The 72,089-nt window shown below is 35.5% G+C and overlaps 3 protein-coding genes and 1 pseudogene across 3 annotated transcripts; 2 read left to right on the forward strand and 2 right to left on the reverse strand.

The window, feature by feature from the left end:
- Positions 1-35,543: 35,543 nt before the first annotated feature.
- Positions 35,544-40,669, forward strand: LOC113339450 (annotated as a pseudogene).
- A 791-nt stretch (positions 40,670-41,460) lies between these two features.
- Positions 41,461-42,083, reverse strand: LOC113339451 (increased DNA methylation 1-like). The gene is made up of 2 exons (XM_026584720.1): positions 42,015-42,083; positions 41,461-41,943 (listed from the first exon to the last, which is right to left on the reverse strand). The coding sequence occupies exons 1-2, from the start codon at positions 42,081-42,083 to the stop codon at positions 41,461-41,463; spliced, it is 552 nt and encodes a 183-aa protein (XP_026440505.1).
- Positions 42,084-42,249: 166 nt separating this feature from the next.
- Positions 42,250-43,107, reverse strand: LOC113339962. The gene is made up of 2 exons (XM_026585177.1): positions 43,052-43,107; positions 42,250-42,810 (listed from the first exon to the last, which is right to left on the reverse strand). Exons 1-2 carry the CDS (start codon positions 43,062-43,064, stop codon positions 42,404-42,406), a joined length of 420 nt encoding a protein of 139 aa, XP_026440962.1. The 5' UTR covers positions 43,065-43,107; the 3' UTR covers positions 42,250-42,403.
- An 11,269-nt stretch (positions 43,108-54,376) lies between these two features.
- Positions 54,377-58,173, forward strand: LOC113340252 (tobamovirus multiplication protein 1-like). Its single transcript, XM_026585461.1, has 11 exons — positions 54,377-54,670; positions 55,379-55,469; positions 55,564-55,616; positions 55,837-55,929; positions 56,024-56,095; positions 56,244-56,316; positions 56,558-56,603; positions 56,702-56,765; positions 57,051-57,104; positions 57,238-57,315; positions 57,746-58,173. Exons 1-11 carry the CDS (start codon positions 54,476-54,478, stop codon positions 57,836-57,838), a joined length of 912 nt encoding a protein of 303 aa, XP_026441246.1. The 5' UTR covers positions 54,377-54,475; the 3' UTR covers positions 57,839-58,173.
- The last annotated feature ends 13,916 nt before the right edge of the window (positions 58,174-72,089 follow it).

Below are 72,089 nucleotides of genomic sequence, written 5' to 3' on the forward strand. Positions count from 1 at the left end.
CTTACTTTGACTCGGATTGATTCCAGAGGGGTTTGCTCAAATTGTAATGAATTCCCCTTCGAGAGATAGAATCTATTCTAGAAACAATCTAAGTGGAGCCATCATGCTTTTGTTTGCTAGAAATATTTAGGTTTGCTTTGGTGAAGTCGAGTCGGCCTTGTTTGTGATTCTGTAGAATTTCCTTGCAATTAAGAATGTCGAAATGGTATGATAGAAGCCAATACAATGAATATAGACCCGAATTTGAATATGGACATCATCAGTATTATGACCATAGTGAGAATAGTGTTTGGGAACGCTAACCTTTTCAAGGTTATGGTTCATACCATAGTGAGCCCAATTACTATCCGCATGTGCATCAGTCTTACGAGCAAGAAGATTATAATACTAGTTCTTCGTCTTTATAGGATACAATCAAACTTTTGAAAACTAGTCCCTATTATGATCCTTCTGAACCTGTTCTTCCTTTAGAAGAGTCTCTCAAGCAGTTAACTGAGAATACCAATAGGTTTGTGTTAGAAATGAATAAACAAACTTCACCCATGAGTAAACCTTCTATAAAGGAATCCCTCAAGCTGATAGCTGAGACGAACGAAAGAATTACTCGAAATAATCTTAATTTCCAATATAGTGTTTCCAATAGTACCCTTGAAAATGAGGATAGTTATTTGCATAATCAAGATGCCGAGGTTAGAATTGGTAACACTACTTTTTTAGATGAGGTTCAACCATTTTCATGTTATTATGATGATTATGACGAGGATAGTGTTGAGGAAGAATTTGAAATATGTAGGCATAGTGATCAGGAATTTGTTACTCCAAATGAACTTTATGATGATAGTGTTATTTCTGGTTCAGATCCCGATAATTTTAATGATTATTCACCTATTCAAAAGGACGAGGATTTGACTAGAGATACCCCCGTTTTAGACGATGTAGTATTTCCTTTTGATTACGAAGCCGATAATGGTTTGGAGGAACGAGTTTTTTCTGAGAATATTGTTTTAGAGTCTAGCGATTTAGAAACATTAGTCTTAGACAAAGAAAGTGAACTCGTAGAGATGAGTGAGGATGAACCATACTTAGAAGAATCAATTGACCATTTTCAGGAATCTAATGACCTTGAAATTAGGGACGTTGTGACAAGTCTTTCTAGAGACACTGAAAACTCTAAGTTTGGGGGTGATTATCATTCTCCATGTGCTTTAACTATTAGAAAGGTCTCTCACTTGGGACTTGACATATGTGCCTCAACCATTTTACAAGATTATCTTCATACACGTTTTCCTGAACCTAGTGATGTCCATAAGGAAGTTCAGTTGTTAGAAACCCATCCTCTGGTTGATGTGGTTTACCCAGGCTATGATATCCAGATTGACTTTGTTTTCCCACCAAATATTTTTCAACCAATTGTGGGAACGTATAAATTTCATATGTGTCAATTATTTAGTTTTGAGACTAAACCTAATTACTTTAAGAGATTAGGGTCGATACATTTGCTTAAGATTGACCACCAGTTTCATCATGGTCGATTGTGTGAGTCAAAACTGATTGACTTTAAAGATCCTCAATTATTCAGGTTATTATTATGTGCTTTTAAATTTTTACTTGAGTTTCTTCAGACTCTAATACCTGAACCGGATCTTAGCTTTGAGGAATTCCAACCCATGAAAATAATTTATTTGGACCCAGTTATAGAACCCGAACCTGAACCACAGCTAGATGTAGTTGTCTTAAACAGGAAACTAGACAAGGGTGTGCTTTATTTGTTTATTTTCTTGACAGTTTGCAGATTCCTTTTATTTGTGATAGCTCTATTTGGTTTTGATGACCCACAGAAATTTCGGCTATTACTGTATGATTCTATGAGGTGACTAATCCTTTCTTAGTATGGCTGAAGACTTTAAACTTAGCACTTCTTGGGAAGTAACCCAACATTCATGCGACACGGTAATATCTTTCCTTATCTCTTTTGCTTCAAATGGTAACAGTTTCTCCTTGTTCGTGCTTTTAATTTATCTTTAGAACATTGAGGACAATGTTAGATTTAAGTTTGGGGGTATGGGAGAAACGTTTTAGTTGCAGTATGAATAAATAAACTCCAGAACCTAGAAATTTATGCCTATTGAGGATTGCACTAACTAATATAAGTGGATGGAAGCATTTTGATCTTAGGAGTTGAGGAACCAATCTGATTAGATGGAAACATCTAAAGAGTCTATTCATAAAAGCACAGAGCTCAGGTGTTAGAAATAACATGATAGTTTCACCATATCTCGTTGAGTCCTTTTCACTTCTATTTTTATTTTATTTTGTTTTTAAACTATGTTTCTCTAAGTGATAGGTGGGGCCCACGATTCAAGTTGTTACCAATGCTAGGGTGAATTAGAGTGATTGAGATACCATGAAAGAGAAAAAAAAAAGAAAAAAAAAAAAAGATGAAAAAAAATGGTAGTTACCAAAAAGTTGAAAAAAAAATTTGAGACCAGACCATTTGACCAAAAGGAATAAATTTAATAAATTCGACCACTGGTACCCTTGTATATGCCAGTTGTGTTGACCTAGAGTTAGGTTATCGACCACTGGTTCCCTTGTATATGCCAGTGTGTTGATATTAGTCAGACTAATATCTCAATCCATTAGGATAAGTTCATTTTGGCGGAGGCCTTCAGACAGATATGGGAAACATCGTTCACTTAGTAAACATCAAAACCATCTATGTTTTTCTATATCCATCTTCTTGATCTATCCATGTGATTAGTTTTGACTCCGGATATTGATGTCCATAGTGCAACTATCTGAGTAGGGCTCTGTCACTTTATATGAATTTTAGTATGCTTGAGTGAAAACTCGTGTACAACAATTGGAATTTCGCATCAGGGTACTTCCTCCTGTAATCAATAAGTATGCCAACCAAGGAGATTCTTTAGTGCCTTCCAAGGTTCTGCGTAGATAGCTAAGGTCTGGGGTATAAAGGTTTTGTGGGTATATCTCTAGTAAGCCCTCCCGAGACTATAACTCGGCCACTAGGGCCACCTAGGGGTTTAAAGGCTTATTTCATACGCTAAATGCAATCGATGATGCCTGCGACAGTGAGTTAGGATTTTATTTTGTAGTTTTGATTTGCTCGGGACTAGCAAATAATAAGTTTGGGGGTATTTGATAGGCACATTTTTGTGTCTTATATAATCTCAATTGTATATATTATTAGTGCTCGATTTTATATTTATTATGGCTTTTTATGTCCCTGTAGGTATTTTTGGAGAAATAAGCTTTTGCGGCGAAATTGGCTATAAAAGTGGTTTTTGCGCTCGTGGGAGAAAATTACTATACGGACTCTCACTTTGGATAAGGGGTAATCTAATTACTAAGGGGTGACCCATTTCCAGGCATCTGCTAAAGGGAGAACAGCACAGGATAGGGGTACACCCACCTTCTTCACGATTTGAATCAAAAAGAATTGGCGGGAAACTATGTGCAGCGTCTGCAGATTTTGGACTCGATTTTTGGAGCTGTTTCAGGGAGATTAAACACCGTAAATTTATTGGGATGGACTTGATATGACTTAACAAGTTCATTGGAAGCAATTGGACCGATCGAATTGGGATGGAATTGCCGGAATAAGGAAACAGAGCAAATAAGGAAACAAGTCCCTGTCGAGTTTGTTTTTGGACATTCAAAGAGATTAAAGGCAAGAAATTCGTTCCAAAGATACATATTCTATCTAAGGAAGAGCTTAATATAATTGGGTGAGCTCAGAAACGCGTGAAACGAATTAGGGAAGAGATTATTGTCGTGACTGCCAAGGAAGGAAAGAAGAGATTTCGAAGCGATTTGGAAAATATTCAATGACCCTTTTGTGTATAAATAGGATTCTTAGGTCCCCTAGAATGATGAAGAAGAGTTTGGAGTAGTTTAGAGCACTCAGGAGGAGAGAATCAGAGTTGCAGGAAGTTACGTGTTTCTGCTGCTGCTGAAGAACAAACGTTGCAAGGAAGAACGACGTCTCAAATTCGCAACATCACTTCTCCGTAACAGCTGAACTGTACGTCACCTTTTCTTTTACTGTAACAATTGAACAACGCCTTTGCATCAGTTATTTCTGTTGCAATTTTTCTGTTTTATTGTTTCACCTCTTGTAAACACTTTTTGAGCTATAAACATATATTTTGAGAAAGTGATTAATATGAGGAGCTAAACCCCATTGCTGAGGCGATAGAGGAAGCTATTTTTCCAACAAGAAGTGGTATATTCTATTTTATTTATTTATTTGCAATTATTTTATGATTATTTGCCTTGGTTGAAAATTGTTTGAATGATCCTTGTTAAGCAATTGTGATTTCTTTTGATAGAACATACTTGGACCTAGGTTTTTGATGTTCTATGCTTCGGATTTACACTTGTTATTTTGAGAATCTACTAGTTGCAATAAGTTAGAATCAACTTGAACGAGAAAATTGCATAAATATAAATATTGGGATTAAATCACTTTGAACTTGGAAAATAGTGGAATCTTAGCCTCAGTGTTCTTTCAATACTGATATCATCTTTGATTGAGTTTGTGACAATTTTTAGTTTGTTTTCTATTTTAGTTTTAGAATTTAAGTCTATATTTTATCCTTCGCAAGTCTGAGAATCGAACCACTTTTACCACTATCTCAAAACTATATCATGCAGTTGGAATTCGAATTAATGGCAAGATATCTATTGGGGTCCACTGGTGTCAACATCATATAATGGGAATAATATCCACTTATTGGAATTTAATTTGCTTTGTGTACAAAATTTTGAGGAATATTACTTACGGAAATCAAGAAGAAGCAATCTCATAAATAAAGGAAGAAATTGAAGACTTTTATTGGAAATTCACATATATTCCATTTATCACATGAATTTTATTATACTAATTAATGGAGAATATTTTGGAAATATTGGAAGACTTGTCTATATAAATAGTGGTGGAAGCATTTGGAAAGGGGTGGCCAAGAGCCGAGAGCCAACAATTGAAGTAGTTTATGAATTTTCTTTTACTTCTCTGTAATTTTTATTTTTGCTTTTTGTAATAATGGAGAGCTAACATTCTTCACCGGGGTCGAAGTTGAAACTAGTTCTGTTATTAAGAAACTCAGGTACTCTTTTTAATAATGTATTCTTTTGGGTTTAATTGATTAACTTTCTCTTCTAAAGAGCTTTGTCCTTTAAACCGTTTTGAATAATCTTTGATTATTGATGTTTTATAAGCGAAGGAAATTATCTCTTTTTGGTCAACAATGAAAGTTATAATTATTAATTTAATCGTAATATATTTTGTGACATGAGATTGGTTTCAATATTGTCTTGCGTAATAATGTGGATACTTATTGAAGATTGAATGATACTTTTTACACGACTTAATTGGTGGAATCCAAAACCCTAGTTTTCTTCTAGTTATTTGTTTATTTATTTTTCTTAGTTTTATTGATATTTTATCAACCTATTTCTTTGGTCTTTTTAGCATAATTTAACCGTAAACTAAAGATAACAATATTTTAAGCTTGCATACTATCTCATCGATAGTCGTGCACTTGCGATCTACAATAAAATATCCACATGATGTCCACTTCTCAACTACATCTTCTATCCTAATCCGATACTTAAGTAATTGTAGACTAGAAATGAAAATAATTTTGACAACTAAATTTGACAACAAGCTTGAGATAGCAACACTTGCGAGTTCGACCGAGCAATGCTCTAATAGTTGTAACAGATACATTCTGTATCGAAACGTGGTGTTACATTTTTTTGTAACGGCCTAGCAGTTGTTACAAATTTTGGGTTGTAACACCGCTTGTAATAGGATGAAGTTGTTACTACATGTAATTTCGTAACAGGAATTAACACTTACGAATTATTAGTAACATCGAAATCGCAACACAACTCAGTCGTTATGATTTTTTTTATAACATCAAATATTTTTAGTGCCAGTCAATATTGACCATTTTTGACCTGGTCAATATTGGTCATGGCCAGTCCATTTTCATCCCGAAATACACCGGAAACACAAAATAACCAGCATAAATCTTTCATTTCATTCGTCTAACCAGGTTCTATCATACATATAAGAGTAACTTCTTCATTCATTCTTACATACATTCAAGTAGTTTAGAACTTAAAGAGAAGTTCCAAGTTTTATTCCTAGTTTTAGAAAATTTCTAAGTTTTCGATGTACATCCACAGAGAAGCCTATATTGGGGCGTCACGTTCCAACAGAAGGGTTTCATTTGGATTCCTAATGACTAAAAAGTTAGCTATGGGATGTTTTGATGCAATAATAAATGTCTAAGCTACCCTCCATGTAAAATAAAAACCTAAAAACTAAAATCAAAACCTAAATCTAATTCAAAAATCTAATCCTCTTCTTCTTCTAAACTTTCTCTATTTTCACCTTCCCTATTTTTTCTGTCTCTCTTTGAACAACTCGAAAAACTAACAATCGTTGACTGAAATCTCCATTAAACATGCAGAAAAAAAAAGAATTTATGAAGCTGTTACGGTTAGGATACTAAGAATCCTAACCGTAAATAAATAAAAAAGAAATTGTATGTGTTATTACGGTTAGGTTTCTAACCGTAAACCTATTTACGGTGGGGATCGACTCTCACAAAACCTAACTGTAAAATATCCTGAATTATAATTCTTTCAGAAGATTTTGATTTACGGTTGGTTTTTTTTTTAACTAACCGTAAAATATTTACAGTTGGATTATTTTCTTTATTTTTTATTTACGGTTGGATTTTTTGTGCATTAACATGTAGGTATATTAATCTTTATTCACCAGAGTTTAGGTAACAGAAAATACTATATGGTAAAAAAATCTAGAAATATGGAAAGGAATTAGTCTTGGATTTTTCAGTCTTATGGGGATAAGTAAGGAAAGGGATTAGTCTCATTGAATATTCACGAATAAAGTGATAAATTGACATATTTGAGAAAGAATGATCGACTTACCCATTGACACGGACCAAAGAAATCTGATTTTCCCTAAACAAACTAAATATGCATATATCCTTGAATTCACGGATTTTTAGTTACTATATACACGTTACCAAACTAAATATGCATATATTTAGTTTAATATGCATGTATCCTTGAAACTAAATTCACGGATTTTTAGTCACTAAACATGCATATATCCTTCAATTCACGGTTAGTAGTTTAACTTGCGGTCGGTACCAAACTATCAAATCCGAACGTAAGCAAATCTACTGTTGGGTTGTTTTTCCACCCAACTGGAAATGGTTTTCCAGTTTTTCCATCCAACCGTAACTAGATTTCCAGTTTGGTTTTTTTAGTTTATGGTCAGGAGTTTATTGTTATCTAACCGTAAGTTTATCTTTACGCAAGCAAAAATAAGAATCCAACCGTAAAACAGTCCAAAAAGCTAAAAAAATTCAATTTGGAGTTTTTCTCTTCCCTTTTTTCCTTCCCTACAAAATCTGATAACACTAATTGTAATTTTTTTAATCTCTAAATATAAATATAAATATAAATCGTGATCTAATATAATTATTAATATTAAACTAGATTTTGTGCCCGTGCTACGCACCAGCCGAATTTGAAAACCATCTATCATATTTTTGGTTTGTTGTGACATGGCTTCGCCTCTCCCTGTGGTGCATTTTTGATTTGGTGTGGCGAGGCGAATGCATGTTAAAGATTTTTTATTTGGTGTGACTCGGTTAAACATTGCCTCATCGCATAGGATTTCTTATTTAGTGTGGCCCGGCTTCGCCACACCTCATCACTTAGGATTTTTAATTGGGTGTTGCTGGGCGAACCAGAAAAAATGGTTCTTATTACTTCGTGATTTTTTATGTTTTTAAGCTCTAGAACTTGATAATAGCATATTACTGTACTGCATGTAAAATCAATCTCAACCCCGCCGCTTTGGATTTTTGATTTGGTGATTGGTTTTCTGATTTGGTGTGGCGTTGTTTGATTTGGGGTTTCAGGTTGAGATAATGTTGGTTGTAACACAAATATGTGGTTTAAATTTATATCAATAAAATATGTGTGTATTTGATCGCCAAAGAACTAATGGCTCAATGTATTGGTGATAGTGGTGTGACTTGTGGGTCATGGAATCAATTCCGTCCCCGCGCAAAGTTTAGGTTTTTTTTTGTTAAGTACGTAACGTGAGTATGGTCTACCTACTTAACGTACAGTTACGTTTAGGTGTAAACCAAGTGTAAGTTATTAATCAGGTGTAAATACCCATATAAGTATTGTATACCCACATTTTCAGTAACGGTGTTAAAACGGCCAGTTAAATACAGGGTGTAAACATAGTGTAATTAAATTATAATGCTCCGACCAATAGAGTCCCGCTACTTGTCCTCTCCAGAATTACTAATGCCCAACGCTTTTATTTAATTTAATTTAAGGGGGGTGTTACACTCACCGTGCGATGTGGGACCTCATATGACTTAGTGTTTTAAAAGAGTGGAGATTAGTTAACCTAATTAAATAATCAACACTAATTAAATAAGGGCTACTTAGTCATTATGAAAATATTTTAAGTAAGGGGTTTTTGAAATTACTAACGGGTAACTCGTTTTTGTCCTATTAATGAAACCCCTCTATTGGAATGTGACGCTCCAGTAATAGACTTCAAAACAAAGAAGATAGTATATGAGATAAACATAACATCGACAGGACTCGCGTAATATTCTTTGCCTTCTCATGCAATAGACTGCTGCATTTGAAGCAGAATCGCTGAAGCTGATGGAATCGAATGCAACAACATCTACCCAGATATATTTAATCACCCGCTCACAGTATATTTCCGTCACATTCATGAAATACTAATTTTATTACTAGAAAAGGAAAAAAATCATCGATTGAAGAGATACAATCCATTTTTACCGATACAATTCATTTGAAGAGATAGGCTTACTGAACTTTCAGATTTGAATTAATGAGAGATGCGTCAACTACCCAACCGCACATGGAAATTAATGGTCAAGTGGATAAGTTTCCACGTATTATGGCAATTACATGGCAATTAATGGTCAAGTGGATAAGTTTCCACGTATTATGGCAATTACCTCGCCAATTCCATTACTCAAGTTGATTTTTTCTATATACAGATGAACTAACTATTTCTGATCACTGCTTCAAAAAAAAAAAAAAAAAAAAAAAAAAAAAACTAGTTTTCATCACCATCATCAGAACGAAAGGCCATACACACCAATGACAATCCAGTCACCAGAAACTACTAATCCGGTTTCTATCACTTTTGTCACAGGAAACAAAACTAATGACCATAAGAATGTCGTTGGCGATGACATGAATATAGTTACTAAGTGTAGGATCGAGCAAGAGAGAGGAGAGCACAACGCGGAAGCAATAAAATAATTACATTGATAATCAGTTTGGTGTACATTCTCTCATGGCTTAACAACCTATTTATAGTCTCACAAACTTGACAATCACTCAAAGTACTTTCCTGATAAAATCAAACTCTAAATAAAGCACACTTCTAGAAATACAAAGAAACTCTAAAACAAGCAACCCACACAACTTGCTCTTCTAGTTAACTCGAACTTCCAAATACCGCACAGTGTGTCAACAACATATGTTGATCCAACTTGACTGCGTCAACTGCAGAAGTTGATCCACTTGGACTGGATCAACATCATATGTTGATCCACGAACCAAATCACCATATCTTGGTTTAACTTCCAACACCTCTCTTAAACCAAGATATCATTCAACGAGAATTCCGTAACCCTCTTCTTCCATTGATAAACGTTTGCACGTCCTTGTCTTTTATCATTTTCTATTCCTCTTCTTTCATTGATAAACGTTAACACGTTCTTGTATTTTCTCGTACCAGAATTTCGTCATCATTATCAAACTCAATTCACAAACCAATCTTCTTCACAGTAATCATCAAACACTCACTTCACATTCTTCTTCATCGCAGCGGAACACAAACCTTAACAAGCTAGAAACACCTCATTGTGCTCTATACAATTTTCTAACCAAACACAAAGCCAAATTCTTTAACTCAACACCGAGCATTGTAGCATTGTAGATCATCTTCATACCTTCTTCACTGAACATTGTAGCTCAACTTCAACTCTTGTTTATCCACTTCACTCGCAGGATTTCCACTCAACTCTTCAAATTCCACACTGGAATTTCTTCACAACTCTAGCCAAATCCACACTGGGATTGTTTCACACAACTCTATCCAAATCCTCACTGGGATTGCTTCATACAACTCACGATCACAACCTTGTGACGTCTCTTCTCTTCACTCTCTCATCACCACCTGGTGATTAATCTTCTCTTTCTTCATGACCTTGTCGTTGTTTCTTATACTCTTGTTCCAGTCACGTTATTGTTGCGAAACCTTCACACTTCTTTGTTCTTCAAGATTCTCTCACAATCTTTTTCTTGTTATGCTTCTGCCACAAGCAATAACTAACCCAAAATCTGTCACACTTTTTAAGACTTCCAAGTTTCTTCCACAAACTCTTCAATCACCATGTTTGAGCTTAACATGATACCATCCTCCCTTAAGCTCAAACATAACCACCCAACTTACCTTGTCATTCTAATTTTTTTAATTCTATTCAACTTAATCATACTGTACCAGTCCTTTTTTACTGAAATACCTTTGATCCGCCATCAAACTGTACCAATCCTTTTTGACTGCAATACCAGTTGATCCTCCATCCTCATTGACTTTGAATCCATTACCTAACCCTTCAAACATCACTCACCTTAAGCTTCTTTACCTTCCAAAATCAACCAATGCTCTGCCACATCAACCCTTACTTAAACTACCTCAACAATCATCAACACACACAACAACTGCTTTCTGCAACACCTTTGCCAGAAAATTGTCACACTTTTTTACTTTTATAAATCTTTGTCACAAACTTAACACTTCCTGCTGTGACAATTATTCAATAACACTTCTGTTCATCTGTAACAGTTCTTCTGAAACTGTAGCACCAACCTTTGTAACATTCAGACGTCTTCCTATTCTGAAACTGTTACAAACTTCCAATAACAATTTCTTTTGTTTTAGGAACTTCTGTGACTTCCGTAAACTACCGGCAACCACTCGTTCCTTTTTCAGACGTCTTCTTCTTTCTTGCTGTCAAAAACTAACAAGATTCCATCTCCTTCCTATTCTGTTTTCGGTAATACTCTTCGTTGCAGCAAACCCATCTTCCATTCCGACAATTGAAATCAACAGTAACACCGTGTCATCTCTTGAACATCATCTTCGTCTTTCTTTCTCGTTCTCAAGAATATCTCATAATTCAAGCACAACTATAATCAGCACTCGCACAGCCTCAATTGCTGAATTCTATCACCAGCACGGCTGCAGTTCGGATCCACTAAAAACCATATTTATGTTCTTCTCGACCTAATTCATCATCAGCAGCAGAAACAATCAATCGTGATTATCATCCACCATTAATGGCAGCAAATCTTCCTCGCGGTCTACATACTTCATCCTCTCGTACATAGCCACAAATACATGGCAGCAGCAATTAGTTTCACCCGGCTCCTTGTCTTCTTCTTCACAATTTAAGTGTTGTTGTAGCAACAACAAACTCTTCTTCGTTTCTTGACAAATACTTTTTACCAAAACTCAGCAACCAAAGAACCCTATAATCCTTCATAAAAACCTTGGCAAACACAGCAGACTCCACGGTTTCCTTCTTTACTGGTATCTCGGCGAGCAATGTTTGTTCAACTAGTGAACTGGATTTAGCTATCTTCTTGACTTAACGTGATAAACCTAACCCTAAGAAACGAATCCACTCGAGATTCTAATTCTTCGGACAGGACCCTTCAGACCTGCAATGGTCACGGTTCCGTTACTCAAACTTCACAACTTGCGTGTAACACCCAACACTATCTCGAGCTTTATTTCAACCCAACATTCAGTGCTTGCTCGAGCAGCTTTTCCTCTGAAAAACAGCAACAACTCTTACAAGTTCTGTTCTTCTCCCAAGCCTTACGCCTTCTTCCCATCAATTTCTTTTTTTTTTTTTTTACTAGAAACACCAAGAACACCAACGCAGCATCTTCAAACTTTAATGCAACACCTTCAAACTTCTCAAAAACTTTCCCTTAAACCCTAAAACCAAAAACAATGGAACTCCTCTTCTTTCTCCTTCTCCTCTCTCTTCCTCTCACTTCTCTCTGATACCAAATGTAAAATCGAGCAAGAGAGAGGAGAGCACAACGCGGAAGCAATAAAACGATTACATTGATAATCAGTTTTGCGTACATTCTCTCATGGCTTAACAACCTACTTATAGTCTGAAAAACTTGACAATCACTCAAATTACTTTCCTAATAAAATCAAACTCTAAATAAAGCACACTTCTAAAAATACAAAGAAACTCTAAATATAGTAAAACTTTAAAACAAGCAACCGACACAACTTGCTTTTCTAATTAACTCGAACTTCCAAATACCGCACAGTGTGTCAACAGCCTATGTTGATCCAACTTGACTGCGTCAATTACAGCAGTTGATCCACTGGGACTGGATCAACATCATATGTTGATCCACGAACCAAATCACCGTATCTTGTTTTAACTTCTAACACTAAGCATAAGAATGCACTCGAATTCATTGAAGAGGTTACGACAGACACGGACAAAGTTCAAAAACAAGTTTTATCTGAAATTTTGTCGATCAGTTCACACGTCGAGTACTTACAGCATCACGGTTTGAATGGTCGTACATATCGTGAAACCTACAGGATGCCATTCCCGCTGCCACTTACGAAGATTTTAAACCTTACATAGAACGTATCACTAATGGTGATACTTCACCAATCCTGTGTGGCCGTCCTATTACGAATTTCGCCATGAGGTCAGTTCTAATATTCTTAGTTCACTCTTATTTTGTTTGTTTTCATTTTACTAAATTGGATTTTATTTTATTTTATCCTTTGGGTTATTTGACCAATGTGTCCTAGTAAAATGCCAGTTTTGCATTTGCAATTTAAACCTGCAACCCAAATTTCGCTACCAATTGCACAAAAACGCAAAGTTGCTGTTCACTTTTCAGGGACTCAAACACAAAATAAATGTCCCTTGAAATATTTTTTGAATTAGTTTTTTCTGTTTGTCAAATTCATTTTTTCAGTTTTTATTTTATTTTTCTGAATCCAACGACGTGAATTTTGTTTTTTGTTTCAGCTCTGGAACTTCAGGTGGTGACAGAAAAATATTTCCACGTTTGGAGGAAGATACGGAACGTATATGGTTTGGTAGATGTCTTGTAATGCCTGTGGTGAACAAGTACCTAACCGGTATGGATAAAGGAAAAGCTATGGTTTTTATGTTCTCAAACGAGAAAGCTTATACGCCTGGAGGACTAACATATAATTCAGGTTTAACCCTTACTTATCAGTGTTCACCATTTAAGAATAGCGCTTATGATCCGTTCGATGATGAAACCATTCATTGCTTAGATTTTGGCCAAAGTACGTATTCTCAGTGTCTCTGTGGACTCTATCAAAGCAAACTAGTTGTCCGAATTAGACCTATTTCATTTATGGGATACTTAGGATTATACTTTTTGTTCAAAAACTCTCTACTTTGAAATGACATCCGAACAGGAACAATTAATACCTCCGTCGACTTTTACAGTAATGGGCTACCATTGGTTTCTATCTAGGTTATTATATCTAGGTTATGGCCTAATGCTAAGTACATCGATGCTATCATAACAGGGTCTATGTCTCAGCATATACCTTCCGTTGACTATTACAGTAATGAGATCCCATTGGTTTCTGCTAGGTATATATGTTCCGAATGCTTCCTAGGTATAAACCTCAACCCTTTTTGCAAACCAACCGAAGTTGCATACACCTTTCTTCCTAACATGGCCTATTTTGAGTTCTTGTCAATATTTAACGAGAATCAACAGAAGAAAAACAACAACCAGCAGGAGGAGCAAAATGATACGCAAGTTTTAGTCGAATTGACCAACGTTAAGCTCGGACATGAATACGAAATTTATATCACCACTTATTCTGGTAATTAAATATACGCGAGTTTCTTATACAGTTTTAAGCTTGAATGATTCAATTTTAATTGCAGAAAGAAATGTCATTGATTAATTTGTGTTCGTATGTGCAGGATTGTATCGGTATGGGGTTGGAGACGTGGTAAGAGTCGTCGGGTTCAAAAACACTGCTCCACAATTCCAATTCATATGTCGAAAGAAAACACTTCTCAGCATTGATTGTGAGAAGAGGACCGAATTGGATCTTGACAATGCGGTTCAAAATGCAATAAAGCATCTAATGTCGAAGTTCGAAGTATCCCTTGTTGATTACACCAGTTATGCCGATACAACAAGTGCTAGCAATCATGGCCACTATGTTATATACTGGGAGCTTCGACATCGCAACTTTACCAACATCAATGATGGTGCAACTCTATTTAGTCCTACTGAGTCGGTGTTGGAAGAATGTTGCCTTAAAATCGAAGAGTCGTTAAGCTCTGAATACAAGGAAAATCATACGCTGGACAAGTCAATTGATCCTATGGAGATAAAGATTGTCGAACTGGGAACTTTTGGTAAATTGATGGATTATGCAATTACCCAAGGTTCGTCATTTAGCCAATACAAAACACCACGGTGCGTCAAAAATGTTGAGCTTCTAAACTCGTGTGTTGTCTCGAGTTACTTCAGTCAGGAATTCCCACATTATGCTCAGGGCTTGTGATATAACAAAAAAAATAAACAATTTCAATAATTTATCTTCTTTGTTTTTTCAAGTTTTTAGTCATGTTTCGGTTTGCTTGCTTACAAGTTTTTAGTCATGTCTTGGTTTGCTTGCTTTGGTATATGTAACTTGTTGGAAAATTGGGTTAAACTAGAGGATGAAAACAGAAACAAAAGAATGGTGTATTCCTGACTTCAAGGCTCTTTCGATTATTTTAGACAATAATTCGACCTTTCCCAATAAACTTGGCGAGTACAAACGGTCTCTCGAATTATGTCTTCAGGATGCAATGAAGCCCTAACGCCGTAATCGAATTCAAGGATTGTACTTGCTTGACCTGACCGAGAATCACATTGTATAAGGTTCTGATGATGCTTTTAAGAGAAAAAGAAAACAGATTGTTTTTGATGTGATGAAATGGGAGAAAGCCTTCGCTATTTAAAGGGGAATTCATGCTTTTTGGAGATGTCGTTTCATCTCCGAAAGACGCTTTCAACATACATCCATTAATGGTTTCTTTTGGGAAGAAACCTTATAGGAAGAGACGTATAGGTAGATTTTTTTTGGAAAACCGAACTAGGTCGAACACAGTCGGGAGAGGCTACCCCACCCCCCGGATAGCGGCAAACAATCTTGAAAATATCCAACATTCTCCCCCTATTTTCAAAATTGAAAAAAAAAACACAAAAAAAAAGGTAAAAAAATTTTAAATCATAGTGGTTGCATCACTAAAGTGACTGCCTGCGTACCCGAGTGGGATCAAGCCAACGTAGCTCACGCTTAGTTGGGAAATAAGCATCATCGTTGAAACCAATACACAAATAATAGGTATCTTTTGGATTTGAACCTTCACTTAGTGTAAGAAATTCAAAGCCTTATCGAGGTTCAGTGGTGAAACTAATCATGAACCAAGTACTGTCAGAGCACTGCTCAGTTGAACTCGCATGCGTTTCTATCTCAAGCATGTTTGTCAATGTTAGTGATCAAAACTATAAGTCTTGATTTCTAGTCTACTTATAGCCAAGCCTCGGACTAGGATAGTAAGTGTAATTGAGCTCTAGACTCCACGACGTTCATCATTCAAAGACGAAGAACTACTCAACGAACTTGTGGAACTTCATCGACAAAAAGGTATGTGGAGACTTAAACTTATCTATCACTCAAAATTCTATCTATTTTATCTCCTAGACAAAAGCCGTAATGCTATATAGACTTTGATCATACATATTTCCTATTTCGAGGCGAGTTTATCTCTCTTATCTTTTTCTCAAATTATGTGTTGGTAAACTTTCGTTTTATCCAAGTTCATCTTTACTCGTGACTATTGTCCGGATGGTTATTTCAATATCTTGAAAATTTCTTTGATGAGAAATAGTTTGTGAATAACAACTATATAACATCCTCTAAGAATGTTTCAATGATTGAAATAAAGATTTTAGATTATGTAACCATCTTTGGATATAAGCATATATAGTGTGTTCGCACATTAGTGTATAAATCCAAAACCGGGAAGTGATGGAAACTGGGTAGAGTATGCGTACCCCTATGCATACTGGCGAAAGTTCACGTCCGTGAATTTCTGTTGAATTTGGAAAACCAAAACAAACTCATCTGGTTACCTAAGTATGCGTGCCCGTATGCATAATGGCGGAAAGTTCACTTCCGTGAATTTCTGCTGAGTTTGGAAACTTAAACAAACTCAATTCCGGTTACTTAAGTACTCATACCCGTACGCATACTTAAGTAGGTTACTTTCTAAAATCATTCAGTTCATGAACTTAAACATTTATATAATAAGGAATGCAAGTTGCAAAACGTGGCTATAATGTTCATGAATCGGTTCATGTGAATCAAACCGATTTTGCTTCGATTGTGTCTTGTATACTTCTATAAGATCTAAGCAATTAAATAACTCCCAAACTAGTTCATTTGAGTCATTTGGACTAGTTGTGGTGAAGATGAATAAGGTTGATATGAAAGTGCTCATATGGCTAACCATTGGTTAAATGTTGTTGAACCAACTAGGTGTACACGTTTAGGTACGGTTACTCAAACCTAAATGAGTCACATTTCATTTGTGTATCACAAGCTAAGATTCGATCTAACGGTTAAAAGATATTAGCTTGAATATAATCAGGTTTTCATTTAACGGTGATTATTGAATGCTTTGTTACTAAGCTAACATTGATTGCAAACCCTGATTTAAAATCTATATAAAAGAGAACTCTAGCAACTGGGAAACCTAATCCCCACACCTCCTGTGTGATACCAGTTGTATTATCTAGAGTCGATTCTCCTTTAACCTTAGGTTTCTCTTGAGACGTTGTAGGTTAACGACTTAAAGACTTCATTGGGATTGTGAAGCCAGTCCCAACTTTTTTCTCTGTTGTTGCGTGATCTGATCTTGTTGTTTCTATCGTGTTTGAGTACAATCGTAAGATTGGCTTGAGATTAATTTCTCCGATAAGCAAGATAGAAAATTTTCCACAAACATCTCTGTCTCATCGTTTGTGATTCCACAATATCTTGTTTCGCTAGTCGATTAAGATTATTGTGAGGTGATTGATATTTCTAGGTTGTTCTTAGGGAATATAAGTCCGGTATATCAATTGGTTCCTGTTCACCTTGATTTATCAAAAGACGGAATAAAAACTTGCAGGTATTTATGTGGGAGACAGACTTATCTATTCCTATAGACTTTTCTGTGTGAAACAGATTTTTTTATTCAAGTCTTTGACTTTGGGTCGTAGCAACTCTTAATTGTGGGTGAGATCAGCTAAGGGAATCAAGTGCATAGTATCCTGCTGGGATCACAGATGTAAGGAGCGTAAATGTACCTTGGATCAGTGTGAGATTGATTGGGGTTCAACTACTGTCCAGACCGAAGTTAGTTTTTAGTAGGATAGTGTCTGTGGCGGCTTAATACATTGTGAGTTCAATCTGGACTAGGTCCCAGGATTTTTCTGCATTTACGGTTTCCTCATTAAAAAAACTTCTAGTGTCTGTGTTATTTCTTTTTCGCATTATATTTTGTTATATAATTGAAATATCACAGGTTGTGCGTTGTATTGATCAATTGGTAAATTCAACCTTTGGTTGTTGATTGAAATTGATTGATCCTTGAACATTGGTCTTTGGTACCGTTCAAGTTAATTTTCTTGTATTTAATTAGGCGCGCAGATTTAGTCTGACTGTCTAGTTGATTCTCTTGAAAGTATATCGGAGTTAGTCCATAAAGATTGCTAAGCGAAATATTGGGTAAGGTTGTTAGACCCCCACTTTTTCAATTGGTATTAGATCAGGAAAACATGTTTAAGACCTCAAAAGTCTGTATTTGTAGCGATCTGAATCTATGGACAGAAATTTTATCTCCATAAACGTACCACCAGTCTTCGATGGCTCAAACTAGTTGTGGTGGAAAATCTCTATGCGTGCTTTTCTTCAAGATCGTGATTTTCAAACATGGGTACGTGTTGTTAATGGCTATGATCCTTCGGTTAATACATAAGGCGATGTATCGTTACCGAAGGATATTGGTAGATATAGTTCAGAAGAAATCCTTGCTTCAAAGAAAAATTCTGACGGCTTAAATGCTATCACACATGCCATTACCCCAGATCTTTATCATCATGTCACTACATGTACTAAGTCTAAAGAAGCCTGGGATATCTTAGAATTCGTATTTGAAGGGAATACATGTGAAAAGGAAGCTAGGCTTCAAAACCTAAATTCTGATTTGGAAAACCTTCGTATGACAGATGAATATTCATTTGATGAGTTTAATCACAAAGTGTCTGAAATTGTTAATGCATCTTTTGCATTGGGTAAGACTATTCCTGAAAAGTACATTGTGATGAAAATTCTCAGATCGCTGCCATCTAGATACGACTCTAAGAAGCATGCCATCGTTGAAGGAAATAATCTCGCAACGCTTTCCAGAAATACTCTGTTTGGGAAGTTAAAGATCTTTGATCATGAGCATACATCAAAACCTGGGAAAGATGTTGCTTTAAAAGCACAAAAGAACATTAAATTACTTAATAAAAGTAAAAGTTCTTATATCTCTGAAGATGATCTTTCTGAGGCTGATTCATCAGATGAAGATCTTGACAAGTCAGTCTCTTTGATCACAAGACAGTTTTTGAAGATAAGTAAATGGTTCACCAGAGATAAACCCAGGTCATCAGATAAACCCCATAATCGTGTTCCTCCTAAAAATAGGGATAATGATGGAATTGATGACGATGATATGCTTCAGTGATTTAAGTGTAAAGGTTTTGGTCATTTTGCAAATGAGTATCCAAATCGGAGGAAACACACTGTGAACAAAGGTCTTGCAGCAACTCTTGATGAAATGTCTGACAACTATGATTCTAATGAAGACGAAAAGTCAATCGTTGCTCTTCTTTGTGAGAATATGGATTTTGATAACTGTATAAATACATACATCAATCCTGATATTCTTTCAGAAGAAACCCCAACTGTTCTGGAAAAAGAAATTGACATATCTCTTGGAAACTCCTCGTGTGATTTTTCAGGTTCCACCTTGTGGCTAGCAGCTTACACGACCATGGCGTCTGAATTTTCCTCAATGATAACATGCTCCTTTTGTTAGCTCAAAGGACATGAAATTTCAAAGTTTTTTAAGTACAAACACAAATTGAGGTACGCCAACAAACTTCAACGAAGAGCGAATCAATTAGAAAACAAGCTCAAACTTGTTCAAAAGACTGCTGAGGTATGTAAGATTTTATCTTCGTCAAAGAAGTCAGTTTCCAAGGATAAGACAAGACCACTAGTGAAGAAAGTATGGTATAGACATTTTGATAGACATGGTTCTATGAATTTCTTTCATAAAAGTTATGGTGGATAGATTTTTGTTCACCGCAGCACAACTTGATTGTGTTGTTATGGTGCATCTTGTCTCATGTGCCTGATCAAAAGAGACAAGAGTGTGCACACCTCAGTGTTTAGGAAAAGTTTTATTCCTTTTTAGCTTTGTTGTGTTTTGCAAGATTGGGAAGGATCTCCATGGTCAATCAAATAAAAAGGGGGTTATTCTCGAAAATTCTACTCTTTTTAGGGTTGTGAGTTGTGCGTGTACGAACCTATGTTTAAAGGTTTCATAACCCTACATTCCTTTTTCCTTCTTTAAAAACTCTTTTTTCTAAGACTTCTTCTTGAGTATAAATTGTGAATTCCTCTCACAAACCCATACACATATATATGGATACTCCAAGCATCATGTCTTCTGATGGAAAAGATGTTAATATGATTGTTAAGCCATCAATCATGAAGGAAAAAGAAAGGTCTCCGTTACCTCCAACTTTGAAAAGAAAAACAAGGAGTGTGAGGAAGCCAATAGCTGTTCCTTCAAATTCTCAGAAGCTTTCTGATGTTCTTGAAGAGTTTAAGGAGACAATAAAGGAGATTCGACAAATAAAGGCTTTCGTTATGAGAACTCTTGAAATTTATAAGGCCCTGGTTCGACATCATCAGCCTAGAAGGTTTGTTAGAATTGACTCCTTTCTTCACGAACCATATGTTCCCATGGATGTTGACGACAAGGAGTTCGGGGACGATAAAGAATTTTTCAGAGGTCTGAATGTCTAGGAAACTTCTTATGAGAATTTTATTCTTGTGTTTTTAAGATGGATTACTAGGATTTGGAATAGCCATTATTGTGATTACACATAGCTATGTCCAATGTTTTCATCTTCAATGTTTTTATATTTATTTATTTAAATTCTAAAGTTTATTTGGAAGATGATTTTGCAGTATTAATCTTTATATTGCAACTTGTTATGGGATATGAGTGTTTGCGTCCGTGAACAATTATTGTCCCATACATGGTCAAAAGTTAAGTCTTTTATATGCCGGTATGCGGGTATTGATAAAAGATTGAATGAACTTTTGACAAACAAAAGATAAGCCTATTATGTCATTATGAAAATATTGATGTAAGATAGGATGAGCTTTTGTTTACAAATATTGAGTCTATTATATGTTGTTAGAGTATAGCTCGGTTGAACCCACAAAGAGTTGGTATGTCAAGTTTGGTTGTCATATTTTAGTGAATAAAAACTCATTTTAAGAGTCGCTTGATTATGTACTAGAGTCAACTTCGTATGGGTTATCTTGAAAGTATTAGGATATGAGACATTACAAGTATTGTGAAGACTTGAAGAACTGAAGAAGTAAGAATCTACAACGACAACATCATCCTTCCACTTGAGGCTAGTGATATTTGACTTGAACTGTTTCATTCCCTAATTATCTTTCAAGTCGTGCATATTGAAAAACAAAACTGCGAAGCATGAACACTCTAGATAGACATAGTATTAAGGAATACAATACGAGGTTTATTGCTTAACTATTAAAATTTGTAGATAAGACATCGACATAATCGTTTGAATGCTATTGTGATTATGTATGGGTATGAGGTGAATATTTCACCTAGGAAACAATGTTGTACATGTGTTTTAAGGAAGTAAGTTCATAAACTTGTTTGTGAATCAAAGGGAAATCGCCAGGCGATATTGGTGTTGTTATTCATTGTATATCTTATGAACAACCAATATGTATGATTAGTATAATCGTTCATGACTTGTTTGTGTTCTTGGTAAAACTATTCACAAAGGCCTGACTTTTGTATTGGTATGATTTTTATTAGTGGAACCGATCTTAAGTAATCACCTGAGATGGTACGATCGAGCTTGTGATTTTGTGTATGACCAACTCTGGGTAAAGGGGAACCGATCCTAGTAAGAGGTGCAACACATCACAAATGGGAATCGATCCTTGTATGAGGTGCAACAAGTTTTTAGAAGAAAGGGGAACCGATCCTATGGACATGTACAACATGTTTTTAGGAAAAGGGGAACCGATCCTATGGACATGTGCAACACATACAAATTAGATACCATATATATGTGGGGAACCAATCCTAGTACCTAATCAACCGAATTTTGTAAAGCTAGTGTGACTATCCACAGTACTCACATGGAGGTAGAACCGTAACTTTTTTTGGTAGAACCGTTAAACCCATGATTTGTGATTGAGTGTTCTTGATCAATCACATAGTTCTTGAAAGTCGGATGAACCAATTCTAAACTTGTTTGGAAGTTTGGCAAATCGGTTTCAAGGTTGTAAGTATGAAAGAGGACTTACAAAGTAAGGATGTCGACATACTTTGAACACGTACAGTAATGCTTATCTTTTATTTTTCAAAGTTATTCCTTAACAGCTAAAGGAAGAAAATCCCAAGATCGAAATTAAATAAGTTAAGAATCTTTTATTTAAGGTTTTTAACTTTATATATGGAAAATAAGAATTAGTAATGTGCATTTACTAGTTAAAGATTTTCCAAGGAGATTTTCGGTCAATATTTTGGAAAGAGCATTTCCAGGAATTATGGAAACCGAATCTGGAACTTATTGCATATCTTGAGAATATTTTCGATTTTGGAAATTCCTTGGTGTCCAAACTTCCTTGTATATAAATACTTGAAGTTTGCATTTCTAGCAAACTAATCCTTAGTAACATCAAACTTCCTTGGTTGTGTTGTTATTAGTGAAGCCGCCTATCCGGAGAGGAGAGTAACCTAATTAGGAGAAATCACTTACGACCGCTTAGTTTAAAGTCTTCTTTGGGATTGAGAAGCTCTATTAGTACCGTTGGTGGGAAACTAGATAATTGTGGTTCATCTTGTGTTTTCAATTGATTTGATTGACTAACGGTGGTTGAACTTTGATTGCACCTAGTTTGTTTATGGTTGAGAATCTTCTCTTCTGATATAAGATTCACTCAAACTAGATCGAAGTTTCGACGAGGATCTTTAGACTGTTTGTAGATCTAAAGACGTCTTGTGATAATCCATTGTTAACAGACTCCGTTCTGTGCGTGATTGATCACAAGAGATTCAAGTTGTTGTGTGCAGGTGTTTATTAAAGATCTAAGAAGATTTAAAGACAAAGAAGATATTGAAGATTTCTAATTTGGGGTTCATAATCTTTGGTGTGCACAATACTTGTTTCGGTATAGAGGATCCAATTATAATCGGTTTATCCTTGTGGTAGATAAGATTGATTAGTTGTGTAGATCGTCATCAGTACAATTCTTTGTGATTAAAAGTGTTGATTACAAAATATTATCAATTAGATTGGTGGTTGAGAATAAGATATATCTAAGGACCCGACGAAGGAGTTTATTGAGATAAATAGAAGAGCTTTTGTAGAACTCATATCACTTGGTTGAAGAGAGTTGCAACCAAACAGATTTGTTGTTCCTTTACTGTTAGGAATACGAACCAAAGGAATTGTTCCAAGTACGCGACTTATTTATAAGTTGGAGGCGTGGGAATACAGACGGAACTACGTGAACTATAGGTTTAGTTGCTTGGTATCAACTATACGAAGTTGGTGTAATTTTGTATAGCGTCTTAATCCTAAGAGTATTCAATTATGGACAAGGTCCCGGGGTTTTTCTGCATTTGCGGTTTCCTCGTTAACAAAATCTTGTTGTGTCATTTACCTTTATTTTCCGCAATTATAATTGTTGTTATTATAATTTAAAGTAAATTACACAAACGTTAATTCCTATTTACTTGATAGCAATCCTATTGTGTTTGGTTAAGTCCGAACCCTTTATCAAGTAAACATATTTCGTTGATTGTATTGTCTCGATCTAGTATCCCTAGACGATCACACGAATTGTGAACCGATTTGTTGCATTGTCTCGATTCAGTCCATAGACAATCACTTTCGGAGAAAGGACTTATAGGTAGGAAAAGTTTTAGCTTGAGGTATATTTGGGTACCCTCGCCTTTTCAATTGGTATCAGAGAGGGGAAACACGAAAATATCTAACAATTTGTGTTTGGTGCGATCCAACCTATAAGAAATTGAATCTATGTCTGATTCAGTTAATTAGAGAAGGAAGATGATATACTTCAGAAAGGATGTTTGTTTTCAAAACTTGATAAACAGCTCCGCACTATTAGTTCACTGGTGGAACACATCTCAGGAAATATTAACCATAATGAGTTAATACGAAAACAAATACTTGTGACAAACAAGTCAGATTCAGAAGAAAGTAATGAGATTAAGTTTTTCATAAAGCTTGCTGAAAACTAAAATCTAAAGGATAATGTATATTATCCATCTTCCGAGAAGCTCGTCAGAGAATCACTGATTCATGAAGATGCTGAATCTAAAGGACTTGATGTTGTTCAAGCCAAAAGGAGTATATTAGTTAAAACAAGGATATGTGATTCTAATCTCCAGAATTTCTTAACTAATATACGACATCGTGATTCTAATAGTCTAACCACCTACAAGAATCAAGATAGATGTGTTTTAAGGGATAATCTTTTGACTAGTATCCGGCCAACATCATCCAACGATGATTATCTCTTAAACAGAGAAAAAGATCAACTCATGAATACAAAAACAAATGATTTCAGATCATGATGCTTTGTTGTTGATCAACTGTCTAAAATATAATCCAGGAAACAATCTCATCAAATGATGATGTCATATTACAATGAATTCCTGGGTCGATATAAGAATTCTGGTTATTTCGCAACTCAAAAAACTTCAAGTCACGCTTATGATGTTGATCATCGATCTGATCATTTTATTGAATCAGCCCACTCCAGCTGTGACAAAGTGAAAAAAGTTTACTCATGGAAGAATACCAAAATGATGGATATTCAAAAATATCATGATGGATCATGTTCCATAAATTCTGAGCTATCACTAGCTCACTCTAACAACTGATGTTGGTTTCTGGAATTTCCCTAGACGTGCTCAATTCAAATAAAAAGGGAAATTCTTTAAAAGAGCACAAAAATATGAAGAACGTATAATTTTATACTCTTGAATATCTAAAGTATTTTTCTATACTTAGAGTATCTTTTCTATTTTTAGAAAAATACTTTCGATCTGTGGAAATTCCACGAAGAAAAGATGGGAAGAATAATTTCAGAACTCCTAGGTCATACCGGTTCGAAAAAACTCTTATCATGTTTCCGAAAGCTTATATTTTCACAAATAAAAATACCGTGATTAGGTATTTCAATCTTGGTAACCAAGTTTTGGGTTATTATATAAACCATCTATAGGACCGATCCTTTTCTTTCCACGGTAAAAGATGGGTGAAAATACTATTGACATTGAATCTCAACTTCAAAAACTTGAAACCTTTCCAGTTGAGTTCAAATGCTACTTCTCAAACGAACTTCAAAGGAATCATATTTCTTTTGAGATTATGCTTATGTCAAAGGGAGATTTTGAAGTCGCTCGTGATCTTTTAGAAACTGCAGTGGTGAATGAAAAACTGCTCGAGTCAAACCTCTTGAAATCGATTGTGAAATTTGAATCTACTGAAACAAAGACTCAATCATCTGAAAGAGAAAAAAAAGACTCAAAAATCAAAACACCGAGGAACCGTCAGTAAATAATGGAAGCACCACTAGAAATTAAGTTATATGTTGTAATACTTAATCCAGGAAAATAGACAACAATTTTTGATTTCTTTCAATGATTGTATTTGGTCTATCATGAATAAAACTATCTTATTATTATGAATAAAATTATTTGATTTACAATTTCTCTTATTATAGTTTTTGATTTACATAGCCTGTGCTTGAATGCTTTGTTATTTCTATGGATGTTTATGGGATGTTTGATTTCGGTTTTATTACCTTGATATTCGATCTCATAATGTTGTGTACCTTTATGGTTTGGGTGACTTTTTGGTTTAGCAGGATTAAGTTCTATCCCATGTTGGTAGGCTTTATCAAAGGATCATGAGGGGTTCTGGTAGAAACAATATGTGAAAAGGCCACAATACGTTGAATTGTTTTTGGTTTAACATAAAAGCATATGTGTTTCGTAGGTTTTCAACTTTTTCTTGCAATAGTTAAAAACCGGTTTTCAACCTTTCTCTAGTAAAGGTTGGTTGTTGTTATTCTTTTGTTTTGCATAAGGATGACAACATAATGATATTTCGATATCAATTCTCCCTGGAAGAAGATGCAAACATATTGGAGAAGTGGATGCGAAGTTGGAGGTAACAATCTTGTTAGTTAATTGTTTTCCTGTTTAAGAAAAGCCTATGTTTTTTCATATATTTATTGCTTTTGCTTAACAAAATTTCGGTACAATTGATGTTTTATTCCATTATGTGTGTATGGATGTGTGTACGATTCTTTTCCGGTTAAGAAAAACTATTGTTATCTTGCTTTATTGTGTGGTATCAATTGTTTAGGCTTACAAAATTTCGGTGCAATTGCGGTGCTTTAATGTCTATGTTGTTTCAATTGCTTCCGGTTGAGGTGAATAATTATACAAGTTGATTTGTTTTGGTTTGTATGAATTATTTATGGCTTAATAAAAAAAATGTTTACGGGATGGATTGTTTAGTCCAACTCGATTCCGGATAAGAAAAATAAGTTAATTCTAATCTTAGTTAGACTTATCAAAGTGGAGGTTTCGGTTATTCAAGTCTAATCAAATGCCTTAACAAGAAATACTAGTTAACTAACCTAGTATTTTTCTTATTTAAAAGTGAAAGGTCTAAGTTATATGGATAACTAGAACCTGATGAGAAAAACAGAGTTATCTTTATTTTGGTCTTATCGAACAAAGCGGTTGTATTTGTACAATTGGTTTAGCAAAGGGACTAAGGTGCTTAGTTGATTTTTGGTTTGCTAAACTAATAGGGAAAATTGCTTCAGGCGATTGTTTCGTTGATAACATACCAAAACAAATTGCTTTGTAGTTTCGGTTTTGATATTGGTTATCAGAAATGGTGTGTGGAACCTTCGTTCATTACTCTATAGGTTGCAAGTATATTTTGAGATTTATAAGATCCTTTCAATTTGTCCTTTATTTTTCTTTTCTTTGTCATTTTTTGACAAAAAGGGGGAGAAATATATGGAGTAAACAAGTGATACTGGCATTGATTTTATATTGATTGGTATCACTAAGGGAAAGGACAAGTGTGCTTAAATGTTTATCTAACGAAAGAGTGAAAGCATAGAGTAAGGGGGAGTAACATATCGTTACAAAGGAATAACAAAGTCATGTGGATTGATCAAATCTACTTATCTTACCTTTAGGGGAGTAATATTCTTGTTATTATAATATCAACAACGGCATTTAAGGATCGAATGTATACAGGTTATTGTGTTGTTGAATTCGGGAATCAAGCGTATGTGTAATGAATTCTTGTAATTTGTTTATCCATATGATGTAAGAGTTTTGTCACTAAAATTGACAAAGAGAGAGATTGTTAGAGCATAGCTCGGTTGAACCCGCCAAGCATTGGTATGTCAAGTTTGGTTGTTATATTTTAGTGAATCAAAACTCATTTTAAGAGTCGCTTGATTATGAACTAGATTCAACTTCGTATAGCTTAGCTTGAAAGTATTAGGATATGAAACAGTACAAGTATTGCGAAGACTTGAAGAAGTGAAGAAGTAAGAAGCTACAACGACAACATCATCCTTCAACTTGAGGTTAGTGTTATTTGACTTGACCTGTTTCATTCCCTAACATATCTTTTAAGTCGTTCATATTGAAGAAAAAAAACTGTGAAGCATGAACACTCTAGATAGACATAATATTAAGGAATACAATACGAGGCTTATTGCTTAATCAGTAAACTTTGTAGATAAGACATCGATATAATCGTTTGAATGCTATTGTGATTATGTATGGGTATAAGGTGAAGATCTCATCCTAGGAAACAATGTTCTACATGTGTTTCAAGGAAGTAAGTTCATAAAATTGTTTGTGAATCGAAAGGCAAATCGCCAGGCGTTATTGGTATTGTTTTTCATTGCATATCTTATGAACAACCAATGTGTGATTAGTATAACCGTTCATGACTTGTTTATGTTCTTGGTAAAACTATTTACAAAGGCCTGACTTATGTATTGGTATTACTTTTATTAGTGGAACGGATCTTAAGTAATCGCCTGAGATGGTATGATCGATCTTGTGATTTTGTTTATGACCGACTCTGGGTAAAGGGGAACCGATCCTAGTAAGAGGTGCAACAAATCACAAATGGGAATCGATCCTTGTACGAGGTGCAGCAAGTTTTTAGCAGAAAAGGGAACCGATCCTATGGACATGTGCAACACGTTTTTAGGCAAAGGGGAACCGATCCTATGGACATTTGCAACACATACAAGTTAGATACCATATACATGTGGGGAACCGATCTTAGTACCTAGTCAAACGAATTTTGGAAAGCTAGTGTGACTATGCACATTACTCACATGGAGGTAGAACCGAAACTTGTTTTGGTAGAACCGTTAAAACCATGATTTGTGATTGAGTGGTCTTGATCAATCACATAGTTCTTGAAAGTCAGATGAACCAATTCTAAACTTGTTTGGAAGTGTGGAAAATCGGTTTCAAGGTTGTAAGTATGAAAGAGGACTTACAAAGTAAGGATGTCGACATACTTTGAACACGTACAATAATGCTTATCTTTTATTGTTCAAAATTATTCCTTAATAGCTAAAGGAAGAAAATCCCAGGATCGAAATTAAATAAGTTAAGAATCTTTTATTTAAGGTTTTTAACTTTATATATGGAAAATAAGAATTAGTAATGTGCATTTACTAGTTAGATATTTTCCAAGGAGATTTTCAGTCAATATTTTGGAGAGTATTTCCAGGAATTATGGAAACCGAATTTGGAACTTATTGCATATCTTGTGAAATATTTTCGGTTTTGGAAATTCCTCGGTTTCCAAACTTCCTTGTCTATAAATACTTGAAGTTTGCATTTCTATCAAACTAATCCTTAGTAACAGCAAACTTTCTCGGTTGTGTTGTTAATAGTGAAGCCGCCTATCCGGAGAGGAGAGTAACCTAATTAGCCAAAATCTCTTACGGCCGCTGAGTTTAAAGTCTTCTTTGGGATTGAGAAGCTCTATTAGTACCGTTGGTGGGAAACTAGATAATTGTGGTTTATCTTGTGTTTTCGATTGATTTGATTGACTAGGTGGTTGAAATTTGATTGCACCTAGTTTGTTTATGCTTGAGAATCTTCTCTTCTGATATAAGATTCACTCAAACTAGATCGAAGTTTTGACGGGGATCTTTAGACTGTTTGTAGATCTAAAGACGTCTTGTGATAATCCATTGTTAACAGACTCCGTTCTGTGCGTGATTGATCACAAGAGATTCAAGTTGTTGTCTGCAGGTGTTTATTAAAGATCTAAGAAGATTTGAAGAAAAAAAAGATATTGAAGATTTCTGATTTGGGGTTCATAATCTTTGGTGTGCACAATACTTGTTTCGGTATAGAGGATCCAATTATAATCGGTTTATCCTTGTGGTAGATTAGATTGATTAGTTTTGTAGATCGGCATCAGTACAATTCTTTGTGCTTAAAAGTGTTGAAAACAAAATCTTATCAATTACTTTGGTAGTTGAGAATAAGATATATCTAAGGACCCGACGAAGGAGTTTATTGAGATAAATAGAAGAGCCTTTGTCGAACTCATATCACTTGGTTGAAGAGAGTTGAAACCAAACAGATTTGTTGTTCTTTTACTGTTAGGAATACGAACCAAAGGAATTGCTCCAAGTACGTGACTTATTTATAAGTTGGAGGCGTGGGAATACAGACGGAACTAGGTGAACTATAGGTTTAGTTGCTTGGTATCAACTATACGAAGTTGGTGTAATTTTGTATAGTGGCTTAATCCTAAGAGTATCCAATTCTGGACAAGGTCCCGGGGGTTTTCTGCATTTGCGGTTTCCTCGTTAACAAAATCTTGCTGTGTCATTTACTTTTTATTTCCCTCAATTATAATTGTTGTTATTATAGTTTAAATTAAATTACACAAACTTTAATTCATATTTACTTGATAACAATCCTATTGTGTTTGGTTAAGTCCGAACCCTTTTTCAAGTAAACATACTTCGTTGATTGTATTGTCTAGATCTAGTATCCATAGACGACCACACGAAGTGTGAACCGATTTGTTGCATTGTCTCGACTCAGTCCATAGACAATCACTCGTAAAAAGGACTTATAGGTAGGAAAAGTTTTAGCTTGAGGTATATTTGGGTACCCTCGCCTTTTCATATGTCATTGTGCAAATAGTGAGAAAAGATAGAATGAATCTTTGTTTATTCCACAGTATTAACGTTCCCTGATCCATATTTTTATAAAAAATATTGTGCGGCTCCGTAAGTTCTCTTATGTGAGCATTCCCAATCAGATTAGTCATGGATTCATTTGTGATTAATTTGGTTGAGTATTCCGATTAAATTAATCATGGGTTATGTTGTGGTTAATTGGATTGAGATTTTTGGATACAAATTCATATTCTTATGTGATTTGTGGGTGTCCAAAGAAATCCTTATTTTCTTGTGAAAGTAAGGTCGCTCTTGTTGTTCTTTCAGGAATGAAATTATATGGGGGAGAGTTCTTAATTCAACTTGTGCTTAAATTGCCAAATTCTTTGTGGGGAGTGCGGCTGTGGAATATTATAGGGGTTATCTTATATCTTTATAAACTCCTTGATGAATGCATTTAGTTTCGGCTATATGATTGAATCTAAAAATTTTATTTTGGTCATGAAGTGTATTTATGGAAATTTCATTAGGATCCCACTAGTTTTCGTACCTTTGCCAATTTTATTGACAAAAAAGGGGAGAATTAATGTATAGTTCACACTATAAATACATATGGTTTTCGGATCATTATGTAAGGGGGAGTGGTTTTCATGTGAGATGGAGTATTTACTAAGGGGTAGTAATACATATCATCATAGTATTGTTGTCGAAGTTGTGATACAATTGAACTTTGATATTGTGTAATAATACTATGACACTGTATAACAATGATCGAGAGCTATTTTTTTCTCATTGTTATGGCTACGGATATTCAACAACGATGATGCTAATTTGAATATCTTTGGAATCATTGGAGTACTTGGAAGTGACGAAGATTTCGAGTAATGTTGAAGAACCAAGAAGATCAAGCATGTGGACGAGAAGCTGCAAAGTTTATTTATTTTGTATTCCATATGTATTGATAGTTTTGTCAATAAAATTGACAAAGGGGGATATTGTTATAGGACTGATCGGTCGAACTCGCATGAGTTGCTATTTCAAGCATGTTTGTCAATGTTAGTGATCAAAACTACAAGTCTTGATTTCTAGTCTACTTATAGCTAAGTCTCATACTAGGATAGTAAGTTTAGTTGAGCTATAGACTCCATGACGTTCATCATTCAAAGATGAAGAACTACTCAAGAAACTGGTGGAACTTCATCGACAAAAAGGTATGTGGAGACTTGAAATTATCTATCATTCAAAAGTATATCCATTTTATCTCCTATCTTGAGACAAAAGTCGTATTGCTATATAGACTTCAATCATCCACATTTACTATTTCGAACCGAGTTTATCTCGCTTATCTTTTTCTTATGTGTTGGTAATATTTCGCTTTAGACAAGTTCATCTTTACTTGTGACTATTGTCATGATGATTATTTCAATATATTGAAAATTGCTTTGATGAAAAATAGTTTGTGAATAACAACTATATAACATACTCTAAGAATGTTTCAATGATTGAAATAAAGAGTTTATATTATGTAACCATCTTTGGATATAAGCATATATAGTGTGTTCGTATATTAGTGTATAAATCCAAAACCAGGAAGTGATGGAAACCGGATAGAGTATGCGTACCCGTACGCATGCTGGAAGAAGTTCACGTCCGTGAATTTCTGCTGAGTTTGGAAAACCAAAACAAACTCATCTGGTTACCTAAGTATGCGTACCCATACGCATACCGGCAGAAAGTTCACGTCCGTGAATTTCTGTTGAGTTTGGAAACTTAAACAAACTCAATTCTGGTCACTTAACTACGCATACCCGTAAGCATACTTAAGTAGGTCACTTTCTAAAATCGGTCAGTTGATGAACTTAAAAATTTATATAATAAGGAATGCAAGTTGCAAACCGTGGCTATAATGTTCATGAATCGATCCATGCGAATCAAACCGATTTTTCTTCGATTATGTCTTGTACACTTCTATGAGAATTAAGCAATTGAACAACTCTCAAACTAGTTCATTTGAGTCATTTGGACTAGTTGTGGTGAAGATGAATAAGGTTAATATGAAAGTGCTCATATGGATAACCATTGGTTAACTATTGTTGAACCAACTAGGTGTACATGTTTAGGTACGTTTACTCAAACCTAAATGAGTCACATTTCATTTGTGTATGACAAGCTAAGATTCGATCTAACGGTTGAAAGATATTAGCTTGAATCTAATCAGGTTTTCATCTAACGGTGAATATTGAATGCTTTGTTACTAATCTAACATTGATTGCAAACCCTGATTTGAAATCTATATAAATGATAACTCTAGCAAAAAGGAATAATAATCCCCACACCTCCTGTGTGATACTAGTTGTATTAGCTAGAGTCGATTCTCCTTTAACCTTAGGTTTCTCTTGAGACTCTGTAGGTTAACGACTTAAAGACTTCATTGGGATTGTGAAGCCAGGCCCAACTATTTTCTCTGTAGTTGCGTGATCTGATCTTGTTGTTTCTATCATGTTTGAGTATATTGTAAGATTTACTTGAGATTAATTTCTCCGATAGGCAAGATGAAAAAGTAGTCACAAACATCTTCGTCATCGTTTGTGATTCCACTGTATCTTGTTTCGCTAGTCAATTAATATTATTGTGAGGTGATTGATATTTCTAGGTTGTTCTTCGGGAATATAAGTCTGGTATATCAATTGGTTCCTGTTCACCTTGATTTATCAAAAGACGGAACAAAAACTTGTAGGTATTTATGTGGGAGAAAGATTTATCTATTCCTGTAGGCTTTTCTGTGTGAGACAGATTTGTTTATTCAAGTCTTCGACTTTGGGTCGTAGCAATTCTTAGTTGTGGGTGAGATCAGCTAAGGGAATCAAGTGCGTAGTATCCCGCTGGGATCAGAGACGTGAGGAGCGCAACTGTACCTTGGATCAGTTTGAGATTGATTGGGGTTCAACTACAGTCCAGACCGAAGTTAGTTTGTAGTAGTCTAGTGTCTGTAGCGGCTTAATACAGTGTGTGTTCAATCTGGACTAGGTCCCGGGGTTTTTCTGCATTTGCGGTTTCCTCGTTAACAGAACTTCTGGTGTCTGTGTTATTTCTTTTCCGCATTATATTTTTTTTATATAATTGAAATATCACAGGTTGTGCGTTGTATCGATCAATTGGTAAATCCAACATTTGGTTGTTGATTGAAATTGATTGATCCTTGAATATTGGTCTTTGGTACCGTTCAAGTTAATTCTCTTGTATTCAATTAGGCTCGCATATTTCTATTTGCTTGAGTAAGGATTGAATCAAGAGATTGAGATAATAACTCTTTGATATACTTTTATTAAGATTGAGTCTGACAGTCTAGTTGATTCTCTTGAAAGTATATTAGAGTTAGTCCATACAGATTGCTAAGAGAAATATTGGGTGAGGTTTTAGACCCCCGCTTTTTCAAGTACCCCTAGTGATAAAACTGTAATCTCAACACATATTGATTTCTGAGAATAGTGTGTTCTGTAGCTCGCACATTAATGGACATGTGCTTAAATCCTGGATTCACGAGTCTTCTTTAGAGAACGGTCTTCTTCTCTTAGGAAACGCGCGGCTTGATTTCCATACTCATATAGGTAAGTCTCGAAGGTGTTTCTGCGAGACACTTTGTGATAAAAGTTAGACTTATTAAGGATTTTTATCCATCCTGTTTTCTTGCAGAACCCATCACTAATTAGAAATGGGAAGTTTTATATGATTGCTCCATAATCACTTCCAACTTGTTGGTACCACATTGAACCTTGTTTATCCTTTCCAAAACATAGGTTGGGTTTATACTATGGGCGATCAAACTTCATTCACAGACTTTAGTCCCATTCCCCAACACTTTATTGAAACCACTTCCTTTGGCAGACTTTTTGTAAATGGGTCTTCCAAGTTCTTACTTGTTTCAATATAGTTCACTGCAAGTACTCCTCTCTTGAGTAATTGTCTTACCATTTGATGTCTAATACTTGCATGTCTAGACTTTCCATTATAAGTCTTGTTAGAGACATTATAGATTGTAGCTTGATTATCACAATTAATCAAGACTGCTGGAGATGGCTTCTTCCAAAATGGGATTTCAACAAGTAAGTTTCTAAGTCATTCCGCCTCCTTATATGCATCGGTTAACGCTATCAATTCTGACAACATCGTTGAGTCAGAAATACAAGTCTTCTTCTTGGAACTCCAATACACAGGAACACCTCCTAATGTAAATATCTATCCACCAGTCGACTTGGAGTTGGATTCTACATTGTTCCAGGTAGCATCACTGTATCCTTCTAATACAGAGGGATAGCCTTGATAATGCAAACCATAGTCAATGGTTCCTTTCAAGTAAGCCAACACTCTTGAAACTGCTTTCCAGTGTTTAACTCCTGGGTTACCTGAGAAACAACATAGAAATCCTACGACATGGGCTCTGTCCGGTTTTGTGCAATGCATAGCAATCCTACGGTAGGTTGAACACAGCCGGGAGGGGCTACGCCCCCTCGAACCCCCCAGATAGCGGCAACCAATTTTGAAAATATCCAACATAACTTTAGTCATGTTTCGGTTTGCTTGCTTTGGTATATGTAACATTATTTTATTTTTTTGGAGAGGTATATGTAACATTTGTTTTCCTCGTTAGTTCTCATAAACATAAAAATAACAATACAACAAATTACTAAATCTTTTTTGTATTACACTAGCCGAAAATAGAGCTTTTAAAACCAATTGAAAATAACCTACTAATAGTTTTTAAATAATCAAGACTATAACGGAGAAAACAAAGAAAATAAATTCAACCGCTGAACAGGTAGCAGAATATTTACCATTTTTACCCTTATTTTCGCGACGGCTGATCATGGCAACCTCCACATCCAAAATGACTGTAATTTAGACATAACTTTCCATATAATTTATGATATACAAATTTTTAGTTCTCTTTCAAATTTGAGACTAATGAACAGAAGCATGCAAGGCTGTTAATTGTGGGTGTCAAATTGCTGAAGAGAATACCAAATAACATATATAAGATATATGTAATTTTTCAATTTGTCTTACATGATATTTGGTACACTCCTTAGTAATCTAATACCCCTGTTAGCAACGATGAAATCATCGTGCCATTGTAATCTTTCAGATTTGAGACTAATAAACCAAGTTACGCCAATGGTACTGTTTTTGGGCCTACTCCCTCTCCGTAATCTTACGTTTCTGACCGACTACGCGCGCGTTTTCAGATAAAAAAGAGTGTTGACTTGACTTTTGAAATGGTATTTACACAAAAAATTGGTCCTACCAGGATTGTTTCCAGATACTGTTTCCAGATATTGTTTCCAGATACTTACTAGTTAGATTAATACTGTTTCCAGATTTGTTATTTTGTGTGTTTTGGCCAGCCATCGACATCAAGAAAGAATATCATACTAGTCCCACACTATGCATTCAATTTCTTTTATAGACCTTAAAACTAATTAAAAGTCTTTTAGATTGCATTTTTAATTTTGCTGACAAATAATGACTTTGACATAATTTGTTTCATATTATGCATCATAATCAAAATATTTTAAGCACCGATAAAGAATAGAACAAGCATCAACCACTTAAGGAAATGCTCTTTGCAACAACTTAAAAGGTGAAAATTATACTCTTCAACTAGGTAAGCAAAAGTATGGATAACCATGTTAAGAGTGAGACTCCTTTTGCAAAAGCTGGAATTCTTAGTAGATTATCATTTTGTTGGCTGAATCCCTTGATGAAAAAGGGTAAGAAAAAGGCATTCGAAGATGATGATATACCCATGTTAAGAAAGAGGGATAGAGCTGAAACATGTTACTTAATGTTTATGGAACAGCTAAAGAAACAAAAGCAAACTGAACCGTCACTTTTATGGGTAATCATTTTATGTTATTGGAAAGAGATCTTAATTTCTGGCTTCTTTGCACTTTTCAACATAATCACTCTCTCAGCAAGTCCGTTGTTTCTTGGTGCTTTCATTGATGTTGCAGAAGGTAAAGAATCCTTTAAACACGAGGGGTATGTACTAGTTATTCTACTGCTCTTCACAAAATTCATCGAGTCCCTATCACAGAGGCAGTGGTACTTTCGATGTGGATTATTGGGAATTCAAGTTAGGTCTTTGCTCTCAGCAGCTATTTATAAGAAACAACTCAGAGTTTCTAGCGCGGCTAAGACGAAGCTTTCATCTGGAGAAATAATCAACTATGTTACTGTAGATTGTTATCGAGTAGGGGAATTCCCTTTTTGGTTGCATCAAACATGGGCAGCATGCCTTCAAGTATGTCTTGGATTAGCAATTCTTTTCCGTGCAGTGGGGGTTGCATCGCTTGCAGCCTTTGTTGTTATAGTGCTCTCTGTGTTGGGCAACACTCCCTTGGCCAAATTACAACATGAATTTCAGAGTAAGCTTGTAATAGCGCAAGATAAAAGGCTGAAGGCTATATCAGAAGCTATTCTCGACATAAAAGTTTTAAAGCTTTATGCTTGGGAGATGTATTTCAAATCCATTATAGATAAACTAAGGAAAGAGGAGATCAAGTTTTTGGAAGTTAATCAGCGAATGAAAGGATATAATACATTTCTGTTTTGGATCTCACCTGCATTGGTTTCTGCTGCAACTTTTGTGACTTGTTACTTCATTAGGGTTCCTCTCAATCCTGGTAATGTCTTCACTTTTCTAGCAACAATGCGTGTCCTTCAGGAACCTGTCATGCGGACTCCAGATATTATTGCAATGACCATTCATGCGAAAGTTGCGTTCAGCAGGATTGTGTTTTTTCTTGCTGCAGAAGAGTTGGAGTGTCAAAAATTCAGGCAGATGGAATGTACAGAGCACCATAAACACGCCATTTCCATCAGTTCGGGTAATTTTTCATGGGAAGGGAATCCATCAATGCTCACCTTAAAGAGTGTCAACCTTGAGGTCAAATCTGGTGAGAAAGTGGCTATCCGCGGAGAAGTTGGTGCAGGAAAATCAACCCTTTTAGCTGCTATTCTTGGAGAAGTTCCTAAGGTGGAAGGAATGGTGAGTTTTTATCATTGACAAAAGTTATTTGTTCTATTGGATGTCAATCTTTTGAAATTTAACATCTGTTTGTTAGACTAATTTTCCTTTACAAGTCTCTTGAGCATCTGGAAGTTTTTGAAATATCATGAGTTACCACATAAGAAGCATAGCCCAAATACAAGCTGTATAGATTCCAGATGGTGAATCCTAACATTAATTCTCACTTCATAAACTTGAATAGCAGTAAGATACTCATGACCCATGTTTTTTCAATTCCCCCTTTCATGTTACAGGTTCAAGCTTATGGAAAGATTGCGTATGTTTCTCAGATGGCATGGATTCAGTCAGGAAGTATACAAGACAATATTCTGTTTGACTGCACCATGGATAAGCAAATATATCAAGAAACAATAGAAAAGTGTTCGCTGGTAAAAGACCTTGAAATGCTACCTTATGGTGATCTTACTGAAATAGGAGAAAGAGGAATTAATTTGAGTGGTGGTCAGAAGCAGCGCATTCAACTTGCTTGTGCATTGCATCAGGATGCTGATATATATCTTTTAGATGATCCATTTAGTGCAGTTGATGCTGATACTGCCGGTAACATATTCAATGTGAGCTCGCAATTTCTTCCTACGTGCAGTATCTTGTGTTTTTTAGTTGTATCCTACTGAAGTTTTACTCTGTTTTATCAGAAATATATAATGGGAGCTCTATCAGGGAAGACGGTCTTACTTATTACTCACCAAGTCGATTTCCTCCAATCATTTGATTCTATTTTGGTTAGTTTATATGTTAAATCCTTTCAAACTGGATTATTCTTTAATTTTAAGTTTCATAAACTGCATCAAAATCATCCGACAATGCAAATGAAGATGCAAGAGTATAGTAATTTGCATGCTAAAAGCAAGATACTCATATCTCTCAAGTCTCTGTGAAGAATATTCATATTTAAACAGCACATCAGTGGAAAATTACCTTCTCAGTTAACTTTTGTCAGAGTTGGTTAGTCCACTAGCTGTATACTATTTTAAGAGGAGTAATTTCAGTTAGTCCACTAGCCTTCCTATAGTACTCAATAGTATGATCATTATATGTTAAAAAGTTATTTTTCCTCGTGACAGTTGATGGCAGATGGAGAAATTCAGCATGTGGCTCCATATCATCTGATGCTGTCTTCTAATCGAGCATTTCATAACCTTTTTAAAGCACACGAAGATACAGCTACTGCTGAAAATGGCGCTTCTCCTGATAAATGTGGAATCTCTTCGGAGGATACACAGAAAATTTATTGCAGGGATCAATTGATTGGATCAGTAGAGCATCAGCTGATAGAACGAGAAGAGAGAGAAACTGGGGACACTGGGTGGAAGCCGTATCTACAATATTTGAACCAGAATAAAGGATTCTTTTACTTCTCTGTAGCTATTATATGTCAAATCATCTTTTTGGTTTTTCAAATACTACAGAGCTATTGGATGGCTACTAATGTTCAGAATCCCGCAGTCAGCAAACTGCGGCTGGTCCTGACGTTCTCTCTAATTGGATGTAGTTTTATGTTCTTTACGCTCTTTCGGTCACTTGCTACAGTTGCTTTAGGTATGAAGGCTTCAGAGTCAATATTTAATCAGTTACTGAGCTCTCTTTTCCATGCACCAACAGCTTTCTTTGAATCTACTCCTTTGGGAAGGATACTAAGTCGGGTAGGAGACCCCAAACCAAAAATGATTTTATTTTATTTTTATTGTATAATTGCGCAAGCTTAATCTTTCTATGTTTCTGATGTAGGTTTCTTCTGATTTGAGTATCGTAGACCTAGATCTCGCATCCAACTTTGTTAAGACTGTTATGGCTGCCATTATCACTTTAGTCTATCTTGGAGTTCTAGCTGTTATTACTTGGCAAGTTGTGTTTGTCTCCATACCTATGGTCTATATGGTGATTCTTGTACAGGTAAAATTGTCTTGTCACTAATCTTTGTGGTCATAGGAACTTGAGGTATTATTTATAAGGTAGTAGTTTCCATTTATTTGATTTTTTTTTTCTTTCCAGACAAATAACCTTGTCGAATATGTCCTTTTGACCCATTAGAGATACTACTCTTCTTCTGCAAATGAGCTCATGCGAATTAATGGAACATCCAAGTCTATGATAGCAAGTCACCTGGGAGAATCTATAACAGGAGCAGTGACAATTAGGGCTTTTGGAGAGGAAGATCGGTTCTTCACCGAGAATCTTAATCTTATCGACAGAAATGCTAGTTCTTCATTTCACATCTTTTCATCAAATGAGTGGTTGATCCAACGGTTGGAAACACTTTGTGCCATTATCCTTTGTTCCTCGGCCTTTGTGATGGTTTTGCTTCCTGCGAAAACTATTGGTTCTGGTAGGTCCGTGTTCCCTTTACACCCATTTTTCACAGATTCATCTCTAAAGTCTTATGAATTCTTTGAATGCATGTCTTTCTTATGGCAGGATACATTGGGATGACACTGGCTTTTGTTTGAATATGCATCTTGTTTTTTCTGTTCAAGTTAAGTGCACACTAGCAAATGATATCATTTCTGTAGAAAGGCTGAATCAGTACATGCTAATTCCTAGTGAAGCCTCAGAAGTCATTGAAGAAAATCGACCTCTCCCTAGTTGGCCTGCTATAGGTCGAGTGGAGATCCGTGATTTGAAGGTACAAGCAAAACGATGTGATTGTTATGTTTAATGTGCAAACTCATGTCTTTTGAAGATTCATTCGTATACTAAGAAATCAATTGTAAAGCAGATAAGGTATAGGCTCAATACTCCGATTGTTCTTCATGGGATGAGTTGCACATTTGAAGGAGGTCACATGATTGGGATCGTTGGTAGAACTGGCAGCGGGAAGTCGACTCTAATTGGTGCTCCACTCGTTGAACCTATAGAGGGAAAAATCATTATTGATGGGGTTGACATCTCAACAATAGGGCTTCATGACCTAAGATCACGCTTAGGTATCATACCTCAGGATCCTACACTCTTCAACGGAACTGTCAGATACAATCTGGACCCCTTTTCCCAACATACAGACCAGGAAATTTGGGAGGTACGTTTTGTTGCTGCGTAATGGATGGGTTTGGTTATTTCTATTGGAAAAGCAGTTGTGTGTGGTATTTATAACTAATGGGATCTTTCTATGAAGGTTCTTGCAAAATGCCAGCTTAGGGAGACAGTACAAGAGAAAGAAGAAGGTCTAGATAGTTCAGGTAAATGCTGCAGTTTCACCAGCATAAAATTCTTTTCTTTTCTGGACAATTCTTCTATTTTGCTTGGATTTATTCTAAAAATAATTTTAAATATTTTTTTTTAGTTCAACAAGATGGAGTGAACTGGAGCATGGGACAACGTCAGTTATTTTGCTTGGGGCGCGCATTGTTAAGAGGGAGCCAGATATTAGTGCTGGATGAAGCTACTGCTTCAATAGACAACACAACAGACGCCATTCTGCAACAAACCATAAGGACGGAATTCAAAAAATGCACAGTTATCACTGTAGCCCACAGGATACCCACCATTACGGACAGTTCAATGGTGCTTGTGCTTAGTGACGGTAAGTTCTATGATTCATTACTTTACATGTTCTTCTTATATTCGCTGTGCTTTAAACTGATCAGTATAACTGTTGTCCTACAGGGAAAGTTATCGAGTATGATGAACCAATGAAGTTGATCAAAGAAGAAGGATCGTTGTTTGGACAACTTGTGAAAGACTACTGGTCTCACATCCACTCTGCAGATTAAACGAAATGTGTTTTTATAACTAGTATACCCAAATCTAAAAATGTTGCAAGTGTAGTAAGCTAATACCCCTGCTACTCTATCGCATTTTTTTTTGTTTATCGATAAATCTTTGAAAACTTGGCTGATAGCCCTTGTAGGGCTATGAGAATGTAAGTGTCTGAGCCCAGGTAAGCGGCGGAAAAATTGTGCTTAACTGTAAGGTTTATTGAATCAATGTATTGAAATTTTAAGTATACCACAGGAAAGTTAAGCGAGGCAGGTCACTTTTTTGTATTAGTGTATTTTATGAACTTTACATTCTACTAGCTAGATCAGCCTTGTTATGTCAGCTCTAACAATGACTTGATATGTTTCTTGCGCGAGTAACTTGACACAGGCCCCTCATTTTTTCTGCTGGTTTTCATTGTAAACTACCAACACAGACTTCTCATCTGGTATTGTTGTGCCCTGCGAGCATGGATAATCCTGCTATTTGTCATTAGAACCTTCCAACAAGCACTTCTTAGTCATACATGGCTCACTGTTATGCGATGTTTCCTCAGCCTCATGTTGCAGTGCTTCCGTCAGATCCAGTGGAGGAGCTGTCACACCTGAGTCGGAAACATTATTGACGCCAAGTTCTACTTGCTGTTGCTCTTTGACTTTCACTGCTTCCGGAATGATAGTGTTTCCATATGTTGGTTCCAGTGTTGGTTTCTCTGCAGGTGGCATCCTTAAGATTTTCTGGCACATTGTGGTATCCGGGAAATCCAGGAAAGTGTACTGTAAAAATTCTGATCTCTCAGAACTTGTCATCTTAGAGAAACCAAAGGAAGTAGTCTCTCAACTTCCTTTGGTAAAAGCAGCCTCTCAACTTCTAATTCCCTGAGCTTCTGCTCTAGAACACCAAACAGAATACTGCACATCCCTTGATAACGATAATGGAGACGCGTACCAACAAGTGGTACTTCTGCAACCTTTTCGTTATGTATCCTAACTGTTGCAACAGAGATGAGCTCATCCTCCTCCTCTAAGATCACAGTGTAAAATCCCCAAAAGTTCAGTCGGTTAAGCCTTGACGTGTTGTTGAAAAGAACATCTTGGACAAGATCTGTCTTTGTACCTGGTTCTTTAATGGGCTCGAAACACTCATGAATCACAGAGAGTGCGACATTGAGCTTGCTCTGAAGCTCCGTATCAGCCTCCTTATCAGATGGAGCAGCATCTTTTCTAGGCTTCAAAATACTCCATGATAAATTATCCACGCCTACTGGAACTGACTTTCCTATAAGTTTCTAGAAACAGAAACACATTAGGAAAAGAGAATCGCATCTCAGTCCTTTCCAAAAACGAGAACAACAAGGACCCAAGGCCTCAATAAGGACGGAGGTGTATGACGGGATGTTTTCTTCTTTATTTTTGCCCTCAAATTCATCGCGTCTGAGTTTAGCTTATTACGTTTTGCACAAAAAAAAAAAAAAAAAAAGGTGATCCAATATTTTGGGAGGAAGAGACTTTATTTTAAAGTTATTAAATAGCAGGGTTACATGACAATAATAATAATAATCATCTATGTGGTTGGGTGGCTGTTTGTACCGGCACTTTAAATTTTTTATACATAAAATGAGCTGTCGTTAATAAAAGTGAGGGTTATATTTAAAATAAGCCGAGAAAAATACAATGGTCCATGACCAGACAAATTATACTAAAACCTGAAAAATAAAGAGATCTTGCTTCCTCAAATCCATAACTATACTAGAACCCCTGAAATAAAGAAAACTTTCCCCAATCTGCACGATATGATCGTCCAGTATTAACGGGTGGATGATGCATACGAACATACTCCTCAACAGGTTTGTGGGTTCCGAAATTCGGAAATTGTCCATGATTGTTTTTGAAATCGATAGGTTCTCCATTGTTTAGGTACTTGCCGGTATAGCCATAATTAATGGGTGGATGATGCATGTGAACATACTGCTCAACAGGTTTGTGGGTTCCGAAATTTGGAAGTTGTCCATGATTGTTTTCGAAATCGATAGGTTCTCCATTGTTCAGGTACTTTCCGGTATAGACGTATCCGTAAAACTCTTCTTCACCTTCCTTGTTGTTGATTTTTGTGGGCTTTAATCCCTTGTAATTCTTGAAATCTATATTCTTCCTCCCTGGAAGCAACCAAAAATAAATAAGATTACAAAATCATGGTGAGATCTTAAGCTTGTTGCATGATCACTCATTATGATGTACTCGCAACATGGTGCATGTATATTTGGTTAAAACGATTGATCCATAAAAAAAACAGAATCAATAAAGAAATTTAGTTAAAAAATGATTGATTCATTAAAAAAAAGAAAAGAATAATAATAATGATAACGACAATTAGCACTAGTTAGTTATTGAACGTACCCTTCCCAAACATGATTGTTCTCTCCTTCGGTTTCTTCTTTTATTTCGAATACTACAAAGTTTTTTTTTCTTGTTTGAAGCTAACTATAAAGTTGATTGTAAGCTGCAACGGTATTTATATATGATTTTAGTGTAAGAAATTTCTATAAATAGATTATTCTTGACTATAAAATTATTACATTCTATTATTAGGATTTTTCATGTATTTTCATAAAAAAAATGTTTATATGGGAAGATGCACATAAGGGAAGTTGCGGTAAAAAGGAAAAAAGGCGAAGGAGTATGCGCATCCTGGATGACTACTAAGGGCCAACCCATAACCATACTCAACAATGAGGTTATGGGGATATGCTTTCATCATTAAAATTTCTCAATTCTCATAGGCCAAAAACCTTTGCATTTGTTTGTTTGTACCACGAATGAAGCTGAGATGATCACATTACTGAGGAAAGGAAAAATTAAAATATCTCCACCTTTTAATAACAACAAGGAATTATAAACTCAAGTAAATATAGTCGTTTGATCTTTGGAACTTTAAAATTCTACCAGTAAATTTTAGAAATAGATTTCCATCCGAACTATTGTTATTAGGCGTTGGATCATTAGATTTTCACATTCTATCGGTCGGAACTATTGTTATTAGGCGTCGGAACTATTGTTATTAGGCGTTGGATCATTAGATTTTCATATTCTATCAGTCTTCAGAGTTTAAAGGAGTGGTATATAGAATATTTACAAGGGCTTATTTTTGAAATGATTAAAATTCAGAATTTACGACATTACTATTTTTATGAAAACAAAGTACAAAGATATAAATCGATCAAACGGGAAGCCTGGTGAAGAAATATTTAAAATCTTCGTATATTTCGAACTACACGATAAATTTTTGTGAATTTTATGTATTCAGAAAGCTCTTCAAATTTTCTTCGCAATAAATATGAATAGTAGTATCAAATTTTATTTATAAATTTTTTTATATTTCTCCAAAATTTTGTATGTTTTCCCTAATAAGTTAGTCATGATTATGCGTTAGACATAGTTTAAGAATAAATTTTGAAAACGTATAAAAACAGTTGATTGATTCATAAACATATAAAAAAAAGCAACAATTAGTTTTCGGATGAAAAGTACTATATATATGTTTCAGCAAAAGTGATACTTTTTCTTTTTAAGGAAAAATTAAAAAGAAAACAAATGAAAGTATTACTTTTTTTTGAAAGGGAATGAGTATAACATGTGGTGTCAAAGCGTCACCAAATTATATGCAAAATATGTAAAAATAGTGTTGTCGACGTGCAATGCACGTGCTCACTACTTGTTATATTAAAAGAAACATAAAAAATGCAAATGTTAACGCAAGAAATTGATGAAAAAATCGGTCCAAAAGAAAAAATTGATCCAAAAAAGGTTTGTGGCGCAGTTTATTGCTCGCTTACCTAGTATGTAAGGATGATTGTCTGAAGTTGAGGATTTGATTACTAAAGATACTGTTATAATTAATGAATGCAAATTGAATTTGTTGGAGACTAAAAAAAAACAATTAATAAAAAAACTCAAACATTAATTTATTAAGGCCCAAAACTGAAATCTTTGGTGGTCATCCCTAACGAGTATAACTCATAGAATAATGCACATTCTTCTTCATCAGAGCTGGAAGGTGAGAAGAGTTTGGAAAATATCACGCATGTCACGTGTTGGAGACAACTCAGTTTGGTTGGAAAATCCACTTCTCAATACTGATCGAGCAACAAAAACGACCGGTTCTCTAGCTATCTTTGCCGGTAAGGAAAACTTGAACTCTGGTGTGGGTCATTATATGGACGAGATGGTGTTTGGAGGCCCATCGAGTAATAATTCGTGTAATAGAGATCCACTCAGGCCTGCCCATGACTCATTCCACTCAGTTAATGCAGTAACTATTTTTTGGCGACCATGGTTTTATTTTGGGTAAAGACATTAGAAGTAAATCTAGGTCACCCCTTATCCAGATATTTATATAAATACCTAAATTACCCTTCTAATTAATTTTGGGTAATGAGTAGTTAGTATTAATAATAGTTAGTGTAATGATTAGTGAGATGATTAAGTTAAAGATAATTAGTGAGATTAAAATATCAGATGGTTTTTTTTTTAAAAGAAGTAGAATTATTGAGAGGGTAAAGTTAGAGAAGATGAAGAAGGAAAACATGAAAAACGATGGATTTTACCAACCACAACCGGAGGAAGGGCATTTGGGTACCCAGGTGTGCTTCAAACTTAGATAATGTTGGTTAAATTGTTCCAAATTTTCAAAAAACTGTAAATTTTTAAAGTAGATTTGGGCTTGTTTGGTTACCTTATGTGAAAAACAGGTTACCGAACTCATCTGAAAGTGCAGTTCGGTTACTTCTTCCAAACACGCAGGTTACCGAACTCACTCTTTAATGGAAGTTTTAGTCCTTCGGTAAACAGACATGTTACCGAACTTTGTTTATAGGATTTACATAGTAATGTTTGGTTGGTTCGCAAACTTTAACCCAACAACATATCTAACCGAACTCCACATGTATGCAATTAGTGAAGAGTTCGGTTTGTCAAGATTTTTTGCGAACAAACCGAACAGAGTAGGCAAAGTTCGGTTAAATCATAACTCAATATAGTGGAAAATAACACAGTTCGGTTACATTGTTTTTTTTTTTTTTTTTGTATTATGGGTAGAGTTCGGTTACTAACTAGTTTTAGAATGTTTTGCTAACCAACCGAACACAATATATTGGTTTTAAATGAGGAGTTCAGTTAAAACTATTTTTTGCGAACCAACCGAACACAATATATTGGTTTTCAATGAGGAGTTCGGTTAACTATTTTTTGCGAACCAACTGAACTCGGAGTTCGGTTACGAAAAAATAAATTCGTGATAACTGAAGTGTTCTTGGTTTCAGAATGTTCGGTTACAAAACTAGTTTTTTTTTTAAATTATTCTTAACCGAACATGCCACTTTAACTTCCATTTAAACCATATTTTGATGATGTCTACTCAATTTACCCAATCATTTGATGATTTCTACTCAATTTACCCTATCAGAAAACGAATTAAAAACGATTGATGGGTTTTTCAATTGAACGAGGAACGTCAAGGAAAAAGAGAAGAAGAAGAGAATTTTTTTTTCAAAACTAAAAAATTTCGATTCCCCTCCAAATTTTGTTTTTGATTTTGATTTTGGTTAATAGATTTATTTAGATTAGATGTATATGATTAGATTTATATAGTTATTAGGTTAGTTTTAATTTAAATTAAAGTAAAGGGTAAATGTGTATTTACCTAACTTTAGGACACCCCTTATAAGTATAGGGAGGTTGGTCTAATAAGACCATGGTCCCCAAAAAAACCATGGTCCCTAAAAAATCGTTCTAATGCAGATCGTTATACGAGCGAAAGGTGTTTGGAGGCCCGTCGGGTCTTCACCCGTGTAAGCGAGCTCCATTCAGGTCTGCTCATGATCTAAATAAATCTTGTATGTTGGATATTTCGTCGAGATTCACTGGTTCTACGGGTTGGTGCAATTCGGGTGTGGAATTAGATCTGAATAGACACGATCCAGACATCCATTTGACGTTTCAAACATCGATCCTAATAAAGACTTTATAAGAACACTAGGGAATCACCCGTGCCCTAACGACAGCTGAGATTTTCTAATTAATTGTTACTTATTTCCCTAAATTAATCATTCCATGTCAACACCGTATGAGTAGTGTTGCCCTCCTTTGAGAACCTCAATGCATTTGCCTAAATATTTAAAAAAGTTTGAGCAATTCTCTTATCACCAATGAAGACGACAACAGGGAAATCTAAGGATAAAATCTTCTTCAGATATGCTACTGGCTCTACCAAATCTGTTGCTTCTGGCAGTCTAATAATCACAGAAACCAAAAATATTCATACAAATAAGACCCTAACTTTAAAGAAATAAGAATATACACCGATTTAACAGTAGTTCAGAAAGGTAAATGATATTATAGGTAGCTTATAAATTTCGCTTCAAGTTTCTGCTTCTGGAACTAAGGTTAGACATCTGCAATTTACTTCGGAAAACTAAAATTCCTCTTCTTCTTTTTTTCCCAATCAATTTCAAAATATTTTTCAATACCTTAAATATTGTCTTAACACTTTGAAACATTCTGAAAACTGAACTTATCCTATGAATAGTCCAAATTAAAATCTCTCATTGTGTTTGGACTATGAATAGTCCAAATTCCAATCTCTCAGTTTAGGCTTTGGGTTGTAAACTTTGAGAAATAAAATATAATCTTTTGGTAATAGATAAATAGTTTGGGTGTGATTAGGTTTTCCTGCCGTTAGAATCCGAACTATATTCGGCTAGATTTTTTCCCCAGCTATCAGTGTTCTTTGCGTTTGAAGAACACATTGAGGTTCGTCTAGGAAAAAAAAAAACACCGACAAATTCAATGGAAGAAAAAGAAAATAAAAAATAGAAAATAATACAAGGTTCATGCTTTTTCCGAATTAGCCTTAGAGCATCCACAGTGGGCGAGTATAACCAAATTTATGGGATGAGATCCTAACACAGTGGAACGGAGTAAAGATCAAATTTGGACCAAAGATCTAACCTCATCCTCTAAATTAGGTGAATAATTATATGTATTATCAAGGGTAAGATTGGAAACATTATTCTGGAATTCAAGTTCATTATGAGAAATATCCTTAGGTGCATATCGTTCCACATACTTATTAACAGTCTCACACATTCTATCCAGGCTTATTCGAGATTGACGCGCAGATTCACGTGTAGTTTCATTGAACTTCTTAAGTGATTCTCTAAAGAAAGACTTGAATATTCATCACTATGTGATATACCAGTCACTTGTTGAAACTGTTTGAATGCATCTTCTAAGGAATGAGTTTTATATTCATCAGGAACTGGTGGCAATTGTTTGATTAAATCCTCTAAAGATGGAGAATTCTCATTTTTTTCATTATAATATTGGTTATTTGCCCGATCGTATGATTGGTGGACGTGCGAATAGTAATCGGGATCACCATGGTAAGAACCATAACCTTCAGAAGGTCGGTAGTGGTCCCAAATATTATCCACGCTTCGGTTATAGTACAGATATTGTCCATTTCGATGCTCAGACGAATAATCATAATATTGGTCTTTATAATACCAACTCGACATTTTCTATGCACATGCAAATGCAGGGTCGACTAAAATTGGTAGGCTCGGGTTACCTTAAGCAGAATATACCTACAGTCAAAGAATGGTCAACGGTACGAGGTTAAGGCTTGTGGTGTTTCGGATGATAACGCCCAGAGGATTCACCATACTAAACCACGAGTTTTCCTAAAATCGGTGCCGGAAGATGCAATTGCTGTGTGTGAACGTGTATTTTTTAAAATAAAATAATACAATATTTACAAATAAAATAGAAAGAAATCTAATCTAATTATGTACAAAAAACTCCTAATTTAAATATTTACAAAAAGAAAAAAAAATCTACTTATATACAATAATAAAAAAAAAAATCTTGGGGTTTTTATACTTACCTTTGTGGCTGTGTATTCCACTTTTCACTTTTTTTTCAATAACAATCTGAACAAAAAAAATACAAGAAAAATACTAAGAAAGGAAAAATACTAAACACAAATCTTTATAAAAGTCCGAGCAACGAATCCCTTTCTTACCACACTTTAAAACTACATCATTAGTGACTAAACCTAATATTAAGTCTAAGCCTTATTTTAAGTTTGAGAATGGATGGTTGGTGCATAAGGATTTTCTCAAAAAGGTGGCAGAATGGTGGGGTGTTTTGTGTTTAAGGGACAAGCTAGTTTTGTATACTTTAAGAAGATACAGAACTTGAAGTATTTTTTGAAGGAGTGGAGCAGGAAGGAGTTTGGTGGAGTTAAAAAGAAAAAAGAAGAACTTACTCAAAAATTTGATTGGTTCAAATGGAAGAGACTCATAAATTGTCAGATGAACAATTTGGTGAGAGGATGAAGTGTTTGATAAGATTGAAGAATATAAAAGCTATGGAGGCAAGAAAGTGGTAGGTTAGAGATAGACAAAATGAGTTCAAATGGGGTGACTCAAATACTTCGTACTTCCATAGAATTGCAAATGCCAGAAAGAAGAGAAATACTATAGTTAAACTTGAGGTGGAAGGAGTGGAATGTTTTTATCAGGATAGTATTAAAGCCAATTTGAGAAGTTACTTTGAGAGTTTATTCTCTGAGAAGAATGAGTTTTCTTTTACTTTGGATAATTTACATTTTTCAAGTATTGTTGAGGTGGAGAGAGTTGAGTTGGAAAAGAAGTTTACTGAAGAGGAGATCTTTGATGTGGTGAATCATTTTGGGAAAAAAAAATCTCTAGGTCCAGATGGGTTCTCAATGGAGTTTTACAAGGTGTGTTGGACAATCATTAAGAAAAATTTTATGAACTTGATGGAGGAGTTTTACAAATATGGCTCCTGGGATTGGAGGTTGAATTGTTCATTTATTACTTTAATTCCTAAAAAAGAAGATTTTTGTTCTCCTATGGATTATAGACCATTGAGCTTACTAGCATCGCTTATAAGGTGTTATCTAAAGTGTTAGATAACAGGTTGAAGAAGGTTATGCATAAGCTAGTGTCTGAGTTTCAGGGAGCTTTCACTAAAGGAAAACAAATACTGGATGGTGTGTTAATTGTAGGGCTGCACATACCCGACCCAACCCGCCGACCCTACCCGTACCCGAAAAAAAATACCCGCACCCGATTCAACCCACCTAGGCATGGGTCGACTATGGGTGAGACACGCCAGAACCCACCTATCTTGGGTCGGTTGCGGGTAGAAACTTCCGTCACCCGAACCGACCCACCCACCCGCCCAAAACTAACATAGGATTCCTGACCCTTAGATTATCTAATCCTAACTTAGAATGAATTATCACAGCCGTTGAATTGATGAATAAAAGACCTAACCTAATCGCATTTTTCACGAACCCTTCTCTTCCGCGGCCTCTTCTCTCCTTCTCAGAGTCTCAGACAGACTCCATTCTTTTTTCTTCGCTTAGTCTCAGACTCTCAGATTCTCTTTGTGGATCATCGGCATCACCAGAAGCAAACCAATAACGGAAGGTAAGATTAGGAACCGCTGTAAACTTGTAATTTTTTGATGATGTGATTTCTTGTAATTTTCAATTTAGGGTTTATCTGTTTAGGGTGTTGTTTTTTAATTTCAGTTTGGAATGAATTGGTATGATGTTATAACTCAGTAATGAAGAGTTTAATCAGTAGATTCTAAGAATTCTTTGGGATGGTTATTGAGAAACCCAAATTGGTTTTGCTTATTTTACTGATTCATTGAGATAGTTAGATGATACGAATACAACTTGTTTGTATAAATGATAATATCAGGGAGAAGTCTTACTGTGGACCTCGTTGTTAATGTTTATGTGTTTTTAGAGGTGTTATTATTCTTCTAAGATGCAACAATGAGTATTTGGAATTACTCATTTATGTTCAGAACCGTTAGTTTGATTTTAAATTTTAAATCAATCTTAGTTCTCATTTATGTTCAGAACCTAGTTAATTTATTTGGTATTTGAACTAATTCATGAGTATGGTGTTCAATTCAGTATGGTGTTAGTACTTTCAATTGTTGCAAATATTCAATTGAGTATGGTGTTAGTATGGTGTTTGATTGTAATGTGTTTTACCGATGTAACTTGTTTCTTTTGTGCAGGTTACCATGGTTGAAATCTCAGAAGATGATTCTGCTTCTAATCTTCCAATTATACATGGAGTGGCATCACAAATGGGACCTCCCCCTACACGTCCACCGCGTTCTGGAAAAGTGCATGGACCATCAGCAGGGACAGGGAGTACCGCTGGCTCATCTACACCAGCTTCTGAACCTTCACATGCTTGTGCCGCAGGTGAAACATTAGCTAATAATCCTAATGCTAGTGTGAAGAGATCAAAGGTATGGGGTCACTATGATATTTATGAAAATGGTGAGAGAGAGAAATGTAAATATTGCAAAAAGGCTAATTACAATATTGGTAAGAAAAATTTGGATGGTAAGAAACATGGGACTTCTAATCTCCAACATCATTTGGATAAATGTCAGAAGTATAAGAATGAAATGAATGAGGCTAGAGCTGACGGACAACAAACACTTGACTTCCAGCCTTGCAAGCTTGGAGAGGAACCACAGTTGGTTGGGGTGTCTTTTTCTCAAGATGCGTGCAAGAGAGCGCTGATTAGATTTATCGTTACCGATGAAATGGCTTTTAGAATTGTTGAAGGTGAAGGTTTTATAGCTTTTTGTAAGTATCTTGAGCCTCGATTTAAGCTTCCAAGTCGTATGACAATATAGCGTGATGTGTGCAAGCTGTTTTTGACAGAGAAGGTTAATCTGAAAAGTTATTTCAAAGCAAACAAGGTAAGAGTGTGCCTTACTACTGATACTTGGACGTCATCGCAGAATTACAATTATATGGTAGTGACTGCACATTTCATTGATTATCACTGGAAACTACATAAAAGAATTATCTGTTTTTGCTTGATTGATAGCCATGAAGGTACAAAAATTGGAGAGGCTTTGGCGAAATGTTTGCTAGACTGGGGACTTGAAAAGGTTTTCACTGTGACGCTTGATAATGCGTCTGCAAATAAAGTTGTTGTTGACTATTTGAGGAAGAGAGTTCAGAGTTGGGGTTCTGCATTACTCGGAGCTAAACATTTACATGTTCGATGTGCGGCTCACGTACTTGCACTTGTTATGAAGGACGGTATGAAGAAGTATCATACATCACTTCTCAGGATCAGGGAAGTGGTAAAATATGTCACGAAATCTCCCGCAAGATATAAAAGGTTTACGGAGGCTGCTGAGTCGGAAAGAATAGATTGTAAAAAGGATCTGATATTAGATGTGAGAACGCGGTGGAATTCTACTTACTTAATGCTTGTTGCTGCTGAAAGATATGAAAAGGCATTTGAAAGGCTACGTGAGTTGGATAAGGAATTTTGTGAATAGTTTTGCTTTGATATTCCAGTACCAGATAATATTATGGGTGATGGTGATGACACTGTTGATCTTGATGCTGATTATGATCTAGAATCAGACAATGAAGAAGAACTTGATACTACTGAAGAAGAAGATTCTGCTGCTGTCAGGAAAGCCAAGAAAAAAAACAGGCCAAAAGTGCATGCTCCTGAACGATACGATTGGTGCAATGCGAGAGTTCTGATTAAGTTTCTACACGTATTTTATGAAGCAACTGTTGCATTTTCAGCTTCTACTTATGTTACTTCTCATTCTTTCTTATTGGAACTTGGTACTGTTCGTCAAGAATTAGAAGAATGTAAAAATACACATGAGGACCCTTTCTTAAGCCACATGGGTGCTGTAATGTTGCTCAAGTACAACAAATATTGGGGAACATACCGAAAGATGAATTCGTTGATGTTTATGGATGTACTTCTTGATCCATGAGAGAAAGAACATGGATTATTTGTGACTGTTGAAGATTTAATTGTGCATTATGGCCCAACAATGAAGAAAAAACTTGTAGAAAAATGGGTTGAAGAAGTTCTGAAAAATTTTGTGGAGCTGTTTGCATCTTATAAAGCAGAAAATGTTAGATGTGCAGTATCTTCATCAGAATCTATGGGCGAGACTATTCTACTTCTACTAAAAGTTCTTCGAGTTTTGGAAGTACTATTTCTAGCAAGGCCAAGTATATGGCGGGAAGGAATAAACGAAAGCATTAATTGAGTAATGTGGAGGACAATGGGAGATCTGAGGTACAAAGGTACTTGGCTGAACCGATCTACACACTCACCAATGAAAATGCTACTTTTGATATATTACAATGGTGGAAGGTAAATGCTGCGAGGTTTGACATTTTGCCACTTATGGATAAAGATATATTTGCTATTCCCGTTTCTTCCGTTGCTTCAGAATCAACATTTAGTACCGAAAAAAGAATTTTGGATCCTTTTCGAAGCTCCTTAAAGCCCAAGACATTTGAGGCCTTAATTTTGTTACAAAATTGGTTACGAACACCAATAGACATGGATTCATCTACTCTTGGAGTCGAGGAGGAGGAGATTGATATCGCTGAGTCTGGTATGTCTAAATTTTCCTTGGCTCTATTGTTTTTATTTGATTAAGCCAATATAATTTGATTCAACATTTATGGTACTTTAGCTCTGCGTAAATGATTAGCATACATGTTCAAAAAGTACTGAGCACATTGGAATATTGATTAGTGGACTTCATTTGAATTTAATTAACCAAACATAATCATCTAAACATATGTGAATTAACATACCTGTTGCTGCCACCTCCAAGGATCAAATTCATAAGGGTTGTCGTAATTCTCTTCATCCATGTGAACTGAACTAAAATAAGCTAACACACACCATCCCTTAGATCCAACATAAACTATAAGCATCATTAAGAGTTAAACTACTTTAAAACCATATCTGTTTTCCAATTTAGAACTCACATTTTGAGTAAAATGGCAATGACATGTAATCAGTCCAAAAGTAATCTTCACCAAGATTAGCCTTTTGCTTCTTTAACTCCATATTTTCATCATTCGCTTGCAGAGCTATTTTACTTGTTTCAAGAAATTCATCTACCCTTTCATTCATTCATTCTAATTGTTCATTTCGCTTGCAGAGCTATTCGGTGACCTTGCTGCTTCTTCCATCGTCATAGATGATTGATTCCTATTGGCTTAGACAAGGTAATGACGCCAAGGGTCATTGTCAGTAGCTTGATCTTTCTGAGTTCATATTTGTTATTGTAACTAATTTACATACTAGGCTTTAGTATAGTAGGCAATACTCAATAGTAATGCACTCTTTTATCTTTTGAGCTTTGAACAATTGAACTCTGTTCCTTTTCATTGTTAGCTTTGAACAATTGAACTCTGTTCTTTTTTCTAAATCTGTAATGTCATTTTATTTTATGGTGGGTAACCCACCACCCACCCGACCAAACCCGCCATAATGTGGGTCGGGTGAAAACCGACCAATTATGATGTTGGGTTGGTTGCGGGTGACAACTTCTGTTACCCGCCATCAGTGGGTTGGATGGTGGGTGAGGCCAAAACCGACCCAAATCGACTCATATGCAGCCCTACTCGGGAAACAAGAAACTCCCAAGCATTTTTATTTTTACCCTTTGCGCACAAACAAAGAACAACTTCGCCACTCTGGCAAACCCGGCCGTTGTGGAAAACACACGTGGCACAACACCAAATATAAGTGTCGGACTTTGTTGATACCCACGTGTCTTCTTCTTCCCCTCCTTCACCGATCTCAAAAACCAACTTTGTTCTTCTGTGAATAAACAAACAAACAAACAAACATATCTCCATTTCTGATTCTCTCTCTGGATTCTTTCTGTAGAAATTCAAATTAAATGGTGACGTCACTGAAAATGTTGTTGAAGGATGAATACACTGGTAGTTATTTCAGAGAAGGAGTTGGAGGATTTGGTGGGTTGTTGTTGTGGAGATGGAAGAATGAAATGGAGGAAAAAGAGAATAGAGAAATGGAGGATGCTGTTTTCTACTCTCTTTGTGTTTCTTATGCTCTCATTTCCATCATTGCCCTGGTTAGTTCCGTCCGTCTCTTCTTTTCTCTTTCATTTGATTATTGTTGAAATTTTAAGATTTTCTTGATTTTATTTTTTGAAATTTTTGGATCAAATTGTGAAGGTTTAGGGTTATAGATAACAACATAAAATGTGTAGACAGTAATGGGAATTAATAGAGATTTTCTTTCATTTTTGTATAGATAGACACGATACAGATTCTGAATTAGAGCATGTACTGTAGCTGATTATAATGGTTTTGGGAATATTAGGGTATTAGATGAATTTCATTATTGAGTGTAAGAGTAATCAGCTTTAGGGTTAGTATTAATCTCGGAATTAGATTTGCAAGGTTCTGGATTGGAATATTGTAGAATCATGCTTGCTCCTCTAGGATTGCATATGAAAAGCTGGAGCGGATGATATCACTGTAATTTGGGAATTTAGTGGTGCAGTTTAAGGTTATCTTCAATAATTGTTTGTTTTCGTCAGTTGAAAGCTTGAATTGGCATTCATCTGGCGAAGATTTTTTTGAAAGGGATGGCCAGTGTGTTTATTACACCAATGCAATGTTTGGTGACTTGATATTTAGCTCTTTGATGAGTAGTTGATTCGCATTAGGGATTAAATCCTAGTGTTTAGTAGTTCATCAACCTCGATTCGGTATATGCTGCATTTTTCCTTTGAAGTTTGTAACATTGTGGCAATTTTTGGTTTTCTAATTTGCAGGTGCAACTTTTCCGCATTCAAATGAGAGTACCTGAATTTGGTTGGACAACACAAAAAGTTTTCCACTTGATGAACTTTATTGTTAATGGATGTAAGGATAGGGTTATGCTTGTTTTTAGTTCTATTCACATTTATTTCGTGGAATTGTATCTCCTATCTTATATGGGTTTTTTGCATGTTGCTAGTGCGCGCTGTCCTTTTCGGATTCTACCATCGCGTGTTTCTAGTGAAACCAAAAGTAAGTTTGTTTTTCCTTTGAATGTCTGAAACACATTTCATGCTGTGGAATTACGTCGATTGATATCAATTGAATCTTCATAGCTTGTTTCATGGTTATGTGGATACTGTTGAGCATGAGTCACTTGGTTCCTAGTTTTCATTGTTTGATGCATCAGATTGTTGATTAAGCTACCGTGTTATTTTTAGTGTATGTGTCTGAAACAACCATTTTCATGTAGGTCCTGGAAATGGCACTCTTGGATCTTCCTAGTCTTCTTTTTTTCTCGACGTATACACTGCTGGTTTTATTTTGGGCAGAGATATACCATCAGGTACTTCTATTTAGTTTATTATTGGTATGTGTAACTACTCTGTCTGATGGTGGATTTAGATTCATATTTTATTTCTTTCCACATTTCTCCCCAGGCGAGGAGCCTTCCTATAGATAAATTGAGGCCTGCTTACTTGACAATCAATGGAATTGTATACTTGATACAGGTGATGTGAGAAATCTCTGTTCTTTCATTCTTTCTTTTTGTAAATTTTTATTCACAATGGAAAGCTGGTTGGTAACTAAAAATTTATCTCGTTTTTCTTGTCTGATCTGAGATTACTGTTCTAACTTTCATTTGTTATGTGGTGATAGATATGCATTTGGTTTGCTGTCAAACTATCTCGAAGTCCTGTCTCCATAGAAATTGCCAAGCTATTTTTATCAGGTTATTATTCTTTATTTTTCTTGCTGTCAAACTATCTCGAAATCCTAGTAATTCTGATTGAGACTTTATTTCTTGGTGGAGCTTTATGCGTATTCAGCACTTTATCCTTCAGAATGTGATGCAAATTCCATTTAGTTAAATGCTTGTTTATGAGTACGAGTGAACAGTATAATTATCCGTTTTAGGAAAACTGAAGTTTTTTAGTTGTGCTCCAGTGCTGACAAGTATATACTCTGTGCAGCTATTTCATTCTTTGCTGCTCTGGGATTCTTGTTATATGGCGGGAGGTATGAACTAATCTTTAACGTGGAGGATCGGATCTACTTAATAAATTGTTAAATTGCTTTGTCGGGGTAGCATTTGTCAATCTGTATTCTTGTTTTAGGCTATTTTACTTGTTGAGGCGCTTCCCAATTGAATCGAAAGGTCGTCGGAACAAATTGAATGAGGTACTTATTTAGAAGTCTTAATTATCGTTGTATCTTTTATGCTTGATTGAACGTAGAAAAATAAAAACTATTTATGTCACTTCTATGTGATTGCGACGGGACATAGTTTATTTAAAAGCTTCTAGACTTTGTATCGGTTTCAAGAACTTTAAGAACATTCATGTCTTCAAATATTGGAATTAATTCATGTTCTATGTTTATAAAATACTAGATACCACAGTACATTCGCGTCATTCTTTGCCAGGATAGCACACATTATGGATTTTTAACATGTCTTCTTGGCAGGTTGGCTTTGTCACTGGGATATGTTGCACTTGTTTCTTGATAAGGTGCATTGTGGTAAGTCTTCCGTGTGTGCTGAAAGCCAGAAATTGAATTTGGTTCTCACAGCATTAGTTAATCTTGATCTTACTTTTAGCAACGATTCAAGTTCAATATGGAGGATTCAAGTATTTTGTGGTTTGTATTGCAGGTAATGGTTACTGCATTTGACAAGGATGTCAGCCTTGATGTTCTCAACCATCCTATGCTAAACTTGTTCTATTACTTGGTTAGTTGTTGTTTCTCTCTGTTTCCCTTATTCTACTTTTTGGGTCTTTGAACAAGTGAGTGTCAGGAAAGCAGGAAGTATTCATCCTGCTTGGTGTGAATGCAAATGTATTCACTTCTAAGGTAGGAAACCTATTATCAACTAATTCGGGTACCCATTTAAACCATCGTCCAGTCAGATTGTGGGAAGCACCTGACTTCCCCATTCTCGGGATGATTGTAAACATTTTCAGCCACTTGTAAGTTAGGTTGCAAATCGTAGTTGTGGCTCTTATGGGACGTTAGTTACATTCTGAAGCACCTGAATGGTCAGACTTGTGTGGCATTGTCCCCTTATACGAAGGCATACAAAAATCAACCCTTACGAGTCTAAAGCACGCAGATCACATAAAAACGGAATTTATGATTGTGTATGTTTTTCTCATTTTCAGCTGGTAGAGATTATTCCATCTGCACTGTTGCTTTTCATTCTCCGCAAGATACCTCCAAAGCGCGTCTCTGATCAGTATCATCCCATTAGTTAAGATCGTGATTGACATTGGCTTTAGCTCAAAATGACCGTTCTTATTTTCACGCTGATACACGAAGAGGAAAGTCTTTCGAAAGCACGGGAATCTGCTTTGCCTGTTGATTCTTCTCACTTCCTTTGAAGCCTCAACAAGTTGTTCCATTTTCTCTCTTTCTGATCACCAAGAAATCGTCTTTTTGTAAATCCTCTGTAACCTGTTTCTTTTCATATAATGGAATACATGTTTAAGCCCATGCTTCTACTGTACACAAACCGAACTTATTACACTAGATGAGACTGACTGATTAGTACACGATAGGTCAAATGACGTATCTACGGCCCAGTTGTGTACATTACTGAAAGTCTGAAAGGCACAAAGTTAGTGGGGGCAACAGCCCTTGTGCCAGTGGGCGCAAGGTAGATCCACCCCTGCCATGCCACTGAATGAACCTTCTTGCGCTGGAGAAAACTGTTGTGGTTCTTGCTTTTGTGTTGGTCATTTCATTCGTGTTGTTTGAGGTTAGATTGTGGCTGTTACTACGGCCCATCAGAAGACAGGGTTGCCCTGATGTTTTTTGGATTTGTCCGATCTATAAGCTAGAAGGTAAATGGGAGGAATATCTACGTACCCATCCTTTTTCTTTTCTTTGTAAAAATACCCCTAAGAGGTATGTTTTAAGTGGATAAAGAATATGAATTAATATTTTTTTCGGATAATGAAAATGAACTAGTCCCCCTCCTTTTTCTGTTCTTTGTAAAAATACCTGAGAGGTATGTTTTAAGTGGATAAAGAATATGAATTAATATTTTTTTGGATAATGAAAATGAACTAGTATGTTTTTGACACGTGAAAACGTCAATCTGTTGAATTGATTTAATATAATTTTAGATGTGCCAAAAATTAGACCCTAAAAACTTAGAATATACCCCTTAGAACATTTCCAACAGAGGATAGATTTATTTATTTTTAGTGACACATAGGATTTTAGATTCCCGGTTGACATAAATTCATCTCCAACAGCAGGGTCCTACAAGTTAGGAGGGACCAATTATTAAATATGAAGGTGTTCAAGAAAGTGTTATCTACACCTCCAGTTACACCTCCACGTCATGTTTTTAACTAATTTTGTTTTAATTCAAAGGGTTGAAATTCTCACCGTTGGAGATGGTATTTTAAATATGAGGTCATATATTTACTCTATGCATAGACCCAATAAATAAAAGGACTAAATTAAAAATTCACATAAGATTTTTTGCACCTTCTCTTGGAGATGCTCTTAGGGATATTTGTGAAGACCCCCGAAAAGGAGGGATTTATTCAATTTCCACAAGGTAAATTGTCCGGGTCAGGACGAGTGAGATTAGATGCTAAGTTAGAGCTAAGATTTGTGATGTGATTTCTCAAGTGCCTTGTGATGTGATTAAAATTGATTGGGTACATTTAATTGAATCAGACCCCTCAATTGATAAACATGAAACAATATAATTTTTGGTTATACTGATTTAAATAAATACTATAAATTATGATAAGACTTACTTTGACTCATAAGAACTTGTAGTTATGAAAATCTTAGATATTTGTCATCCAAATAACGGAACTGCCTTGATCTGATCTGATCTATGATAAATGTATTAGTGGTTGTTACATTACAATGCACTTTCAGGAAAAAAACTATCATATGTTTCCTCCTCCATTTGAAGACCCTATTGTGGTTTATATAAGGACATAATTTGTGGTTTTATTTATTACATAGAATTTAAATAAATTTTTATTCTCATCAACTGTGATTTTATAAAACAGGTAAAAATATGGAACTTGGCAAGGCTTAAAATTTTAGTACTAACAAAACCCTTTGGGTTTAATATGAACTCATCTATTCTAGGATGCGTGCACGGTAATTATGACACCTAAAAGTTCCTCAAAAGTTTCCAATAAACATTTAATACATGAGTTTGTCAAATAAAAATCGACACAAGAACAGAAAAAGGTACTCAACTGTAATATTTGTGCACCTTTATTTCAGAAGTACGGTTAGTTTACACACTTGCTCAACATTAGACTCTATTAGAATCAACATGCATGCACATTATTGTTAAAATTTTATCTTGATGGTACCTTATCATATTTCAGTGGTTCCCAAATGAAAAATAATTTCTTTTTTGATAAAGATTTTAATGTTGTTCATTCTTTATAATTTTATGAAGGCTGGCTAATTTATTACTAACTATAACATTAACAATACATGTTTTTAACTCTAAGAGATATTAATGATGATCTTTATTTATTTTTTTGTCACATTTAATGTTTCTTTATGATCATAATGATGAGGAAATCTAATCAATGTATATTGTAATTCAAGAAGGTTACAAATCTTACATCCATCGGATGTCTTTGGTTGGGATGAGACTGTGATGGTCGGATGCAACGTTTGTCTCTCAAAATGTTATCCGACCGTCCAAGCTCAAAAACCCATTCTGTTTTGTATTATAGATAAGCTAGAAGGTAAATAGGAGGATTATCTACGTACCCCTCCTTTTTCTTTTCTTTGTAAAAGTACCCCTAAGAGGTATATTTTAAGTGGATAACGAATATGAATTAATATTTTTTCGGATAATGAAAATGAACTAGTATGTTTTTGACACGTGAAAACGTCAACCCAACCTCCTACGGAGGTTGAATTGACTTAATATTATTTTATATGTGCCAAAAACTAGACCCTAAAAACTTAAAATATACCCCTTAGAGATATTTGTGAAGACCCCCGAAAAGGAGGGATTTATTCAATTTCCACAAGGTAAATTGTCCAGGTCAAGACGAGTGAGATTAGATGCTAAGTTAGAGCTAAGAGTTGTGATGTGATTTCTCAAGTGACTTGTGATGTGATTAAAATTGATTGGGTACATTTAATTGGATCCCCGTCCTTTTCAGATGCGAAAATAATTTATAATCCCGCAGTTTATCCCGTTAACGAGAATGAGTTTGGGACCCAAACTAAACCCACACTGTTAAACAATCAGATTGGAAGGGGTCCCACTCTGCTCTTTTTGTTAGGATAACCCACGGGATTCAACCTTCAAAATGTGTAGTAGTTCTTTTTCAGATGACGAAAACATGGGTACCAAAGTGAAAAGATGTGACCAAAATCTAACTCAATGGGATCCGCGTCCTTTTCAGATGCTACTCAAAGAGTGACAAAGAAGTGCCACCTTAATTTGTTAGGTCTCAGCAAGGGGATTCTTGTGGTATGGTGCATGCTACCATCTACCATCTGAAGGTTTCAACAAGGGAATGCTTACAATATGGAACAATGATACGCTATGACAAGACGAGGGTACTCAAGTACACTTACCAACCTGTAAGTTCTCTACCGAATGTGATCGTCTTTGGACAAAGTCGAAACAATACCAAAATTCAGTTCACATTTTGTGTGATCGTGTATGGGTACGAGATCGAGAAAATACAACAACAAGATAACTTGTGTGATTGACTATGGATACAAGATCGAGACAATAAAACAACAAAGTGTATACTTGATAATAGGTACGGTAATAACCAAACTCTATGGGATCACTATCAAGTATTGCAAAGTTAGCGTAAAGTGCAATTTACTTTAATTATAATAAAACAATAATAATGCGGAAAACTAAAGTAAATGACACGACAAGATTTTGTTAACGAGGAAACTCCAAATGCAGAAAAACCCCGGGACCTAGTCCAGTTTTGAATCCTCTCAGAGTTAAGTCGTTATACAAAATCTAATACCAATTTCGTATAGTTGAGACCAAGAAGACTACCCCTAGCTACTTAGTTCCCTCAGTATCCCTGCGCCTTCAACTTCTAGAGTCACGCACGTGAAAAGAAAGTCCTTTGGATCGTATTCCAAACAGCAAAGGAAGAATATGTTTGGTAACCACTCTAATCAATCTTGCTACAAGATACAGATGAGTTGCTGACAAAGGCTCTTCTAATAAACTCCTTTGTCTGGTTAGATCAATCTAACTATAACTATCGAAATAGTCAAGTATAGATTCGCACTCTGACGCAACTAATCAATCAGATCTATCAAAGATAAATTGATTCTAGTCGGCTCCCAGCCGATCAAGGTTTGTGCACTAAATGCACAAGATACGAAAACTAATAGGAATTCTTCTTCTATTAACTTCAAATACCTGCACAACACCACTTGAATCTCTTGTGATCAATCACACACAGAACGGTTCTGTTAACAATAGATTATCACAAGATGTTTTTAGATCTAATTAAAAACCGTGCTAAAGATCTCGTCTATACTTTGATCTAGTCTGAGTGAATCTTATATCAGAAAAGAAGATTTTCAAAAATAAACAAACTAGGTACAATCAAAGTTTCAATAACCGTTAGTCAATCAAATCAAATCGAAAACTAATTAATAACACTGCAATTATCTAGTTTCCCACCAACGGTACTCGTAAAGCTTTTTGATCCCACAAAAGTCTTTAAACGAGCGTTCGTCACAAATTTCACCTAATTAGGATACTTTCCTCTCCGAATAGACGGCTCCACCAGAAACAACAAGAAATGAAGTTTGCCTGGCTCTTAGGATAATTTGCTAGAAATGCAAAATTAAGTATTTATAGACCAAAGATGTTTGAACACCAAGGAATTTCCAAAACCGAAAATATTATCAAGATATGCAATGAATGCCCAAATTCAGTTTTCATATTTCCAATAAATTTTGGTCCAATATTTACCGAAATCTCTCAATAGAATATCTCCAATTAGTAAATTCACATTACTAATTTTTATTCTCTAGAGCTATGCATTAATTGCTATAATTAAAACATATAAAATCAAAAACCCTAATTAAAAGATTCTTAGTTTTTCGGTACGAGATCACCTTGAGTACCAAGGAATATCTTTGAACAATAAATGATAAGAGTTACTACTCATGTTCAAATTATGTTGACATCTTTTCACTGCAAACCCTTATTTCATATTTACATGGATTTGCTTCTTGGAATCGGTTCTACCACACTTCCAAACAAGTTTAGAATTGGTTTGCCGGTATTCCAAGACTACTATGTGATTGGTCATACCAAATCAAAATGGTTAGTTGTGATAGGTCCTACCAAGTCATATACACAGGTTCTGATCGGCTATACCAATCACTAGGATCGGTTATAAATGTGGTATCTACTTGTGATCGGTCACACCATTCACTAGGATCAGTCACACCAATTACAAGGATTGGTCACACAACACTTATGATCGGTCACACCAATTTCCAGGATCGGTCACACCAATTACAAGGATCGATCATACCATCTCATGGTGATTACTTAGGATCAGTTACACCAATTACCAGGACCGTTCTTACCAAATCATAAGTCTAGGAAATGTGATCGGTTATACCAAGATACATAACCTGAGTTAAGATCGGTTCTACCAACTCACACATATTGGTCATCCAAAGATATGCAACGAATAACAAGACCAATAAACCTATTGATTTCCCTTTCGATTCATGAAAAAGTTCATGAATGTACTTCCGTTAAACAAATGTAAAACATTGTTTCCTAGGATGAAATCTTTACCATAACTCACACATAGTCATAAAACTATATACAAGATTATGTCGATGTTTTATCTACGAAGTTCAAAAGATAAGTGTTATACTTCATAGTCTAATTACTTAATACTATGATCAGGTCACATTACTAGACTATAATATACAATATATACAGTATATACAACTTCGCACGTTATGTTTCCAATATGGACGACTTGAAAGATACGTTAGGAATTGAAACAAGTTCAAGTCAGTATTACTAAGCTCAAGTGGAAGGATGATGTCTTCGTTGTAGTTCGTTAGTTCTTCACATTCTTCAAGTCTTCAGAGTAATATACTTGTATATATCAACATTCCTAGACTTTCTATTCTAACCTAAACGAAGTTGACTCTAGTATATAATCAATCAACTCTAAATGAGTTTTGATACTAAAATATGACAACCAAACTTGACATACCAACGCTTGGTGAGTTCAACCGAGCTATGCTCTAATATGCTAATTTGTGAGGATAAGGTGATATCTCCTAACACCATCAGCCAAAAATTCAGAAATATTGCAGATGTTCATGAGTGGACTTTAACTAATGTGTACAACCCATGCGATGATGATGAAAGATTAGATTTTTAGCATGAACTTGGTGATTTGTCAGGATGGGCCACTCCAGCATGGTGCATCGCTTGGGGTTTCAATGCTACAAGGAGAAGATAGACAGGATTAGAGTTGGAGGATCTAAACTAGTAGAGAATTTTTCAATGACTTTATGTCCAATCAAGATATGATAGACTTACTAACTAGTGGGGGCCATTTACTTGGTCAAATATGCAAGATGTTCCAGTTCTTTGCAGATTGGATAGGGTGTTGATCACCTCTGCATATGCAGAATAAATACCCGAATGCAGCTCAAATCATATTATCCAGGAATGTTTCATACCACTCTCCCATATTGTTTATTACAAGTAACAATATTAAACGGAAACCCCTTTCCGAATTGAAAGCTACTGGCTGACAAAAAAGACCTTCTTGAGTAATTCAACATATTTGGTGGAACTCTATTTTGTATTCTGGTTCACCAAGTTTCATTTAGGCCAATAAACTTCAAAAATTAATGTTTTTTCTAAAGAGGTGGAGTAGAGAGCAATATGGCCAAACTGCAACTATTAAAGAAGAGTTAATTAGTCAGAAACATAGTTGAACTCAATGGGAAGGAAGAGCAAGGAAGGATAAGAGATGTCTATTTCATTAATATAATGCAATGGAAAGACGAGTTGAAACATATCAGGACATATGAACACAAAAGAGGACTTTCTAGAGCTAAACTCAAATTTATGAAGAAGGGAGATTGTAATACAAGGTATACACCAAATTTCTAATGATAGGAGGAAAATAAATAATATCCACAAGCTCGTCATAGAAGAAGCATATCACTTCAACTAGGAAAGGATTAAGCATGAGTACTTCTAGGAGCACTTCTCTTCATTGTTCAAATACTGAGGCCTCAACTGCAAAGCAATAGTTGGATTCAAATAAGTGATAATGTAGAGAGGGAGTTGATGGAGAGACCTTTCTCAGAAGATGAAATTTGGAACATCATAAAGTCCTATGGCAACAACAAGTCACGTGGACCATATGGATACTCTATTTAGTTTCACAAGAGTGCTTGGAAGGTTATAAAACATGACCTCATGGATGTGTTGAATGAACCACATTTGGAGAAAAAACTTAACTTGAGATTAAATGTCTCATTCATATGCTTATTACCCAAAAAAGAGGAATGCAATACTCCACAACATTTGAGGCCTATATGCCTTGTCCACAACACCTACAAGATTATATCCAAGGCATTAACAACAAGATTCAAGACAGTACTCCCCAAACTTATTTCATCAGGGAGCATTTATCAAGTGCAAACACATTCATGATGAAGTATCTCACCTGTAGTTTACAAAGTTACTGAAGAAGGCTGAGTAGCTGAATATGATATCAGGATTTCAAATGGGAGATAATATAAAAGTATCTCACCTGTAGTTTGCTGATGATACCTTAGTCTTCTAGGATGCAAAAGAAAAACAAGTGGATAACCTTCTAATGATTTTACAGGTGTACGAAGCAATTACAGTTCTGAAGTAAACATTGAGAAGCGTACAATGATCAGCATTGGAACAAACCATAAAGTGCAGCATCTGGCTAGCATACTCCACTAAAAGGTAGAGAAACTTCCATTCAAATATCTTGGTTTACCATTGGGCTCATCCTCTAAACAAACAAGTGTATGGCATTGCATCGTTGAGAAATTTAGGAAGAAACTTGCACTTTGGAAAAGAAAATTCTTCTCAAAAGCAGGTAAAGTCATGCTCATCAACTCAGCTCTGGCTAGCCTACTGTTGTACTTTATCTCACTCATCAAAATGCCAGCATCAGTGGAAAAGAAAATGGTGAAGATTATGAGAGATTTCTTATGGAGGTCTTCAGCTGAGAAAAGGAAGATCTGCTGGGTCTGTTGGGATAAGATGTGCAAGAAAAAGAAGGATGAAGGTCTTGCCATAAAAAATTCGAGATTCATAAGCAAAGCTCTATTAGCTAAATGGAGTTGGAGATACTCTCATGAGAGAAAACATTATGGAGAAGAGTAGTGCAGCTGAAGACTAAAACTGAAGAGGAAGCACTTACTGCTAATAAATATAAAGAACCCCAAGGGAAAGGATTCTGGAAATCTATTCAAAAAGAAAAAATGGCTTGCAGACAAGACCACTAAATTAAAGTGGCAAATGGACAATCCATCAAGTTCTGGCATGAGAGGTGGTTGTCTAAAACACCTTTAGCTATCTCCCATCAGAAATTATTCAAGCTTGATGTTCAAAAGAATGCAATGATAGCTGATATGATTGAGGAGGGCAGTTGGAAAATATCCTTAAAGTAGAATCCAAACATAGAGGAATTGCAGGAAACAAATGAACTTCTGACCCTTTTGGGAGACACACCTCAGCTAAATCAATATGAGGATTTAATGGCTCAGTTCACGACAAAAGAGTGTTATAATTTCATACCATCTCAGCAAACTACACAAGATACATGCACTTTCCCTATAAATGTGTGTGGGTGAGATATGTTCCTCCAAAACAAATAGTTTTTGTTTGGTCTGTGCTACACAATGTTATACCAACTGTAAATAATCTGCTGAAAAAAGGATAATCTGCTGAAAAAAGAATGTGATATTGTAGATACCGTCGAAATCGGTTAAGATCTCTAAGTATCCGAAATGGTGAAATCACGCAGAAAATTATTAATAGGGGAAGTCGCCACCCAACTTAGGGAGTTGGGACCCAATTTAGGCACTGGTCCAATTTTAGAGAATGAGTCCGGGAATCAAAATACGGGTTAGGAAGGAGTGAGGCACCTAACCCGTCCAATCGGAAAATTGACCTCTACTTTATAATTGGTATACTAGGATTTGGATCACAAAAATATATAAAAATAATCAAACTTGATAATATCATAAACCTACAAAAATACCAAATTATTAGAAACTCCTGGTGAACGATTAAATTAAATTCTAAAGTAAAAATTATTATTATTACTATTATTATTGGAGAAAGGGGATTATTATCATTATTATTAAGAAACAAATGAAACAAATAATTCCCTAAGCTGTCAACCGAACATCCAGTACTAGGTCGTATATGCAACTAGCTAAACAGTAATCAAATAAAAAGAGTAATATGATCTCAACTTTATTGTATTGAACTAATTAAAGCACATGTTATCATCACTTGGAGCATAACGGCATGATTATTTTGCATGGAGTGAGCTTATGCAACACAGAAGCTAAAGACACAGAACAAAATCACCCAACAATAAATAATCACCAACCAATCATATTAGCACATGTGATATTTTCAGTTTCGAAACATCATTGGATTATTATCAGAAAAGCATCATAGGATTACACAAAACGTGCATGTATTATGATACTACAAATACAGAAACAAAAAAGAGCCAGCGCAAACCTGTTTTGGCTGTGAGTGATATTTCGATGTCACTCAGATTATTAAGAACCAACAGTATTGCTCCCACAAAATCGTATCCGAGCACTATGAATATTCAAACAAACTTTCGCACCCAGTATTTTCCTCCCTCGGTTTTTTTTCCTTAGGTTTCTATCGGAATCCCTCCTCCTCCTAAATTTTTCTCCTTACGGATTTCTACCAAATTATTTCCTCCCTAAACACCAAAACTAGCTCCCTATTTATAATTTTTCTTCATTAACTACAACCTTTGGATTAGTTGATCTCGATCGGTCCGTTCATATTAAAAACCTAAATATCATTTCCAAATTATCAAATATTATTTCATATTTTAAAAATTATTTTATTTCATTTACTATAATTGCAAAATATATCATTTAATCCTAGGATTTTTGCTAACATGGAAAGACTTGAGAGCAAAGCAAACCATGTCGACATTTTCTACTCATTTTATTTGACCACCTTAATTTTGGTGCATAGGAAATGGACGGGACTTGGTATACTAGTGGGCTTAAAAAGCATAGGCAGTAGACAATAGTTCGGGCCCTAATGGACTTAATTAAAGAACGGTTTTTTTGGGACTACTCAAAAATGATAGGGGACTACTCTCCATTTTTTTGGGTGGATATTAGAAGTAATAATGAGTCATCCCTTATCTAACTTTTCTTCTAATACCAAACTTGCCCTTGATAATTGAATTAGTGTAATGATTAGTGAGTTAATTAATGATTAGTGAGATTAAATTAATAATTTGATTTTTTTCAAAAAAAAAGAATTATAGAGAGGGAGAAGAAGAAGATGAAGATGATAATGAAGATGAGGGTTTTGGGAGAAAAAAATTTAGATCTTTTTCTTTAAGAGGCACAACAAGAGTATGATGTTTTGGGTACTCACGGATACTTCAAATTTAGTTAATGGTGCTTGAATTGGCCAAAACATTCCTAAAAAATGAACAATTTACAAATTTATTTCGGTTTCGTTAACAAAGTTCGGTTACAACATTTGAAGAACAGGTAGCCGAACTCATTCTGCAAGTGTAGTTCGGTTAATGTTTCTAAAAACACAGGTAGCCGAACTCAGCTTTAATGGAGTTTTTTCTTTCAGAGAAAAGTTCGGTTAGGAGAAAAAAATTGCGACGTAACCGAACTAAAAGTTCGGCTGGGAAAATAAAATGAAAAAATTTGCGACGTAACCGAACTCAATATATAGGTTTTCAGAGAAAAGTTCGGTTAGGAGAAAAAAATTGCGAAGTTCGGTTAGGAGAAAAAATTGCGACGTAACCGAACTTTTCTATGAAAGAAAAACCTCCATTAAAGTTGAGTTCGGCTAGTTCGACAAAGTTTTTCAAATAATTCCTAGACGAACTTTTATCTGCAACTTCCATTCTCAACTCATTTTGATGATAACTTCTCATTTTTTCAAAGGAAAACGAATGAAAAGTAATGGGTTTGTTATAATTTTGATTTTGATTTTGTTTTATTAATGATTTAAATTAAGTTATATATAGAGGTGGCGGTGGTGGTGATTTGAGGTGGTCGGTGGTGGTGGTGGTAGGTGGTGGTGAGCGGCGGTGGTGATGGGTAGAGGTGGTTATATATATATATATATATATATATATATATATATAGGTGGTGGTGGTGTTGGGAGGAGGTGATTATATATAGGTGAAGGGTTGGTTAGTCATTTCCATACTTTAGGACACCCCTTATAAGTATAGGGTAGACATTCCTATCACAAAGTAGTCCCCCACCATTTTTGAGTAGTCCCCAAAAAAGGGTTCTAAATAAAGGTGGTTACCACTATATCCTGGGCTTGGCTCGTTTTTAAACTGTGTTCAAGTTTATCTTTAGAACGATTTTTTAGGGACCATGGTTTTTTTGAGGGGACCATGGTTTTATTAGGCCACCTTCCCTATAGTGATAAGGAGTGTCCTAAAACATTGAAATGACTAACCTACTCTTAACCTAATTTAATTTAAAATCAACCTAATAACCACCTGTATATATATAACCACCACCTCCTCCCACCACCACTGCCCACCACCGTCGATTACCACCACCACCACCTCCGATTATCACCACCACCGACCATCGATTACCACCACCACCACCGCCCACCACCTCCGATTACCACCACCACCACCTCCTCCCACCACCACCACCACCGTCGCCTATTTAAGAAATATAACAACATCAATGCAATCACAATTAAGTTCTGTTACATGATAATTTTATCGAGTATAAAAGACGCCAGCCGCAGCCTGATTCTGCCATGGGACCACTCCGGAGGTATTTTCCAACAAACCCTTCACTTTAATTTGATTTTGATTGCTTCAATCGAATAGAAATCATCAAAATAGGGTTTTAATAGGAGTTACAGAGCCATGTTCGGTTAGGCCGATTTTCCAAAAGAACCTAGTTTACTAACCGAACTTCTTGAAAATGAAGAACACGAAGAACAGTTCGGTTCTATTGGATTTAAAACTAAGTCTCTGAACTCTCTGTTCGGTTGTTTCACAAAAAAAATTAAAACTACAAAGTAACCGAACTCCACCCTTAGAACCGAAAAAAAACAAATCCAGTCTAACCGAACTGTGTTGTTGTGGCCACTATGTTGAGTTCCAAAATAACCGAACTTAGCCAATAAAGTTCGGTTTTTTCGCAAAAAAATTTAAAAATACAAAGTAACCGAACTTAGCCAATAGACGCTGGAACTTCACATTTTTTTTGTTTGTTAAGTTCGGCAACTTCACAATTTTATCGCAGAAACCGAACTCAAAGTTCGGTTGGTTAGCTGTTAGGTTCAAGATTGCGAAAGAATCGAACTTTGTAAACTTATATACTCTTACATTACGTAAAGTTCGGTTAGATCAAAAGTGCATGCAGTTTGCGAACCAACCGAACTTTGTACACCAAAGTTCGGTTAGTTGAGAACCAACCGAACATAACGCTGTAACTCCTAGAAATTCTATTATTAGAGAGTTCGGTAACCTATGTGTTTGGAACAAGTAACCGAACTACACTTTCAGATGAGTTCGGTTACTTGTTCATCTCACGGGGCAACCGAACTACAACTTCATATGAGTTCGGTTACTTGTTCTTCATATAAAGTAACTGAACTACAACTTCAGATGAGTTTGGTTACTTGTTCTTCATATAAAGTAACCGAACTGTTCAAAATCCAGTTCAAATCTGGATCATTTTGAAGATTAACAAATATTCTAGGAGAGGATGGAGATGAAGAATCAGATGAGTTTTCATCATTTGAATACTCAAACTTAGTGAATTGGAAAAAAAATCTATTTTCCAAGTTTTTCTCCTTCATCTTCTCTAACTCTACTCTCTCAATAATTCTACTCAACTAATAATAAACCCATCTTTTAATTTAATCTCACTAATTGTTTTTAACTAAATCATTCACTAATCATAACCTAAAATTAATTAAGAGGATAGATTAGGTATTAAATAAATAACTAGATATGGGGTGACCTAGAATTACTTCTAATGCCTTTACCCAAAGTAAAACCATGGTCCCCCAAAAAACCATGGTCCCCAAAAAATCGTTCCTAATATAGGCATAGTGGGCTTTTATTAATTGTAAAGATGTCGTGGTTTTTAGACTCAGATTGGGCTTCATATCTAGACCATTTCGGATACGAACTCGCGACATATTTTTGTGACCGTGCAAAATTGGGGTGTCTACAGTTGCCCCTCTTTGGCATAGGTTTGCGTGCAACTGAATGCCAAAGACATACACACCTATTTTTCACTTTGACACAAATACAAATATTTTGTTGGATTCCTCACTTATAAAATTATCCGGAATGACACTAGAAAGTTCACCCGGATTATTTCCAAGTATTTTAATTTTTCACCAGTACACATCCTCATGATAGAGATCATGACGAAGCGATACTTTTGCTATACCAACTATTGCGAAAACAAGTTGCACTTTTTTATATTAATTCTTCTAACCACATGCTACGTCATCACATCGATTGCATCGTCTGAATAACGGCTCTTCAATCTTTCAGACTTTGCTCAAATATTTTCATCATCTCTTGTCCTTGCTATGATCCATTTGAAGCTTGGATAAATGATTTGCCCCGAGCATTCTTAATTACCACAATCCCATAAAATAACCTCATTTTCCCTTCGAGCTGCATCAAAGATCCGGAAGTCCTGTATTTAAGTACCTTGCCAAAGAGCTAATTAGTAGCACATGTTCCTAATAAATACTATTTTTTTAATTCTTTTTATTATTAAGAAAAAATCCTAGAAAATAATTTCCAAAAACAAAAGGTGAAAAACAAAATACTCAATATATACAAAGGTTTAGGAATCCTGACCTGCCACGTGTCTGATAGACGCCACCAAAAATATTACCATCCTCATCCAAATTTTCAAATCTGTCAATCCTCCCATTTATAATTAACTTCACCTTTTAGCTTCAAACTGTAAAAATGATTCACGATCATGTTACTTTCGAGGGATGACCTTTGATGCTTCAAATCTTCTTCCTCGCGGCTCTTCTTTTCCTCTATCTCTTTTAAGTGCTACTCAATTTTCCCAAGTGGTTGTTTAATAACCATTTCTTTTCAATTTTTCATTTCATTTTTCATCATTTTTTTATTTTCATTTTTCATTCATTTTTATTTTCTTTTACATTTTTTTTTAATTTATCTGTTTGGACGT

This window comes from Papaver somniferum, unplaced genomic scaffold, assembly GCF_003573695.1.
Source record: "Papaver somniferum cultivar HN1 unplaced genomic scaffold, ASM357369v1 unplaced-scaffold_21, whole genome shotgun sequence".
Taxonomy (NCBI): Eukaryota; Viridiplantae; Streptophyta; class Magnoliopsida; order Ranunculales; family Papaveraceae; genus Papaver; species Papaver somniferum.

What these genes read in the sequence shown, in the direction of transcription:
- LOC113340252 (XM_026585461.1), top strand. Translation starts at nt 54,476, where the DNA reads ATGGTGACGTCACTGAAAATGTTGTTGAAGGATGAATACACTGGTAGT. An exon ending in TGTTTCTAGTGAAACCAAAA is followed by an intron (nt 55,617 to 55,836) that starts GTAAGTTTGTTT and finishes ATTTTCATGTAG; the next exon opens with GTCCTGGAAATGGCACTCTT. An exon ending in TAAACTTGTTCTATTACTTG is followed by an intron (nt 57,316 to 57,745) that starts GTTAGTTGTTGT and finishes TCTCATTTTCAG; the next exon opens with CTGGTAGAGATTATTCCATC.
- LOC113339451 (XM_026584720.1), bottom strand. Translation starts at nt 42,083, where the DNA reads ATGAATTTGAGGGCAAAAATAAAGAAGAAAACATCCCGTCATACACCT. An exon ending in CGTCCTTATTGAGGCCTTGG is followed by an intron (nt 41,944 to 42,014) that starts GTCCTTGTTGTT and finishes TTCTGTTTCTAG; the next exon opens with AAACTTATAGGAAAGTCAGT.